The following is a 50,862-nucleotide window of genomic DNA, read 5'->3' as shown; positions in this document are numbered from 1 at the left end:
ACTGAGCATTCTCTTGCAGGGGAAAAGATGGACATTCAGTAAAATAAGGGACTTCCAAGGCTTCCTGAGAGAAACACCAGAAATAAACAGAAAATTTTATCTCCAAATACAAGACTCAGGAGAAATATAAAGAGATAAGGACTGAAAATTAATTGGAAACTAAACAATCTCATCCTAAAGAATGAGTGGGTGAAACAACAAATCATAGAAACAATCAATAACTTCATCCAAAAGAATGACAATAATGAGACAACAGACCAAACCTACGGGATGCAGCCAAAGCAGTGCTTAAGGGAAATTTTATATCTCTAAATGCTTACATGAATACAAAAGAGAAAGAGGAGATCAATGAATTGGGCATACAACTAAAAAAGCTAGAAAAAAAACAAATTAAATATCCCCAATTAAATACTAAATTAGAAATCTTGAAAATCAAAGGAGGGATTATTAAAATTGAAAGCGAAAACTATAGAATTAATCAATAAAACTAAGAGCTGGTTTTATGAAAAAACTAATAAAATAGACAAACCTTTGGTTCATTTGATTAAAAAAAAGAAAGAAGAACATGGGGCAGCTAGGTGGTGCAGTGGATAAAGCACCGACCCTGGAGTCAGGAGTACCTGAGTTCAAATCCGGCCTCAGACATTTAACACTTACTAGCTGTGTGACCCTGGGCAAGTCACTTAACCTCAATTGCCTCACTTAAAAAAAAGAAGAAGAAGAAAACCAAATTATCAGTATCCAAAATGGACGGGGGGTTTCACCACCAATGTTGTGGAAATTAAAGCAATAATTAGGAGCTATTTTGCCCAAGTGTATGCCAATAAATTTGACAATCTAAATGGAGTGGATGAATATTTACAAAACTACAAATTGCGTGGTTAACTGAAGAGCAAATAAAATCCTTAAATAGACCCATTTTATAAAAAGAAAATCAACAAGTCATCAGTGAACTCCCTAAGGAAAGATCTCCAGGTCCAGATGGCTTTACAAGTGATTTCTACCAAACATTTAAAGAACAATTAATTCCAATACCATACAAACTCTCTGGAAAAATAGGTGAAGAAGGAGTTCTACCAAATTCCTTTTATGACACAAACATGGTGTCGATATCTAAACCAAGCAGAGCCAAAACAGAGAAAGAAAATTATATACCAATTTCCTTAATGAATATCGATGCAAAAATGTTAAATAAAATATTAGCAAGGAGATTACAGCCAAGTGATCACTAGGATAATACACTATGACCAGGTGGAATTTATGCCAGGAATGCAAGGCTGGTTCAACATTAGAAAAATTATTAATATAATCAAACACATCAATAACAAAACTAGTCAAAATCATATGATTATCTCAATAGATGCAGAGAAAGCCTTTGACAAAATACAACATTCATTCCTATTAAAAACACTAGAGAGGTGGGCGGCTAGGTGGCGCAGTGGATAAAGCACCGGCCCTGGATTCAGGAGTACCTGAGTTCAAATCCAGCCTCAGACACTTAACACTTTCTAGCTGTGTGACCCTGGGCAAGTCACTTAACCCCCATTGCCCCACAAAAACAAACAAACAAACAAATAAACACTAGAGAGCATAGGAATAGGGGGAGCTTTCCTTAAAATAATAAGTAGTATCACTCCAGATTTCTTTAGAGTCCCTGAGAAGCTACTGGAGTCAGGTCCCTCAAACCATGACTCAACTAGGATGGGGGTTGCTGTTCCTGGGCCTCATGGCCATGACTGAAGGGCTTTGGAAAGGTAATGATCTGCTCAACATCTGCTTGGATGCTAAGCACCACAAGTTCAAGCCTGGCAGAGAAGATAACCTTCATAACCAGTGCAGCCCATGGAAGAAAAGAGCCTGCTGCACAGCAAACACCAGCGTTGCCACCCATGAAGACACCTCCTACTGTACCACTTCAACTATAACCACTGTGGGATGATGACCCCAGCCTGCAAATACTACTTTATCCAGGTCACATGTCTCTATGCATGCTCCCCCAACCTAGGACCCTGGATCCAGCCGGTGTCCTCAAGTTGGAGGAAGGAACGGATCCTGAATGTTCCCCTGTGCAGGGAGGATTATGACCAGTGGTGGGAGGACTGCCAAACCTCCTATACCTGCAAAGAGAACTGCCACAAAGGTTGGAATTGGACTTCAGGGATTAAGGAGTGCCCAGTTAAGGCTGCCTGCCACCCTTTCACATTTCACTTTCCAACACCGGTGTCCCTATGTGAGAATATTGCTCCCTATGTGAGTCATTCTTACAATGCAAGCTCTCTTGTCCAGGGCAGTGGCAAATGTATTCAGATGTGGTTTGACCCAGGCCAGGGATGGAAATCCCACTGAAGCTGTGCCTAAATCCTATGCTTTGAGCTCTGCCCCAAGCATTTTCACTTGGAAGGCCAGTTTCCCCTTCTTAATTTTGACACTGCTGTTGCTTCTCTGGGGATAACCCTCATCAGGAAAGAAATTCAACCAATCACATGTAAAACTATAGCCAGCATTACTCCCAGTGTGATCCCCTTGGGCTTCAGCTTCCTGTCTGACACAGCCTGGCTCTCCTGAAACCCCGGCTTCTTCCCAATCTGGATTCTTCCACCTCAAACCTGATCTGGAAACTTCCAACCTCCTACACTGTGGATTTCACAGACCCCATACCACTACTGAGTGGGGCAGGGAGGGAGTGTCAATCTCCCCACTTTTAAGTGACGCCAACTCTAGTCTCCTACCTTTTTCTCTGCATAGCCAAATCCACCCTTCTCTCCTTTTCTTTAGGGGAAATTAAATATTATTTCTGCCCTCTCTAAAGTGAAATCCTCCTTACTACTACTCCTTTCAAGTAGGGATTATCTTATTGATTAATAAGTTTAGTAAATGTTGATTGATCAAAAAAAAATAAGCAGTATCTACCTAAAATCGTCAGCAAACATTATATGCAATGGAGATAAGTTAGAGGCCTTCCCAGTAAGATCTGGGGTGAAACAGGGATGTCCATTATCACCTCTATTATTTAATATTGTACTAGAAAATGTTAGCTATAGCAATAAGAGAAGCAAAAGGAATTAAATGAATTAGAATGGGCAAGGAGGAAACAAAACTTTCACTCTTTGCAGATGATATGATGGTATACTTAGAGAATCCTAAAGAATCAGCTAAAAAGCTGCTTGAAACAATTAACAACTTTAGTAAAGTTGCAGGATATAAAGTAAAGCCATATAAATCATCGGCATTTCTGTACATGACCAACAAAGCTCAGCAGCAAGAGATAGAAAGAGAAATTCCATTCAAAGTAATGGTAGACCATATAAAATACTTGGGAGTCTACCTGCCAAGACAAACCCAAGAACTCTATGAACACAATTACAAAACACTTTTCACACAAATAAAATCAGATCTAAGTAATTTGCCTAATAGAGCCAGATTAGGGTTCTGCAATCTGTGTGAACACATTATTAGATTAACACATTATTAAGGGGCGGCTAGGTGGCGCAGTGGATAGAGCACCGGCCCTGGAGTCAGGAGTACCTGAGTTCAAATCCGGCCTCAGACACTTAACACTTACTAGCTGTGTGACCCTGGGCAAGTCACTTAACCCCAACTGCCTCACTAAAAAAAAAAAAAAAAAAAAAAAAAAAAAAAACACATTATTAGAACTAGATTAAGTAAAATATCAATTTCTAAAGATTCTCCATTACATATATTTTTAGAAAAGGGACAAATGAGAACTCTTAACTGTAGGCAAAGAAATAAATAGAGAAATTGTCATCAGATCTTGTTTTTAGTGGGTTTAAAAACCTTAGGAACATTTGGAAAATAATTCTGGAAATAATTTTTAATCTTTATATTCTAGACAAGTTAGAAAACTTCTTAGAAAAACAGGCAAACTGGGAACAATTAGAATATTTAGTTTGTTGAAAATTGTTATCTACTATGATTTCTGAAGAAATTAAACAAAGAAAGGATCCTGTTACTAATATACTATCAGGTCTTCCTTCTGTAACGATTGGGATGACGCCACCTGCTGGAGACCTACTGTAGAAGAGTTCCACCCATGAAGCGAAGGTCTTTGAGGGCAAGACCAGGAGTCTTTTCTTTGGCATCAGGAAGTGACGCGGGCTAGTGGGAGGAGGAAGGAAGAGACTGGCGCTCGGTCTCAGGCTCTTTCCTTTGGACTCTGGTGGAGAGCGGAGCTAGAAATGTGCTCTCCCTTTAATAGATAGGAATCTAGGCCTTTCTCTCTCTTTACCAAATTCTTATTCTCCTTAATAAATGCTTAAAAGTCTAACTCTTGCTAAAGCTTATAATTTATTGGCGACCACTCATTAGATATTTTAGACAGTTTAGCTAGAATTTTTAGCCCTTAACACTTCTTATTTTATACCTGGAGAGGAAGATTGGGGCATGCCCTAACATGCCTCAAAATGCCATAACATGTACTAATTAAATAGAGACATACCCTTTGTCTTTATTGTTTTCTTTAATAACAGACATGAAACAATTGAGAGATTCTATAGATGACTTAATTAGGAGAATAGAGCTTTTCTCAGAAAGACCAGAGAATTACAGTAAGCTTGAAGAGACAACACAGGAAAAAGATGAGACTCCTATGAGGTTTTATGACATATTGTGTAAGAATGCTAGAAAGTTTATGAGACTAGACCCTAAAAATCCTAGGGATGCTAGAATGAAAAATTCTGCTTTTGTGAAAGTCTCTTCTGTTTCAACAAGGAAACACTCCATGTTCCTTGAAGATACAAAGTGGGGAATGTGGTAAAATAATGGAATTTGGTAGACTGATTGTGATGGGCCACACCTGTCCTGTCCTGAGTAATATATGCTGCTGCTGTCAGCAGGAGAAACCACTCTCCAGAGGTAATTTGAAGGACCTGCCTTTTTGGGGGAAGGAGAATAAATCCTCGCTGAGGGGAGCTCAGTCTCATTCCTGTATCAGTATCTTTCCAGTCCTGTGAGCTGGCAGGAATGGATGAGAGAGAGGTTTTTCTTGACAGTTTGTCCTGTGGGCCCTGGCTACATAGCTATTTCCCATTGAAGCTACAGACCCCAGGTTTTGAGTTAATAAACAAGCCTGGCTCTTTTGAATTAGCTGAGCTGGAAGCGAGATTGGGGATGGTATAGGTTTTGGTTAGAGTTAGGGGGATTATCCATTTTCCTTTTTCCCTATTGCCTTCTCTTTGACTTTATTAATTTCACCTTTGCTGTGTATTTTATTCCCATTAATAAAGTCTGATTTAAAAAAAAATCAGAAAAGAGGCTCTTAGGCTCCTTTCTTATTGGCCTGGGAGAGATATCTAAAAAGGCTGTTCAGAGGGGAGGGAGCTTTGGACCTAGAGGTCCCTCATTATTTTCTGAACCCCAATATTATGGCGAGCCACCCAATTAACTCTCTACATATTGGGGCAGGTAGGTGGTGCAATGGATAAAGCACCGGCCCTGGATTCAGGAGTACCTGAGTTCAAATCCAGCCTCAGACACTTGACACTTACTAGCTGTGTAACCCTGGGCAAGTCACAAAACCCCCATTGCCTCACCAAAAAAAAAAAAAAACCCAAAACCTTTCTACATACTAAATTTGGCCCCTTCACCTCTAAATATTAAGGGATTTAAAAAAATATATTGTCCTGGATGGCACGAAAAGAATATTGGGGAACTAAAATCAATTGCCCAATGTGTATGAGGGAAATAATAAGGAAGAAAAATCTAATCTGGAGACCAATTCGGTTCTAGCTACTATTCAAGCAAATGCCTAAAGGTAAAAAAAAGAAGAATTCAGTGTTTCCATACACCCAATTGGGTGGAGTAATCTATTTAATCTGGGCAGTAAATGAGCTTAATACTCATCAGAATTGGCTCAAGGAGGGTATAACATACACACTCAATTGGGGGGTGTAATCTAACCCTGCAGGAAAATATGAGAGGAAGGGAATAAAGAGAGAGGGGCAAAAGAAGGGAGGGCAGATTGGGGGAGGGGACAGGCAGAAACAAATCCCTTTTGAAGAGGAATAGGGTGAAAGAAGATAGATAATAGAGTAAATATCATGGGCAAAAGAACAGGATGGAGGGAAACAATTAACAATAGTAATCATGAAAAAGAGAAAAGGGGGAAAAATTGTACAAAAAGTATTTATAGCAACTCTTTGTGGTGGCTAAGAATTGGTAACCAAGCAAATGTCCATCAATTGAGGAATGACTGAAGAAGCTGGGGTATATGATTGTAGTTGAATGGTTTTGTGCTATGGGAAATGACAAACAGGATGATACCAGAAAAACTGGGAAAGACTTGTATGAACTGATGTATAGTGAATGAGAACTGGGAGGACATTGTGCATAGCGACACCAGTATTGTTCTACTCTCATCAATACAATAATCCAAAACAATCCCAAGGGAGTAAGGAGAAAGCATACTATCTATTCCTATAGAAAGAACTGATAAAAAGAGCACTTGTGGATTGTGTATATATATACATAGATATACAATATATACGTATGAATATACATACATACATATATATATAATTTATATTAGATTGGTTGATGTCTTGTGGAGGGAGAAGAAAAGGGAGGGAGGGAGAAAAAATTGGAACTCTAAATCTTATGAAAACAAATGTTGAAAACTACCCTTACATGTAACTGGAAAAAAATAAATTCAATGTTTGTTGCACTGAAAAAAAAAAAGAATTCAGTGTTTCTATTGTGGAAAGGTAGGACAGACAGCTGAAGAATGCTTTTAAAAAGAAGCAGAATAAAGAAAGAAAGAAAAGAGATCAAGAAAGAAAGATACTTGGGTCTGAGCAAGGAGTACAACAAGTCTGGACATGCCTGGACAGGTATGAACAAGTTAATTAATGCTTCTGTGTTTAAGGTATAAAATGTTTTTACTGATGTTAGATGATTTATGAATCCTCTGAGATAAAGTATGTCTGACTAAAATCCTTCCCACAATGGATTCATAAAGAGCTGCTCATAAAAATAAATTCTCTAATTTTGAGCAACCTCTAAATGACAAGTGAATGCCTTTCCTCATTTATAATAAGGATAAGAGTTCTGTATAATATGAATTCTCATGTGGGAAATAAGAGAAGATTATTGCCTGAATGTTTTACCATATTGATTATATTCCTAAGGTTTCTCTCCAGTGTGGATTCTCTGATGTGCAGCAAGACTGGACCTCACTGTGAAAGTTTTTTCCCACTGAATACATTCATAAGGTTTCTCTCCAGTGTGTATTCTATTATGTGCAACAAGATCTGAGGCACATCTGAATTTCTTTCCACACTGATTACATTGTGTGGATTCTCTCATGCTTTGCAAGATGGGAGCTCTGTGTGAAAGCCTTTCCACACTAATCACATTCATAAGGCTTCTCTCCAGTGTGGATTCTCTGATGTACAGCAAGATGTGAGCTGTATGTGAAAGCCTTTCCACACTGATTACATTCATAAGGCTTCTCTCCAGTGTGGATTCTCTTATGTCCAGCAAGACTGGAGCTCTGTGTGAAAGCCTTTCCACACTGATTACATTTATAAGGTTTCTCTCCAGTATGGATTCTCTGATGTGCAACAAGATGTGAGCTGTATGTGAAAGCCTTTCCACACTGATCACATTCATAAGGCTTCTCTCCAGTGTGGATTCTCTTATGTGCAGCAAGATTGGAGCTCTGTGTGAAAGCCTTTCCACACTGATTACATACATAAGGTTTCTCTCCAGTGTGGATTCTCTGATGTGCAAGAAGACTGGAATTCATTGTGAAAGCCTTTCCACACTGATTACATTCATAAGGTTTCTCTCCAGTGTGGATTCTCTGATGTTCAACAAGACTGGAATTAAATGTAAAAGCCTTTCCACACTGATTACAATCATAAGGTTTCTCTCCAGTGTGGATTCTCTCATGCTTTGCAAGATAGGAGCTCCGTGTGAAAGCCTTTCCACACTGATCACATTCATAAGGTTTCTCTCCAGTGTGGATTCTCTGATGTGCAGCAAGATGTGAGCTGTATGTGAAAGCCTTTCCACACTGATCACATTCATAAGGCTTCTCTCCAGTGTGGATTCTCTTATGTGCAGCAAGATTGGAGCTCTGTGTGAAAGCCTTTCCACACTGATTACATTCATAAGGTTTCCCTCTAGTGTGAATTATCTGATGTGCAGCAAGATTGGAGCTCTGTATGAAAGCCTTTCCACACTGATTACATTCATAAGGTTTCTCTCCAGTATGAATTCTCTGATGTGCTGCAAGATGGGAGCTCTGTTTGAAAGTCTTTCCACACTGATTACATTCATACGGTTTCTCTCCACTGTGGATTCTCTGATGTGCAGCAAGACTAGAGCTGTGTGTGAAACCCTTTCCACACTGATTACATTCATAAGGTTTCTCTCCACTGTGGATTCTCTGATGTGCAGCAAGACTGGAGCCGTGTGTGAAAGTCTTTCCACATTGATTACATTCATAAGGTTCCTTTCTAATGTGAGATTTCTGAAGAGTAATGAGCTTAGAGTTCTGATTGAAGGCTTTCTCACCTCTTTTACTTCCATAAAGCTTTTCCCCAATAGAACTTTTCTGATTTCTAATGACATCAGAATTCAAATTCATGGTCATTTCCAGATGACTCCCTCGATAAATCTGACTTTCAATAGACTTCTCCTGAGCCTCAAAATACTCTAGTTGTTTAGGAAAGCATTTATTATCTTCACTGTCCTGAAAAGAGTCATTCCATGAAGTCATTCTCTTACTGTTATTTAGAATTTCACCAAACTCACAGATTCTTTTAGGATTTTTATCCACCTTGGTATTAGACTCAGAGATTTCTCTGGTACAAGCACCATCACTCTCAAATCTATGCTGGCCAAATTCTTCCATAAAAATTGTAGTCATTGTAGTCACCATGGTAGTCATCTCCTTCACTTCAAACCTGGTCTCTACACCTGAGGAAAATAATAATGTATTAACAGAAAGACATAATACTCCTAAATACAGGTTATTTTTTTCTGGTGTAATAATGTAAACTGATTTGTATTTTGTTTCTGCAGTCAAAATGAATAATTTTCTAGAACACTAATCTATTGTTGGTGGAGCTGTGAACTGATCCAACCATTCTGGAGAGCAATTTGGAATTATGCCCAAAGGGCGATAAAGCTATGCATACCCTTTGACCCAGCAATACCACTTTTGGGTCTTTTGCCCAAAGAAATCATGGAAAGGGACCCACATGTACAAAAATATTTATAGCTGCTCTTTACATGGTAGCAAGGAATTGGAAGTTGAGGGGATGCCCATCAATTGGGGAATGGCTGGACAAGTTGTGGTATATGAATACAATGGAATACGATTGTGCTGTAAGAAATGATGAGCAGGAGTTCAGAGAAACCTGGAGGGTCTTGCGTGAGCTGATGATGAGTGAGATGAGCAGAACCAGAAGAACATTGTACACAGTAACATCAACATTGAGTGTTGATCTACTGTGATGGACTATATTTTTCCCACCAATGCAATGGCACAGAAGAATTCCAGGGAACTTGTGACAGAAGAGGATCTCCAAATCCAAGGAAAAAAAAAAGAACTGCGGAGTATAGATGCTGAATGAACCATACTATTTCTTTTGTTTTTTTCTATTTTGAGGTTTTTCATCATTGCTCTGATTTTTTCTCTTATAACATGACTAATGCAGAAATAGGATTAATGTTGTTATGTATATATATATATATATATATATATATATATATATATATATATATATATATATAACCTATATCAGATTACCTGCTGTCTGGGGGGGGGAGGGAGGAGAGGGAGGGAGAAAAATCTGAAATTGTAAAGCTTGTATAAACACAAGTTGAGAACTATCGTTACATATAATGGAAAAAATAAAATACCTTATTAATTAAAAAAAAATGAAGAATTTTCTAATCAAAGTAGGCAGAACCTATCTTTGGAAATACCTGCAAGATGTCTTATTTCATTTTGTCAATAGAAATTTCTTTTTTCCCCCAATTTTGTGTAAAGATAGCTTTTAACATTCACTTCCCATTCAATTTTGAGTTTCAAATTTTTTCCCTCCTTCCTTTTCCTTCCCCTCCCCAAGATGGCAAACAATCTGATATAGCTCATACATGTGGAACCATGTAAATGCATTTCCACAGTAATCATGTTATGAAAGAAGAAACAGGACAAAAGCAAAAAAGAAAGAACAGAAAAAAGTGAAAATAGTAAACCTCAATCTTCATTCAGACTCCCTAGTTTTTTTCTCTGGATGTGGATAGCATTTTCCATTATGAGGCCTTACAAACTGTTTTGGATCATAATATTGCTGATGTGAGAAAATAATGGGTTTTAGAATGCCTAGAGGTCCCCCCTGTTTGAGGGGATTATATTAAGATTGATTGGATTGACTTTGCTGATTCACTTGAAATTGACTTGATTGAACCCACATCTACCTGAGGGCCTGTACCTCAGAGGGTGTGTTCTCTGAATTCTGACCTCTGCACCTCCTGCTCATGGACTGCCCTCAAGTCCAGTGAACCAAATGGATTTGGGTAATGCTAGCTAATTAGCTTGAAGTAGTGTGTAAAGACCACCTCTCCTCCAGACCCAGAAGAAGCTTCCACACTCAGATTTTGAGTAACATATTTTTCTCCCTACACCCTCCCCAGGAAAGAAAGCAATCTGATATGAGTCCTTTGGAATTCTCTTGGCTCATTGTATTGCTGAGAAAAGTTAAATCAATGAGAACTGATCATAATACAATGTTGCTTTTACTATATACAATGTTCTCTTGGTTCTGCACACTTCATTAAGCATTGATCCACCTAAGTCATTCCAGGTTTTTCTTAAATTTGCCCACTCATCATTTCTTTCAAGATAGTATTCAATTCCATTCAGATACCACAACTTGTTCAACCATTCCCCAAAGGATGGGCATTACTTTCCATTTCCAGTTATTTGCAATTAAAAATGCAGTCATAAATATTTATTTATACGTAGGCCTTTTTTTTTTTATATCTTTGGAAAACAGACTTTGTAGTGGGATTGCTACATCAAAGAATATGCAGTTTTATTGCCCTTTGGGCATACTAACAAACTGCTCTGCAGAAGGGTTGAATCACAATTCCACAAACAAGTCATTAGTGTTCCAATTTTCTCAGTTCCCCAACATTGATCACATTCCTTTTCTGTCATATTATCCAATCTGATGAGTGTCAGGTGGTACTTGAGAGTTGTTTTCAGTTTCATCTCTCTACTCACTTATGAGTTACAGCAATTCTTCATATGACTCTAGGTAGCTTTGATTTCTGAATCTGAAAACTGCCTGTTCATTTTCTTTGACCATTGATCAGTTGGGGAATGGCTTGAATTCTTATACATTTGATTTAGTTCTCTATACACTTGAGAAATAAGGGCTTTATCAGAAACACTTGCTATAAAAATTGTTTCCCATCTTGCTTCTTTCCTACTTATCTTGGTTGCACTGTATTTTTTCTTTTTTCTTTGTTTTTTCTACAAGCATTTCTTTTTTTTTTTTTTTTTTAGTGAGGCACTTCGGGTTAAATGACTTGCCCAGGGTCACACAGCTAGTAAGTGTTAAGTGTCTGAGGCTGGATTTGAACTCAGGTACTCATGACTCCAGGGCCAATGCTCTATCCACTGTGCCACCTAGCTGCCCTCTATAAGCATTTCTTAATTTAATATAATCAAAATTATCTATTTTGCATTTCGTGATGATCTATATCTCTTATTTGGTTCTAAAGTCTTATTTCCACAAATGACAGATAAACTACTCCTTTTTTCTCCTAATTTGCTTATGCTATAACCCTTTATATCTAAATCATGTACCCATTCTGATGGTATCTTGGTATAAAGTATGTGATGTTGGTCTAGGCCAATTGTTGCCCTACCATTTTCCATGTTAACCAGCAGTTTTTCTCAAATACAGCATTCTCATCTTAGAAACTGGAATCTTTTGGTTCCTCAAATGGTAGATTATTATAGTCATTTACTCCTCTGTTAGGTGTACCTACCCTATTCTACTTATCAGGTACTCTAGTTTCTAGCCATTACCAGATGGTTTTGGTGACTGCTGCTTTATAGCATACTTAGTCCTGGTATGGCTAGGCCACCTTCCTTTGCATTTTTTCATTAGTTCTCTTGATATTCTTGATCTTTTGTTCTTCCAAAAAAAAAAATGTTTCCCCTAGCACTATAAAACAATTGCAGTTTATTTTTTTTTGATACCTTGCTGTTTGTGCTTCATTCTTGAAGAGGACCAAGATATTGGGGAGGTGAGGTCATGACTTACAATGAATTGGATTTAAGTGAGAAAAGGCTGTGCAGTGCAAAGTCAGTTATGGGCCCTGGGTACCTTAGAAGTTTTATGGGGGGAATCAATGAACTTGTTCCTTGAGAAACTAAGCCAAAGGACAGACACATCTGAAGAGATAAGTGGCACCTGATCTGGACTGAGATAACTCCAGGACCACCACTCTTCATTCCAGTCTTCCCCACCCCTTGAGGAGATATAACCCCATTAAGTGTGGCTGCTGCCAAAGTGGAGTGAGGGGACAGAAGAACCATCCCTCACCAGACTGCTTCCAACCTACCGCCCAATAAGGAAAATTTCCAGAGTCAGATGATCACCCCATCAGACCACCATGAGTCTTCTATAAAATTATCTATCTGTCTCCTGCTCAAGGAGAAAGATATCTCAGAGAGTCATGCATCTGAGCCATGCCTTCTCCCCATGAGAAGTCCAAGGACTTCCCTCTTGGTTTCCTTTAACTAGCACCTAAATAATTATTTTATTCTAAGTGGATTTGTGTGCAAGAGGGTATAATTCTTTAAGGAGGAATTCCTAAGAACCCACACCCCAGACCCCCATCTATTTTCCCCATAATGGTCACCAATCTTAGTCTCTCCTTCAGAACCATCTGGTTCCAGTGGCAAAATATTTATCAGACCAACTGGAGATGGCCCCAAATGCAGTGGGAGGCCTTGGCCTTTCAAATCAAGGCCTTTCACTCCAATTGCCTCACAAAAAACCCCCAAAAAACCAAATCAAGGCCTTTCTCAGGTCTCACTTTGTCTGAGGCAATGCCCATTCAATGATTAAGGGTAGGTTGTTGTTTATCCTTCATTCTCTTTTTTTCTTTCTTTCCTTTTTTAGTGAGGCACACAGCTAGTAAGTATTAAGTGTCTGAGGCCAGATTTGAACTCAGGTCCTCCTGACTCCAGGGCCAGTGCTCTATCTACTGCGCCATCTAGCTGCCCCTGTCCTTTATTCTCAAAAAAGACCATGTCATTGAGGTGATTCCATGGGTCCAGTGGCAAGATATATATCAGGGTGACTGGAGATGGCCCAGGATATTTAAGGACATTGAGGTTAAATGAGTTGCCCAGGCTCATACAACTGGTTAAAAAAACTGATAAAAGGGGGCAGCTGGCTGCTTCAGTGCATAAGGCACCCCCCCCAAAAAAAAACCCTGAAAAATGGGGGTGGGGCAAAGACCTTCAAAGTTTCTGTACAAAAGAGATTAAATTGCTGTTTAGGCTCATTCTGAGTCATCAAAAGGCCAAACAATGGCAAAATGAGGCCTAGGCTGGGATGATTGGGATGGAAATGAGTAAGTAAATGAATCTGGGTAGAATTGTCATTTTTATTATATTAGGTCAACATACTCATGAGAAATTGTTATTTTCCAATTGTATACATCTGACTTTACTTGTAAACAATTACAAGTGTTTTGCAATTGTGTTCATTTAACTCCTGGGTTTTTCTTAGCAAGTAAACATCTAAGTATTTTATATTGTGTACAGTTATTTCAAATGGAATTTATCTTTTTATCTCCTACTGTTGAGGTTTCCTGGTAATATATAGAAATGATGACATATTTGGGTATATTTTACATCTTGTGACTTTGCTAATGTTCTTAATTTCTTTTAGTTGATTCTCTAAGTATGCTACCATATCACTTTCAAAGAGTAATAGTTTTGGGGGTCAGCTAGGTGGTGCAGTGGATAGAGCACCAGCCCTGGAGTCAGGAGGACCTGAGTTCAAATCTGTCCTCAGACACTTAACACTTACTAGCTGTGTGACCCTGGGCAAGTCACTTAACCCCAATTGCCTCACTAAAAAAAAAAAGAGTAATAGTTTTGAGTAGTAGTTTTTTCTTCATTACCTAATCTAATTCCTTCATCTTTTCTTCTTCTCTTATTGTTAAAGCTAACATTTCTAATGTGATATTGAATGAGAAAGGCGATAATGGGCCTCCTTGTTTCACTTCTGATCTTATTGGCATCACGTCTAGCTTATCCCCATTGCACATGATGCCTGCTGATGGTTTTAGATAAATATCGCTTACTTTTTTCTGCATCTATTGAAATAATTATACGATTTTTATTGTTTTTCTTATAGAGATGGTCAATTATACTTATTTTCCTAAAACTGATCAAGACTAGCATTCCTTGTGTAAATCTTACCTCATCATAGAGTATGATCCTTGTAATATATTGCTGTAATCTCTTTGCTAATATTTTGTTTTAAAATTTTGCATCAAGATTCATTGGTTTAAAATTTTCTTTCTGTTTTGGCTCTTCCCCATTTAGGAATCATCACCATATTTGTGTCATAAAAACAATTTTTTAGGACTTCACATATTTTACCAAACAGTTTCTATAATATTGGAATTAATTGTTCTTTAAATGTTTGATAGAATTCACTTGTAAATCCATCTGGCCCTGGTGATTTTTCTTCTTAAAGACTTCATTGATGGCTGGTTGAATTCCTTTTTTTAAATGGATGATTTAAGTATTCTATTTGCTCTTCTGTTAATCTGGGAAATTTATGCTTTTCTATATAGCTATCCATTTTACCTGGACAATCCAAATTTCCCAGAATTCTTTTTTTCCATTTTGATTCCACCTGTAATAAGGCCTATAATTACCTTGGTCCTCGTAACATCTCGTTTCATAGTTCTACAGTCCCTCAACATGTGTCCTTGTTTATCACAGTAACCACACACCCTTATTGTCTTTGTGTTGGCCCTTAGATGCCTGACCAGAAAGCGCTGGTGCCAGAATGCTCTGTTTAGGCTTGTTCTCCTCACATGACTCAAAGACATCTATAGTCATAGTTTTCCGGTCTGGACATTGTGTCAGAAAATATTTGTGGATTTCTGGCAACAAACGGTAAACAAATGTGCTAAGCACAACATAGGAATCTTTTAAATCTAGTGGGTCCAACCTTGTGTATTGTCTAGCAGCTTCACAAAGTCTATCTTAAAAACTATTGGGTTGTTCATTTAGGCTCCTGATCTAGGTTTAAGAATTTCTGCTTGTTTTTGGATTTTCTAGAGCAAGATTCTATTCCCTTTAGAAGTGTTTCTCTTAGAGTCTTTTAATTCTTGGAATTGTAGGTCATCATTATAATTCCAATTTGGGTCCTGGAGAGGCCACGCTGGAATAGCCTGGCCTTTTGTTACCAGGGTATTTCCTGCTGAGATAATATCTGTAATCTCACTCAGGGATAGTAAAGTTTCCATTAGACAAGTAACATCAGCCCAACTGGGTTGATATGTATTAAATATAGTCCTTAGGGGCAGCAAGGTGGTGCAGTGGATAAAGCACTGGCCCTGGATTCAGGAGTACCCGAGTTCAAATCTGGCCTCAGACACTTCACACTTACTGTGTGACCCTGGGCAAGTCACTTAACCCCCATTGCCCCCCCCCCCCAAAAAAATATATATATATATACTCCTTAACTGTGAAATTATAGTCTTTGGATTTTTTTTTCTTTATGCAGGGCAATTGGTGTTAAGTCACACAGCTAATAAGTGTGAAGTGTCTGAGGCCAGATTTAAACTCAGGTCCCCCTGAATCCAGGGCCGGTGATTTATCCACTGTGCCACCTAGGAATTCACAGAAGACACAGGTCTGAACTGAATATGAAGGGATGATATCTATAAAACATTTATGTTTTGTTCTTTGTGGGGCAGACAGGGTGGGGTGTCTTATGTCTGGGGCTGGATTTGGGCTTGGGGCCTCCTGGGTCCAGGGCTGGTGCTTTGTCCACTGTGCCACCCAGCTAATCCATGATGACATCATTAAAATAGGGTTGAGGTGTAGGAGGAATAAACTGGGGGAGGGAGAAGGGGAGAGATGGTCTGGGGAGAAGTAGTTCACATGAAGGAAACAAGAAAAAAGCTTATGGAGGAGAGTAGAAGAGGGGGAAGGAGTTGAGGAATGAGTGAACCTTAATATAATCAGAATTGGCTCAAAGAAAGACTAACTTACATACTCAAGTAGGTATAGTAATGTATTTTTGCCCTGAGGGAGGGGAGGGAGGAAAGGGGAGGAGGGAAGAAGGAAAGGAGGAAAGGGCAGATTAGGGGAGAGAGCAGTAAAAAGCAAAACACTTTCAAGGAAGATGAAGATGTTCTGCATTACTGCACAAGTATGACATACTGAACTGCTTGATCTCATAGTGAGGGTTGAGGAGAGAGGGAAGGAGGAAGAAAAATTTAGATATAGAATTAGCTCAGGGACCCTGATCTCATTTGAGTGGGCTCATAGAGGGCCAATTCTATTTTTAAAGGAGTCCTTTCTTCATTTGATTGTTGTGCTTCCTTTTCCAAACTGTTGACTCTCTTTTCATAATTCTCTTGCATAACTCATTTCTTTTCAATCTTTTTCTTCTCTCTCTCTTTTTAATTTTTAAAAGCCTCTTTGAGCTTTTCCAAGATGACTTTTTTGCTTGAGAACAGTTCATAATTCCCCTTGAGACTTCACATGTGGGCAATTTGACATTGTTTTCTTCTGAGCTTGGATGTGGATCTTCCCTTTTGCATTAGGAGATTTATATAGTCAGTGTTGTTTGTTTGTTACTCATTTTTTTTTTTTGTAGTTCAACTATCATCTTAGGATATAGGGAGTACTGTCCCAAGTTTTTTGAACTAGCAGGGAGGGATGCGGGGTCACTGGCTTTCTGCACTTGGGCTTCTGGGGCTGGCAGCTTGCCTACTGTTCTAGAGTGGCCCAGCCTAGTCACAGCTATTTTTCTGGATTTTCAGGGCTTGCAGTTTTTCTGGTGTGCTGGGGATGGAGTTCTCATAGCTGGCTTGCTGTGCCACTACCCTGCTGAGCCAGGTTTGTAGGGCCTCAGTTGCTGTGCTTAAGAGTCAACTGCTGACTGGCCTAGACACTGCCTGTACTGACCTCCCCTCACCTTTAATCTAAGTGAGACAGAACTTTCCTGAAGTTTTTCTAACTTTTATTGGACCAGAAAATTATTTTACTCTACCATTTCATAGATTCTTTCCCTCCAGATTTCTTTAAGAGGCTTGATTTGATGTTATTTCTGAGTGAAACTAGGGAATGCTCAAGTAAGTTTCCTGGTTTCTTTCTGGCATTTTCACCACACCCTGAAGATGGCTTACTTTAGAAAGAGCTTAACATATAATAACACTGGATCCTCACAAGGAATCTGTACATAGGCAAGTGTGGCATTCTTGTTACCCTTCACAATTCTGGCCATGAGCTCAAAATGTCTGAATAAACTTTGTAACATATCTGCAACTAACACCCAAACTCAAACCTTGTGACAGAGCATGCTCTGTTCACATTACTAGATTATAGCTATCCATTACACTTTCCATCCCTTCTTTAAATCCCTACAGATGATTAAAAGTGTGTGAATTTCAAATAATTTTCCTGCTTTTTTGTACTGATAGATTTGGATGCCCTATCACATGATCATTTTGGGTAAATTTCATAGACTCATTAATAAGTTTCAGTTATTATATCCAACTTTTTAAAAAATTTTCTGATCTAGAGATATGCCAATTCCTGCAAATATATTGTATCTCAAATTGAATTGTGAATCCAACATCTTTCTATTAGAAAGTTAACAGCATGACTCACTATTGGTTTTCTAGTACCACATCCTATTCACTGTTTCATGAAGTCTTTTGGAGGTTCATGAGGATGAAATTCAAGGGGTTGTAGCTAAAAATTATTTAAGGCAAAACAATCTGGTACTGGCTAAGAAGTAGAGTAGTGGATTAGGGGAACAGAATAGGTATAAATTGCACTATAGTCATTGACTATAGTAATCAAGTATATGACAAACCCAAAGATCAAAGTTTTTGGAACAAATATTCATTATCTGACAAACTACTGGGAAAACTGGAAAACAGAATGGCAAAAATTAGGTATAGGCGTACATCTCACACACTTTCGTAAAATAAGAGCTGATACTCCAACCAAATTAAGACAGTGTGGCATAGTTTATCTGTCATATTTTGGAACAGGGGAAGAATTTAGGACCAAAGAAGATATAGAGATCATTACAAATTTTTTTTTTTGGCGGAGCAATGGGGGTTAAGTGACTTGCCCAGGGTCACACAGCTGGTAAGTGTCAAGTGTCTGAGGCCAGATTTGAACTCAGGTACTCCTGAATCCAGGGCCAGTGCTTTATCCACTGCACCACCTAGCCGCCCCCTACAAAATTTAAAATAGATAATTTTGATTATATAAAGTTAAAAAGCTTTTGCAAAAACAATATGAATGCAACAAAAATTATAAGAAGAGCAGGAAACAGAATGAATTTTTGAAACAAGCATCTCTGTGAGGGGCCTCATTTCTCCAATATATAGAAACTGAATTAAATTTATAAAAACACAGGTCATTCCCAAATTGGGAAATGGTCAAAGAATACCAAAAGGCAGTTTTCAAACAAAGAAATTAAAGCTTTCCATATTCATATGAAAAAAAGTTCTAAATCACTACAGATTAGGAAAATGCAAATTATAACAACTCTGACATTCCACCTCACACCTATCAGAGTGGCAAATATAGCAAAACAAGAAAACACTGGATGTTGGAGGGGGTATGGAAAAACTGGGAGACTAAATCACTCTTGGTGGAGTTGTGAACTGATCTAACTATTCTGGGGAGCAAACTGGAACTATGTCAAAAGGATTTATAAAACTCAGCATACCCTTTCATCCTCCAGTACCATTTCTGGGTTTATCTCCCAAAAGAAAAAAAAGAACTATTTGTTGTTGGCTGTTTTTGTTTTTTATTACTGTTGTTGTTGGCAGGGCAATGAGGGTTAAGTGATGTGCCCAGGGTCACACAGCTAGTACATGTCAGGTGCCTGAGGCCGGACATGAACTTAGATCCTACTGAATCCAGGGCCAGTGCTTTATCCACTGCACCACCTAGCTTCCCCTGAAAAAGAACTATTTGTACAAAAATATTTATAGCAGCTCTTTGGCTGGTGGCTAAGAATTGGAATTCAGAGGTATGCCCATCAATTGGACAATGGCTAAACAAGCTCTGGTATGTTATTTTAGTGTAATGTTATTGAATTAAAAGAAATCACAAACATGATGATTTCAGAAATGCCTGATGAGCAGAACCAGAACATATCCACAGTGACTGTGATAATATTTGATGAAGAACTGTGAATGACTTAACTATTCCCAGCAATACAATGATCCAAAATGATCCCAAAGAATAATGATGAAGCACACCATTCACCTCCAAAGACAGAACTGATATTGATTGAACGAACACAAACTGAAGCATGCTACTTTTAACATTTTTTTTTTAGTTTTCCTATACAAAATGACTAATACAGTAATGTTTTATATAATTGTACATGTACAGCACATATATGATTGCTTTCTACCTCTGGGAAGGGGTAGGGAAGGAGTGGGGAGGGAGGGATAGAATTTGGATTTGAAAACTTTAAATAAAAATGATTATCAAAAATTATTTATTGGCACCTTAGGCAGTAAAGAATTGCCAAAGGGGGTGGCTAGGTGGTGCAGTGGATAAAGCACCGGCCCTGGATTCAGGAGTTCCTGAGTTCAAATCCGGCCTCAGACACTTGACACTTACTGGCTGTGTGACCTTGGGCAAGTCACTTAACCCCCATTGCCCCGCAAAACAAACAAACAAAAAAACAAAACAAAACAAAAAAAAAGAATTGCCAAGGCTTACTTCCAATATATATCCCTGTATACTGATTTCCAAACATCATGGTTAGGCAAAAAATGATGTTATTTCAAAGCAAAAGACATTTGCTTGGTATTAATTCTTCAAGTCTCTCACCAATCCACTTAATTCTCCACCTAGGTGTCAAATTCATCTACTATAGGGCACTTCTGATGATGTCACTGCCCACTCAATAAGCATCCTTCCTATTGACTTCCTATTAATAGGATCAAATATAAAATCCTCTGCTTGGCTGTTAAAGCCCTTTCCCATCACCCCCTCTCCTATTTTCCCAGTCTTGTTTCACCTTCCTTTCCTTCCACATGTGTGATAATCAGTGGTACAGGTTTCTTTCTTTCTTGACCACTCCTGACTCCATGTTCTCTGTGGCTGCCCCTTGTGCTTGCTCAGGTTTCCCTGAAATCCCACCTAAAACTTCTCCTTCTCATATTATCAAAGTTTTATCCCTGCTCAGGAATTGAAAGGCCAAGCTGCTTGACTTTTTCCCCTGTATTATACATGAGGAAATTGGGGCTCAGAGAATCAGTTCCTTGCCCAGGATCCCACTGCTGAAGTGAGTCTAAAAACAATTTCCAAGCCAGTCCTTCCCGCCCACAAGTCTAGCACTCCCTTCAGCAAGTGAGTCTAAAAACAATTTCCAAGCCAGTCCTTCCTGCCCACAAGTCTAGCACTCCCTTCAGCCCAACACTTAGAGACCTGTCATGGTAACAGCCCTCAAACACCTGCTTTTATGTCACTCACCTGGACAGAAGCCCCTTGGACCTTCCTGGAAAGGGGAGCTCAGATCTTCTCCAGAGACTGGAATTCCTGGGAATATAGAATTAGGAAGTGATGAGGATGGAGAAAGAGAATTTACTCCTCTTTAGGGAAAGGAGACATGCAACAGTGACAGAATGGTTCCCAGGCTGTCTCAAGGATGGTTCCTTAGGTATTAACTGTTGGGATCTTTGGAGGCAGGTTGAGATCACACAGCCCATTTGGAATCAGAAAACTTCCCCTTTATTCACCTCTTTCCCAGAAGGATGGGCACACTGCCTAGCCTATTATCTAGAAATTGGAGGCTGCTGGTAAGGCAGTGGTAAAAGTCCTGTGCCTGGAGTCAGAGAGACCAGTTCAAACCAGTGTCAGACACATTCTAGCTGTGTCCCCGTGGGGAAGTTGTGTAACTTCTGTTTGCCTCAGTTCACTCAACCATGAAATCAGGATAAAAATACTACCAAACTCATAGGGATGTTGTGAAGATCAAATGATAATAGGTATAATGCAGTTAGCCCAGTGATGGATATAAAGTAGGTGTATGTAAATGCTTATTCCATTCCCTTCCTTTCCCAGCATCTAGGCTGGAATTCAAGGGAACAAAGAAGGAAGAATCAGGATGAACTTGCTAGGCCTGGCAAGATGAGGAACAATGAGCTACTATGTTAGTAGCTCAGAGTCACCAGAAGCAAAGGTCCTTACCCACAGAAAGCAGGTTCTGGACATTCTCCAGCATGACCTCCTTGTACAGCTCTTTCTGCGAATGGTCCAAAAGGCGCCACTCCTCCTCCATGAAGTCCACAGCCACATCCTTGAATGTCACCAACTCCTAAGCCATCAAGGTGTAAAAGCCTTCAGAATTCATCTTGTCCATCCCTCACCAACTTAGAGGAAGACACTGAAGCACAGAAGGGATGTGCCCCAAACTCTTATAAACTTTATAAGAGTCAGCAACAACACTTGAAACCATATCCAAAAAGAGCCCAATGGAATACTGAGAAAAGCATTTTGTGTTTGAAGTGAGAATTATGTTGGAATAATCAAACTTGGAGAAATGTCTTTCTATGAAATGTTTCTCCCCACAGACTCAAGTAGAAGGGTTCAATGAGTGCAGTATAAGAGTTTATGGGGGCAGCTAGGTGGCACAGTGGATAAAGCACCGGCCCTGGATTCAGGAGTACCTGAGTTCAAATCTGGCCTCAGAAACTTGACACTTACTAGCTGTGTGACCCCGGGCAAGTCACTTAACCCCCATTGCCCCGCAAAAAAAAAAAAAAAAAGTCTATGGAGAAGAAAGCAAGGTGATGTGAAATTTCTCCTCACCAGAAGGGATGTTAAGATGTCATAAGGGATATGGTAATGAAATTCTATAGAGTTTGTGAGAAGTTGACCAATATTGTGTACTCTTGTGGGGGGTGGGAGGGAAGGTGTTCAGGAAAAATTACTAGTCATCACTGAGAAGAGAAAAGAAAAGAAAATTTTTCTTAATTTCCTAAAATGCTGAAATCAAGTCCTAACTAGATAAAAGCACGAAAATAATTCTTAATATTCCTTACAATCATCCCTAAAGTGAGAGTTATGAGACTGTTTTCAGAAAAGTGAAGAAAAGTTAGCTATTGTAATATTGAGGGTTTGGGGTAACATCGGTATGAAGTATCATAACCAAAAAAATCTTATGTCTTTGCTTTATGATTGCTTTCACTGGTGAATGTAATAGTTCTTTCATTTTAATATTTAGTTATATGGAAACAAGAGAATGAGAATTCATTTATTTATTCAAAATGTAATTTTTTATTGACTGGGTTTGAAGATTGAATTCATAAGACATTGAAAATTTATTTATGAAAAAGAAATCATCTCAACATACATCTAAAACTTTAGGACATTTGGAACCAAGAGTGAAGACAAACAGTTAAGAAGCAGACTGATGGTGGAGCCAAGATGGCAGAGAGAAGTCAGGAAGTTGTCTGAGTTGTCCCTAGTTTCCCTCAAAGCCAACATTAGATCAAGCCTCTAAAGAGATTCTGGAACCACAGAACCCATAAAAAGACAGAGAGACACAATCTTCTTACTTGAGATAATTTAGAAGATTGTGGCTCAGCACAGCTCAGCGCAGTTTGGCAAGTCAGCCCAGTGGAGAGCAGCACACTGCAGAGGGGGTGTGGGCAGGTCAGCAGGAGGGTCCTGGACACAGCATAAGTCTCTGAGGCCCCTTGGTCCTGACTCAGATGGCTGGTGGTACAACAGGCCCTTTGTGAGACCCACCATCCCTGGCTAGAAGGGCAAACTGCCAGCTTGAGAACCCCCAAAGGACTTAGCCAGGCCATCCCAACACAGGGAGCAAGCCCAGGGTCGTGAGGAATCCAAAAGCCACAGAGGCCTCAGAACAGAAAGCCAGTGACCTGGTCCCTATCCCCCAGCACAAGAAGCTTGCAACACTCACTCCCATGCACCCTGAGCAGACCTCAACTTTATAAGTTTAAAAATAGGCTACAATATGAGTAAGAAACACAAAAGGACCCTTACAAGAGACAGCTTCTATGGTGAAAGGGAAGACCAAAACTCAGAGGAGTTTGTCAAAATGCCTACAAGTGAAGCCTCAAGTGGAAAGATGACCTGGTCTCAAGACCAAAATACTCTCTTGGAAAGGCTCAAAAAGGCTTTTAAAAATCAAATAAGAGGGCAGCTAGGTGGCAAAGTGGATAAAGCATCATCCTTGGATTGAGGAGGACTCGAGTTCAAAACCAGCCTTAGACATGACACCTACTAGCTGTGTGACCCTGGGCAAGTCACTTAACCCTCATTACCCTGCCCCCCCCCAAAAAATCAAATAAGAGAGGTAGAAGAAAAAATGGGGAAAGAAACATGAGAAATGAGAGATGTCCTGGAAAAAGAAGCACAAAAATTGACTGAATAAAACAATTCCTTTAAAAAATACAATTGGGGCAGCTAGGTGGCACAGTCCTGGATTCAGGAGGACCTGAGTTCAAATATGGCCTCAGACACTTGACACTTAATAGCTGTGTGACCCTGGGCAAGTCACTTAACCCCAATTGCCTCACCAGAAAAAACAACAACAATTGGTCAAATGGGAGAAAAATTTGGCCAAATGGAAAAGGAGGTGCAGAAGCTTACTGAGGAAAATGCCTTAAAAATTAATACTGGCCAGATGGAAGCTAATGACTCCATGAGACCAGACCACCAAGACTCTGTCAAGCAGAAGCAAAAGACTGAAAAAAAATAGAAGAAAATGTGAAGTATCTCATTGGAAACACAACTGACCTGGAAAATAGATCCAGGAGAGATAATCTAAGAACTTTTGGAGTACCTGAAAGCCATGATCAAGAAAAGATTCTAGACCCCATATTCCAATAAATTGTGAAATAGAACTTCCCTGATATTGTAGAATCAGAGGATAAAGTCATCATTTAAAGAATCCACAAGGGACAGTGAGGTGGCACAGTGAATAAAGCAACCTCCCTGGACCCAGGAAGACCCAAGCCCAAATCTGGCCTCAGACAGAAGACACTCACCAGCTACACGACCCTGGGCATACCACCCACCTCTTGACTGCCCCACCAAAAAAAAAAAAAGATAAACAGAAAATAAATGCTTTAATACCTTCATAATCAATTCCCACCTATAGCCTCTGTCTAAATTTATTCCTATCATCTGCCCTAATACTGAGAGAGTTCTTGTAAGTTAGACGTATCATCTTCCCATTTAGGAATGTAAGCAGTTTAACCTTGTAACATCCTTCATTTCTTTTTTCAGTTTACCTTTTTATGTTTCTCTAGGGTCTTCTATTTAAAAGTCAAATTTTCTATTCAGTTCAGGTCTTTTAATCACAAATACCTGGAAGTCCTCTTTTTCACTGAAGTCCCATTTTTCCCACTGAAAGATTATACACAGTTTTACTGGGTAGGCGATTTGTTTGTGATCCCAATTCCTTTGCCCTCCAGAATATCATATTACATTCCCTCTGATCCTTTAAAATAGAAGAGCTGATAGATCTTGTGCTATGCTAACTGTGGCTCCACAGTACTTGAAATGTTTCTTTTTGGGTGCCTGCATTATTTTCTCCTTCACCTGGGAGCTCTGGAATTTGGCTATAATATTCCTGGGAGTTTTCATTTTGGGATGCCTTGCAGGAGGTGATCAGTGGATTCTTTCCCTTTCTAGTTTACCTTCTGCTTCTAGAATATGAGGGCATTTTCCCTGACAATCTCTTGGAAGATGGTTTCTAAGCTCTTACTTTGATCATGGTTTTCAGGTAGTCCAATAATTTTCAAATTATCTCTGCTGGATCTATTTTCCAGGTCAGCTGTTTTTCCAAGGAGATTCACATTGCCTGTATCTTTTCTTTTCTTTTTTTTTAAATTTATTTGGATTTGCTTTATTGTGTCTTGGTTTCTCATAGTCACTAGCTTCCATTTGTTCAATCCTAATTCTTAGGCGACTATTTTCCTCAGAGAGCTTTTATATCTCATTCTACTGACTCCGTGACTTTCCAGTAGCTGTCTCTCATGCTTGCACTGGCCTCCTTTCTCACCTGGCTTCTTGGTGTTGTGGAAGGAGGGAACCCAAACCCCAAGTAATCCTTATATTTTCCCAAACTAAAAGAACCTCTGCCTCCCATCTCAGGAATATGATGGAGCTGAGCACAAAGACCATGGTACACAAGTAACAAAGATGATATAATGGTAAGGATGGGTACTACTCCTTCCCAGGCACTCTTTCTCAGTTTTTTCCCTCCCAGCTGCTTTGCACCCAGCTTTTGTTTGTAATCATACAAATGTAATGATTGGAATAACGCCACCTGCTGGAGACTTACTGTAGAAGAGTTCCACCCATGAAGTGAAGGTCTTTGAGGGCAAGACCAGGAGTCTTTTCTTTGGCGTCAGGAAGTGACGCGGGCTAGTGGGAGAAGGAAGGAAGAGACTGGGGCTCGGTCTCAGGCTCTTTCCTTTGGACTCTGGTGGACAGCAGAGTTAGAAATGTGCTCTCCCTTTAATAGATAGGAATCTAGGCCTTTTTCTCTCTTTACCAAATTCTTATTCTCCTTAATAAATGCTTAAAAGTCTAACTCTTGCTAAAGCTTATAATTCATTGGCGACCACTCATTAAATATTTTAGACAGACTAGCTAGAATTTTAACCCTTAACACAAAAGACCAGGTGTTTTCTTTCCCAGGGAGACAGTTTTTTCCAGTGATTCTGTCTGTTGGACATATACTCCTGTCTCTTAATACATCTCTTTATTTTACAAAATTTGTGATGAGCTTCCAATTCCTGGCTGAGCTAGTCGTGCCCAATCCAGGGCACATGTCCCCCCAACACAATGGTGCCAAAACCCAGGAAAAGCCATCAGACAGGTAAAAAGGCAGCTACTCATTTGGCTCTTGGATTCCACAGGTAGGGTGGTCCACTGTGCTTTCTCCTGTCAGGAGCCTCAGTCTCAGTGGGCAGCCCCCACTGTCTGAGGTCTGAATAGCTTGAGAAATGCTCAGGTTTTGTCACTACCCACTTGGAGTCAGGTGTGCAACCTCTCCCTGAGGTCTAAACCCAACTCACCAAGATAAGGAACAAGGAGAAAGCATTCCCTATGACCCTCCCTGCTCAGGTGTATACTTAAAAATTAGAAAAAAATTGGACTTGGGTGCTATGAATGATTTTCTATTGCAACACGAGATTTGTGATGAGCTTCCAATTCTTTGGGTAAGCTAGCCCCAAGATCCAGGTCACAAGCCCCCTCTTTAAGAAGAAATGACCAGGGCAGCTAGGTGGTGCAGTGGATAGAGCACCAGCCCTGGAGTCGGGAGTACCCGAGTTCAAATCCAGCCTCAGACACTTAACACTTACTAGCTGTGTGACCCTGGGCAAGTCACTTAACCCCAATTGCCTCACCAAAAAAAAAAAAAAAACAAAAGAAAAAAAAGAAATGACCAATAATGGCTTCATTCATATCACAGCAAGAACTTCAACTTCTGAAAATGAGCTTTTACTGGTCCCTGACATTGCTAGGGCCTTCCCTCTGAGGGGGCCTCCCATCCATACTGCACAGAGGTTGTGTGGACCCAGATGCTACCATGTTATCTCCCAATTAGATAGTAAGTTCCTTGAATGCAAGGTCTGTTATTTTTTTAAACCTTCCTTTGCATCCCCAGTAGGTTGGCACAGTGCTTGGCACAGAGGAGCCACTTTCTAAATGCTCATTGACAGCCTAAGAAATGTCAAATGAGAGGGATTCAGAGAGACCAGGGAAGACTGGGGTGGCCTGAGGCAGAAGGAATTGAGCAGAACCAGGAGGACAATGTCTGCTCTGCTGACAGCCCTGCAGAGGACAATGTACATGTAACAGGATAAAGCTTCCTGGGCTCTGCTGGATTCCACCTTTGCTAATGCTGGTCAGGTCTGGGGATGAGCTGCACTCACCTGGGATGAGGGTCTCTGGGTCCCTGGGGCCATCCTCTCTGGCTCCAGTGTCTCTCCTTGGAATATCCTTTGGTCATCTGCAAGCTGACCTGGGGAGGGAGAAGGATCTCAGAGTGGGGGAGTCATTGTACCTGCCTTTTCTTCCCAGGATGGACACTGGCCTACCTGGAATTACAGAGCTTGAAGTCTCAGAGAACTTACAGTGACCTTTCCCTCAGGGGAGAGACTGACCAGAACAGGAGGAGAGCAGGGAGGGTCAAGGTTGGAAGTGAACTTGGTCTCAATAGGAAGAGTACTTGCCCTCCTCTTTACCTCCTTTCCTTTCTCCTCCTGCCCCTCCCCCATCCTCCTGGAGAGACTCAGGGGGCAGAAGGGGCTGGGGATCCCCCAGGGGAGGAGACCAGACAGAGCCTCAATGACCCCAGGCCTGGTGTTCTATCCACCCTAATGTTACGGCACAATTGGCACAGAAAATACCCAGCCAGGTACTCGAGGTGGAGAGAGAGAGTTTGTTACACATGGAACAAAGGGGGTTTTCAAACCTCCAACAATGAGTCTTGTTATATACAAAAAGAGTAGGCATGGTATAGTGTCAAGTTTATCACAGAAGATGAGGTCAGATATTCACTGAACAGAGGATGCAGAGTGGCACCTAGTAGTTAGTCATCATTACAGGAATACCTAAGAATGAGGTCAGTGGTTAAGGGAGGCTGCCTGTCCTTGCAGCTGGGGTACCTCAAGGCCAGACCCTGTCTGAGACAGACAAGGTCGGAAGGCAGAGATTACAGGCCTGCCCCTGTAGCTGGAACAGAGCAAGGCCAGGGTCTGTCTGAGACAGACAAGGACAGAGGCTACCTGTGATTTTCCACATCACTGCCACCACCTAGCTACCTCCTTGAAGGGAAAACCTGAGTTCAGATTCCACAAAGGCACTTATGTTCATGCTGGGCAAGTTACTGGAGATTCATTTAGCTTTTGTCAGAGAAACAAAAACTTTTTAAAACCCCATGTCTCATCTAAATGGGATGTGATGTCATCCAATCCAACCCCCAATTCTACAAATTGGAAAACTAGACCATAGAATTGAACACGGGTTTGCTGCAGATCTCTCCATTCTTCTCCTTCTCTTACCCCTTCCAGGCATGTACTACACTCACCAGTCTTTCCCTCCCTTTCCCTCCCTCCCCCAAACAGAAAACAACCCCCAAGCTCTGCTCCCTCCTGCTTGGAGGGCTTTCCCCTCCTCCTCTGCCTTAGCTTCCTTCAGGATGGCTCTCAAATCCCCCCTTCTGCAGGCCTGCCCTGGTTTTCTTGCTCCTTCTCCAGATGCTGGTGCCTTCTTCTCATAAATTACCTTCCATCTGTGTCCTCTTTACAGGAATTGTTTACATCTTGTCAAGAGAGCCAGACTCAAAATCAGGAATGCCTGGGTCCCAGCCTTGCCTCAGACCCAGGCTGTCAGGGACACCTTCCCCAGTCACAGAGAAGAGATTAAAGGCCCAGAATATTTCCAAAACCCAGGCTAGCTCAGACATTCAGGGATCTGGCACAATCTCCCAGGTGTCAGGGCACTCCACCTCCCCAATATCCATAAATTATGTGGAAACCCCAATATCATCCCATTAGAATGTAAACTCCCCAGGACAAGGACTGTTTCCATCTTAGAACCTCCAGCAATTAACATTCTGGAACTTCTAAGAGGTATAGATTCATAAAAAGAACAATGAGAAACAAAAGGAAAAACTCCCAACAGGGGGTGGGAATAGGGGAGGGGACTTGGGCAGGAGAGACTCTAGGGAGAGTCATTAGCATTTCTAAAGTTTTTGAAAGTCAGACTCCCACAAGATCCCCAGGGAAGACCAGAAATCTAAGGGGAAGGGGCTGCTTGTTTGTTATGGATGAAAACAAGAAGGAAATTAGGCTCTTCACACCAGGAAGAAATAGGGTGGATGCTGTGGGAAGCTTACTGAACACCTGGACAGCAGTCTCTACCCACTTTTCTTCTGCCTCTTTTATTTGGTTCATCACATCCTTGTTGAGCTCTTCCTAGAGAACTTTATGGTCTCAGGGCCAATTCATCTTCCCTTTTAAGGATGCACATGCAGTGGTTGTATCATTGCTATTGTTATAGGCCCATAGTGATGTAGGAGGCAAAAAAGGGATAATAGAAAAACCTAAGACCCAAGCTCTAATACAGATATTAGCTCTAGAAGGGAGTCAGATCTGTGATGTTTAAAAATCTATGTTGTGGTCACCTTAAATTAAAAAGCTTCAGTACCAGTCTTTGGGCATTAAACATTTATTAAAAGCATACAGGAGGGGCAGCTAGGTGGCTCAGTGGATAGAGCACTAGTCTTGGATTCAGGAGTACCTGAGTTCAAATTCGGCCTCAGACACTTGACACTTACTAGCTGTGTGACTCTGGGCAAGTCACTTAACCCCAATTGCTTCACAAAAAAAAAAAAAAAGCATACAGGTATTCACATGGAGCTCAGAAAGTTAAGAAAAGGAAAGCCTACCTAGTCAAGAGTTCCAGCCTTGTCTGGTTCCTCCTCAAGTTTTCCAACCACGAACTCTTCAGCAAGCTGATTGTGGAAGCTTTTTATAAGTCTGGGACAGAGGCGGTCCTTACACACTGCTTCAAGCTGATTGGTTGGCATCATCCAAATCCATTGGTTTTGAAGGTTGAGTTCAGTCTAGCTTCTGAGAACAATACCTTCTTAAGGGCTAGCCAGGTGTGATTACAATCCAGTTAACTTGAAGTAGGCTAATCATCAGTCAGTCACTCTCACTTGATTCAATCAGTCTAGATTAATCTCCAGAAGGATCTTTGAGTATCTGCAAAATCCCATTATTTCATCACAGATCCCAGTTAATGGGTAACTAATGTTAGGTTCTCGTGCCCACAGTGATCAACATCCATAATGGACCAGAACGGGTCAGGTCAGAATAACAATACAGGAAAAAGACAACCTATAGAAATTCTAATGAAAAATGATTCTATTTTGAAACTAGCCATGGGAACCAGAAAGAGACATGCGCGGAAAAGGCCAAATTGTCCCCAGATTCACCTTATGAACTGTAACCCCCCAAAACACACCTCCACTGAAAAAGGGACCCACCTCGGGGTTTGGCTTAGGACCCCAGGAACTCCAAATTAGGATAAGCCCTCCCCTGTAACAACTCTAGGTGGAGAATATTATAATGAAAGGACAGGCCCTCCCCTGTACCTCCCCAAGGTGGAGATTATTATAATGAGACTGATAATCAGTTTATCCATACTATAAATATAACTGTCTTTCCTTTCCACTATTCTGATTCTCTCCCTGTGGTCACTCACAATATTGCAATAAAACTTGGGAAATGAGTCACTGAGTCTTGTAATTCTTTTGGGACTACTCACAATCAATTTGACCCCAAATTCCAGCCCACATCAATAGCACCCCAGAAGTTCTCTGGGGCACATCAAGGAACCAGAGGACAGACAGACCTAGAGAGATAAGTGGAACCAGATTGCTAGCTTCCAGACCTCCACCCTTCATTGCAGTCTCCCTCACCCCTGGGGAGATAAGATTAGGTGTGGCTGCTTCCTTTGTGTCCAGAGGAGACAGCTTGAGAGATCCACAGCCACCCCTCACCCAACTCCTCCAGCCACCACCAGTGGGGGATGGTCCTCCCTCACTAAAGGAACTTTCCACAGTCAGATGGTCACCCCCATCAGTCCTCTATAAAAGTACCAGCCAGTCTCCTGCTTGAGGAGATTGGTATCTCAGAGCCACGCCCTGTGCCATGCCTTCTAACCATGAGAAGTCCAAGGACTTCTTTCATGGTTTCCCTTCCCTTCCCTTCTTCACACCCCAAAATAAACTACCATCTTATTTGACTGCTTTTGTGTGCAAGAGAGTGTAATTCTTTAAAGAGGAATTCCAAAGGACCCCAAACCCCTACCTGAAACTCCCTTCCCCATTTTCCCCATGACATTATCCTCCTCTTCTGAGTTTGTTTTGGTCCTCTCTCTCACCAGACTAATTTTCTGGAGAGAGTTGTTTTTTTTATTCACATTTTAGCCTTTTGTGCCTTTTAAAGTCGAGTTCTGCTCCTGGGGTACAGTGGGCCCTGTCCCAATCTTCTTGTGCGGCAGGCCAGGGGCCCAGTCCCTGGCTTTCTGCCCTGAGGCCTCAGCAGCTGGCAGCTTGCTCGCTGCACTGGGGTGGCCCAGAATAATTGTGCATGTCGGGTAGCATATACCCTACTTGGCAGATTTCCTTCTGCATTGAACCTGGGGGCTTCACAACTGGCCTGAGGGGCCACTGGCTGGCTGGGCCAGGGCCCAGGGTCCTCAGCTGCTGATCCAGACTGTAGTTAAGAGCTTTCTGCTGCTTTGCCCAGACACCCCCTGCACTGAGCTGCATGCCCCCTTTACCCAGGTGAGACAGACCTTTCCTGAAGACCTTCTGGGTTGTCTTAAGCCAGAAGATTGTTTCACTCCATCCTTTTGCAGGATTTGTGTAGCTCCAGAAAATGTTTAGATGCTTATTTTAATGTTGTTCCAGGGGGAAAAGGAGGAGAGCTCAGACAACTTCCGGGATTCTCTGGGCCACCTTGGCTCTGTCTCCTATAGCCTGGGAGGCACTCAGTGGCCCCAAGCCCCTCCTAGCAGAAACACCAATTAGTGAAGAAGGGGATTAGAGGGGGAGGGCCTGGGTGAGAGGGTGGAGAAAGGAAGGCCCAGAAAAACTAGGGACAATTAAATGGGATTCCAGAATCCAGGGATAAGCAATGCTAGTGCAGGTGAATGGAGCAAGGGTCAGAGATGGGAGGAGGGGCGATGAGCCAACCGGCAGACTCCAATTCCACCTGCACTCAGGGGGTTGGGTCAGTCAGTCAAAATGACTTGGATTTCTGGGAAGGGTTGCCAGCACCTGTAATCAGGTAGGCTTCAGGAGGGCAGACCTACTCTCCGGACTGGAATCCCTGGCAATTACTGCATATTCTGGAACTTGTTCATTAAAACTGAATAAATGACTTTTCTTCATTCCACCATACATTGGGAGAGGTAAGGGGAATTGAGAAGCAAGTCCCAGTTCCCCAGTCATTGAAGAGGGAGCCACAAGGTCCCTGGCTCCTGGAATGCCCACAGGGCATTTAGAAGCAAAGCTGAGCAGGGACAGAAAGAGATCACAGCCCCAAGGCTCCTGGTTCTTAGATGAAGGAACCTCTGGGATCCTCCACTTCCATGGCCAGCTCAGCCAATCAGGCCAAACAGGGCATTCTCTCAATAAACATTAATAACACCTACTGGGTAGTGCAGTGGATAGAGTACCTGGCCTGGAGTGGGAAGGATCCCAGCTGAAATCCAACTTCAGATATTTACTAGCTGTGTGACCCTGGACAAGTCACTTAACCGTTTGCCTGACTTTCCTCATCTGTAAAATAAACAGAGAAAGAAATGGAAAACTACTCTAACACCTTTGCCGCACAGATCAAACTGAGCATGCTCCAGGACCATCACCCTACATTCCAGTCATCCTAAGCATCTGGATGAGGTAATCCAGGAGAAGACCACCAGGAACAGCCCATCAGCAGACTGCTTAGACCCATCAGGACTAAGTTGACACTCACCACCAGATCTCTCAGGAGGGATTCTTCCTACCCCAGCGCAGCTCAGGAAGACCACCAGCCCCTCACACAATAAGAGACTCTTACCCACCCCCATCTAAACCCTATAAAATGGCATAAGTTAGCCGGGGAGGAAAGCGTTTTGTTCTGGCAAAACCTTCCTCCCGGCCGGTTTCTCTTGTACCCCAATAAACCTGTTTTCTTATTCCTAAAAAAAAAAAAGTTCCTTGAACCCCCCAGAGAATTGTTGGGGTGACCGGGGCCCATAATCCTCCCATGACATTGGGGTACAAGAGAAACTGGCCGGGAGGAAGGTTTTGCATGAACAAAATGCTTTCCTCCTTCCACCCGCCAGGGCTCTTGGGCCATGGTACCGCCCGCAGCCGCTAGTGCCAGCGGGCTCTGGGTTGGGATGGTGGAGAGGGGCAGTTGGCTGCCCAAAGGCAGCAGGGAACTGAGTAGGACCAGAGATGGTCAGTGCTACCACTGGTATGAGGTGTGGCAGGACCTGACCCCAGGATGCAGATTAGCAATATTAGGGTCTTCAAGATGATATCCAAGATATGGATGGGTGCTGCATATCTTACAGATGCCCCATTATTCCAAAATCCCCTCCTGGTAGTTTCCCTCCCAGTTCTTTGTAATGCCCTTCTCTCCCTTTTGTTTAGCAAAGATACAAGACAGGCCTTCTCTTACTCCAGTGGGACAGTCAGCAAGGTGACCTGTTTGCTGGCTATATATTCCTCTCCTAATAAATCTCTCTTTATTTTACAAGATTTGAGATGAGCCTCCAATTCTTTGGGTGAGCCATCCCCCCAATCCAGGTGGCAAGTCCCCCCAAACTAGAGGACCCTGGGCTAGATTTAGAAGGGACCCTCCTGTGGCCTTAGAGGAACAAGGCTCAGAGCAGTCAATGACTTGGCCAGGGTCACAGGGGCATTAAGGAACAGCCAGGATTCCAGCTTGGGTCACAGATTTACAGCCAGTCCGGAATGCCAAGAACATTGACTGACCTCTCTCCAACTCAGAACATCCATGAGGTTTTTTGTTTTTCTTTTTCCTGAGCTGATTTCCAGACCACAGGAATACTCCTAAGAGCCCCTACCTGGGGTTGTTTTGAGGATTAAAAGAGATCACAAGTGTCAAGCAGTGTGTGACTACTAGAGGCTAGTGTGTCAAGCTAATAGAATGTGATAGATGAGATTTAGGGGATATTCAGGGGCCCACCTGGAGACTGAGTTAAACTGATGGAATTGGATATGGCAACTAACAGTTGACTGCTTACTAGCTTGTAAGCACATCTGGCTGGTATTTAAGAGTACTTAAGAAAGTAATTGTTCTCAGAAGCTAACAACTTTGAACTTTAACCACCTTCGGGCCAATGAACCAATCAGCTTGAAGAATCTCGGAAGCAGACGCTGTGATGAGAGTTCTGCCTGTTTGGCTCCAAGAGATCGGTGAGGTAGCAGGGAACTTCACTGGGGAGTTTAGGAACTTTAGGATCGCCAGGTTATAGGAAATCTGTTCTCAATCTTTCTCTTGCTTTTACTATTGTCATGGGGCGCAGAGCACCCCAGAATTTCTCTGGGGCACACCGAGGAATCTTCTCCTTGAGAAACTAAACCAGAGGACAGATAACGCCTAGAGGAACCAAATCGGACTGAGCTAGCTTGGGATTCCTACCCTTCATTCCGGTCTCCCTTATCCTGGGGAGATAAGTTTGGGTGTGGCTGCGGCCTTTGTGTCCTGAAGAGGGATCCGTAGCTGAGGGAGATAACACAGGGGTCTGACGAAAATCCTGCTGTCTTCATGAGCCGCTTAGTGGACTCTCTGAAGAAATATACCAACCTAGACCCCCAAAGAGATGTAGGAATAACTGTCCTCAATATTCATTTTATCAGCCAGTCTGCTCCTGACATTAGGAGAGAACTCCAGAAGTTAGACTGGGGTCCCCAGATCCCATCCTCACAACTCCTTGATATTGCTTTTAAGATTTTTAATAACAGGGACCTTGCCATAGCCAAAGAGAGAGAAAAGATGGCTCGTGCCCGATCCATAGACCAAGCTCATATAATAGCAGCAGCCATCACCACATCTGCTACCAGCAGAACTCCGGCTGGCCGAGATTCTGGCAGCTGCAGTAAACCGGGACACAGAAGTGGGGGACACCGCACGAAGGTGAGGCCTGCCCTCCTACCTCTTTGTCCCCAGGGCAGCGCCCGAGAGATCGGCTTAGCAAAAATCCAGGGCTCTGCAGCTTGCTCTCCTGACCAGCATCCTGTCAGGCCTATGGCCAAGCTGGACATAGGAGGCAAGCCTAAGAATGGTTTTGGGGCGACCTCTGTCTTACTCTCTGGTTCAGGTCCTAGCATGCAATCAAGGCACAAAGTGGGGATGGGATAAAAGGATCCTTAATGTAGACAGACACTGCCTATCACAGAATTAAGCTTGAACTCCCTCCTGTAAAGCAGGCCACACCCTGTCCTGCAAAAAGGTCCCACCAGACTCCTGATCTGATAAAGTCTCCTTTCCTTTTGGCTCTGGTCAGTTTTAATTTTTTGTTTAAGTCTGTTCCATCTAGGCTCAAGGATTCATGACACTGTGCCTACGTGTTGCCTCTGGACTCTCTGGGCCCCTCACAACTCCGAGCATTCCAGGCCTTCTCCACTTCTCTCCCCTCCCCATCCCTTGCGCCGTGATTCTTCGACCCCCGGTCAGCATGAAGCAGTTTCAGAAGAATCTTCGTCCCCTTTCCTTATATATAGAGAAGTGGGGAATGTCATGGGGCGCAGAGCACCCCAGAATTTCTCTGGGGCACACCGAGGAATCTTCTTGAGAAACTAAACCAGAGGACAGATAACGCCTAGAGGAACCAAATCGGACTGAGCTAGCTTGGGATTCCTACCCTTCATTCCGGTCTCCCTTATCCTGGGGAGATAAGTTTGGGTGTGGCTGCGGCCTTTGTGTCCTGAAGAGGGATCCGTAGCCACCCCTCACCCAATTCCTCTAGTCACTACTAGTGGGGGATGGTCCTCCACTCCTCACCCAATTTCCCCAGCTACCACCAGTGGGGGATGGTCCACCTTCATTAAAGGAACTTTCCACAGGCAGATGGTCCACCCCCATCAGGCCTCTATAAAAGTACCTTCCAGTCTCCTGTTCGAGGAGATTTGGTACCTCTGAGCCATGTGCTTTATGCCAAATCTCCCCATGAAAAGTCTAAGGATTTCTTTCATGGTTTCCCTCCCCCCACCCTTCCCTTCCCTTGCTCCTAAATAAACTATCACCTTGTTCTAACTAAGTTTTGTGTGCAAGAGGGTGTAATTCTTTAAAGAGGAATTCCCGAGAACCCCAACCCCAACCCGTACCCCATTTTCCCACTATATCATCTGGCACAGAGGAATTCCCAAGAAACCCCAACCCCAACCCCAACCTGTACCCCATTTCCTACTATATCACTATCTTTCAATAAACCCTTAAAGTCTAAACTCGTTTATCGGTGATTTTAGTCAGTTTACCGCCCCCCCCCCAAACTGGGGGGATAGATTAAAACACACATTTTAGAAATGAGACCTAGGGGAGCTGAATTTGAACCCAGGTCCCAATTACAAATGCAGCACTCTTCCCTTCACTCTACCAAGCAGCCTCCCATCATGGATGGAAGGGGCATGAAGAGTTCTCTCCTGGAAGGAAGAGAAAAAGACTTCTTGGGGAGGGGAGACAGAGACTAAAGAGATTCTGAAAAATGCTTCATTTCCAGATCCTAAGGTCCTACCAAAGGAGGGGTGGAGGAGGGGCAGGTACCTGAGGGGCTGTGGAAACCGGGGAGGGGAGCACCTGGGACCCAGACTTACTTTTTCTGGCCAAAGACTCCGGGTTCTTTGATGTCATCTTGGTCTGGGTAAAGCTGATTGAAGGTGGATAATGGCTACCCCAGAAATTCATCCTCCAACCCTCCCATTATTTATGTCTCTTCTGCCCCACCCCCTCACCCTTCCTGGCCATTCAAGGCCAAACTTGGCTCCACCCTGCTCAGCCTCCTTCTAGCCCAGGTGGGTGGGAGTGAGGTGGGGGAGGGCTGAATGTCCAAAGCTCCCTTTACCCAACCCAGGTTAGTCTGCTGGCCTGGGTTCAGGGCTACCACCCCTGCCCCAATAATGCAGACATGTCTCAAAGCAGACCCCTCCGTCCTTTGAGCTTGGGTATCTGAGCTCAGATCCCCACCTCCAAACTGAATCAGATTTAGGACTCCCCAGAGACATCTCAGGGACTCTTCCAAGCCTGGGAGAAGGAGGCAAAGACCTTTAGCCTGTTACCTTCCCAACTTACCCAGACCTACTTCTTCCCTACAAAATAATCATGAATTATAAGCACTCCCATTTATACTGCACATTAAAGTTTCTCAATCAGCTTTCAACAACACACATTACCTCATACCTGGACTCTTACAACAGCTGCTGGGGAAGGGGGGGCTCTGCCTGCCTCAAGTCTCTCCACATTCAGTGCATCAGCCCCCAAACTCACTTTACTAAAGTGCAGGTCTGACCATGTCACCACCCTCCCACACTCAATGAACTGCAATAGCTTCCTATTGCTTCCAGGAGGAAATACAACATTCTCTGTTTGGCATTCAAAGCCCTGAATAACTTAGCCCTCTCCTACCCTGCCAGTCTCCCACCTTTCTCCCTACCTGTACTCTTGGATCCAGGGACACTGGGCTGGCTCCTGGATGCTTCACTAACTAGACCCTCCATCTCTCAGCTCCCAGCATTTTCTCTGGCTGTCTCCCATGCCTGGAATAGTCCTCATCCTCTGCTCTGACCACTGACCTTCCTGGCTTCCTTTAAGTCCTAACTAAAATGCCCCCTTCTGTGGGAAGCCTTCTCCAACAGTTCTGAGAGCTTACTGCCTTTCCTCACTATCTTGGCTCTGCCCCAGAAATCCAGGACTTGAAATTCTTTAAAGAAGATGGTAAAAAGAAAAAAAAATTTAAGTATGTGAAGTTAAAAAATATTTACAGATTATAAAGTAAAATATAAAGAAAGAAAGAAAGCAAAAATACTGCCCAGACATTCTGGTTTTGGGTTTTGTGTGTGTGTGTGTGTGTGTGTGTGTGTGTGTGTGAGGCAATTGGACTTAAGTGACTTTCCCAGGGTCACACAGCTAGTAAGTGTCAAGGGTCTTGTCATGGAGTGCAGAGCACCCCAGAATTTCTCTGGGGCACACCAAGGAACCTTCTCCTAGAGAAACTAAACCAGAAGACAGATAACGCCTAGAGAGATAAACTGAACCAAATCAGACTGAGCTAGCTTCGGATTCCCACCCTTCATTCTGGTCTCCCTTACCCTGGGGAGATAAATTTGGGTGTGGCTGCTGCGGCCTTTGCGTTCTGAAGTGGGATCTATAGCCACCCCTCACCCAATTCCCCCAGCTACCACCAGTGGGGGATGGTCCTCTCTCACTAAAGGAACTTTTCATGGGCAGATGGTCCACCCCCATCAGTCCTCTATAAAAGTACCTTCCAGTCTCCTGTTCGAGGAGGAGATTTGGTACCTCGGAGCCATGTGCTTTATGCCTATCTCCCCATGAAAAATCCAAGGATTTCTTTCATGGTTTCCCTCCCCCCACCCTTCCCTTGCCTTGCTCCTAAATAAACTACCACCTTATTCTAACTACTTTTGTGTGCAAGAGGGTGTAATTCTTTAAAGAGGAATTCCTAAGAACCCCAACTCACACCAACCTGTACCCCATTTCCCCCCATATCAGTCTGAATCCTGATTTGAACTCAGGTCCTCCTGAATCCAAGGCTGGTGCTATCTCCACTGCACCACCTAGCTGCCCCTGCCCAGACATTCTGAACACAGCAGACCCAGTCCGTCTCAGAATATACATATTTCCTCTAACAAAAAAAAAGAAAAAAAGTCCATAGACTTGTAACATCAGATTAAATGCTAATTTATGGAATAATTTCATTGGGAAAAAAAGAAAAAAAACTTCTGCAAGTGACCAGCACAAATACCATCAAGTATAAAGGAAAGGAAACGTAAAAACACAAGCTTATTCTATAACTATTAGAATCCACAAGGAGGGGGGGGCGGCTGCTATAATACATTCTAAAGAGGAAAAAGGATCCCAAGATGATCCCCAAGATGACCTGCCCCACTCATATGGTTACAGAAAAAATCAGGGAAGAAACTCAAACAGCAGTCAGAAATAAGGAAGAGTAGTTTATTAAGGCTGGTGCCTGCCCAGAGAAAAATGTCTCTCAAAGAGTCTGGGCCCCCAACCAATGGTGTGTTACAGATTTATACCCCTTGATGGGATTTTCCTAGCATAGCTTGTATTCCTGGGTTTGTACTTGGCTTAAGCAACTTTTCCAGGTTTTTGGGAACCTGACTCAAGCAGCCACAGGAAGCAGTTTCTGGATAACCCTTGCCTAAGCCGTTTCTTCTTCCTTTTTTTTTTTTAGCAACAAACTTTTATTTTATTTTTTCCAATTACATGTAAGGGTACTTTTCAACATTCATTTTCATAAGATTTAGAGTTCCAAATTTTTCTCCCTCCCTCCCTCCCTTTCCTCCTCCCTCCACAAGATCACAACCAGGTTAATATATGTACAATCCACAAGTGTTTTTATCAGTTCTTTCTATAGGGGTGCATAGTAAACTTCCTCATTAGTTCCTTGGGATTGTCTAGGATTATTGTATTGCTGAGAGTAGTCAAGTCATTCACAATTGCTCACTGAACAATACTGCTGTCACAATGCACAATGTCCTCCTAGCTCTGCTCACTTCACTATACATCAGTTCATATGGGTCTTTCCAGGTTTTTCTGGGATCATCCTTTTTGTCATTTCCTGTAGCACAAGACAATTTCACTACAATCATATAGCACAGCTTTTTCCATCATTCCTCAATTGATGGACATTCCCTTGATTCTCAGTTCTTAGCCTCCACCAAGAGTTGCTATAAATATTTTTTGTACAAATTTTCCCCCTTTTCTCTTTTTCTTGATTACTAATTGTTAACTGTTTCCCTTCCATCCTATTCCCTTCCCCATGATATTTATTCTATTATCCATCTTCTTTCATCCTATCACTCTTCAAAAGGGATTTGCTTCTGTCCCCTCCCCCACTCTGTCCTTCCTTCTTTTGCCCCTCTCTCTTTGTGCCCTTCCCCTCCTGTTTTCCTGCAGGTTTAGAGAGATTACTCCACCCAATTGAGTGTGTACATTATTCCTTCCTTGAGCCAATTCTAATGAAATTGAGGTCTTTGAGCCAATTCTGACGAGTGTTAGACTCATTTACTGCCCAGATTAAACAGATTAATCCACCCAGTTGGGTGTGTGTGTTAGTCCCTCCTTGAGGCAGCTCTGATGAGTTTAAGGTCTTTGAGCCTTTTCTGATGAGTGTAAAATTCATTTATTGCCCTGCTCCTCTCCCATCTCAAATTTGCCATTCAGTTCAGGTTTTTTCATCACAAATATCTGAAAGTCTTCTTTTTCATTAAAGTTCCATTTTTTCTGCTGAAAGATTATGCTGAGTTTTGCTGGGTAGGTGACTCTTGGTTGTAATCCCATTTCCTTTGCCCTCTGGAATATCATATTCCATGCCCTCCAGTCCTTTAATGTAGAAGCTGCTTGATCTTGTGCTATCCTGACTGGGGCTCCACAGTTCTTGAATTCTTTCTTTTTGGCAGCTTGCAATATTTTCTCCTTGACCTGAGAGCTCTGGAATTTGGCTATAATATTCCTAGGAGTTTTCCTTTTGGGATCTCTTTCTGTAGGTGATCAGTGGATTCTTTCAATTTCTATTTTAACTTCTTCTTCTAGAATATCTTGGAAGATGATGTCTAAGCTCTTTCCTTGATCATGATTTTCAGACAGACCAATAATTTCCAAATTATCTCTCCTGGACCTATTTTCCAGGTCAGCAGTTTTTCCCAGAAGATATTTCACATTGCCCTCTATTTTTTTATTCATTTGGATTTGCTTTATTGTGTCTTGGTTTCTCATAAAGTCACTGGCTTCCATTTGTTCAATCCTCATTCTTAGGCAATTATTTTCATCAGAGAGCTTTTGTACCTCCTTTTCCATTTGGCCAATTTGACTTTTCAAGCTGTTGACTTTTTTCTCATGTCTTTCCTGCATTACCCTCATTTCTCTTTCCATGTTTTTCTCTACCTCTCTAACTTTATCTTCAAAGTCCTTTTTGAGCACCTCTATGGCCTGAGACCAATTCATATTTTTCTTGGAAGCATTAGATATAGGGGCCCTGATGCTGACATCTTCCTCTGAGTGTGCACTTCACTCTTCCTTGTCACTGAAAAAACTTTCTATGGTCCTCACCTTTCTCTGTCTGCTCATCTTGCCTTTCTTTTACTTGACTTTTAGCTCCTTAAAGTGGGGCACTGTTTCCAGGCTTCAGTATCCCAAGCTTAAGAAGTCCCAGGTGGTATGATTTAAGGAGAATCAGGTTCTTCACTTGCCAGGCCTGTTCCCTGGTCCTTAGATGACCCTGGACCAACTTGCTAATCAACCAGCTTTGTGTGTTGTGGTTGTTAGCTCCAATGAGCCTGTGTCCCTCCCCCACCTGGGCCACTTCCATTTGAGCCTACCACCTGGTTCTCAGTAGGGATGTAAAATCCAAGTTCTGCCTTAGCACCAGCATAGACCCCTGTAGTCTCTCCCCTGCCCAGGGCTCAGCCCACTCACCAGACTGTGAGCTTAGTTCCAGACAACACTGGTGCTTCAGCTGATTCAGAGGCTCTGGGGGTCTCCTTCTCTGGTGAGACCTTCCTGAGATTGGATCTGTGTCAGGGTGACTGTGGGGTTGGGATCGACTCCTTCTGACTTTCCAAGCTGTTCTTGGTTAGATGATTTCAGCACATTCTTCTGTGAGTTTTTTAGCTTCCTAAGTCTTAAAGTTGCTTTTTTTTTTGTTCCAATGGAAATAGTTAGCATGCAAGGAAGTTCCCTACATCAATGAATTTACAGGTACTGGCCTGTCGCATACTCCCAGTGGTGCAAGTCATTATTGCTGGATGCCAGACACACAATGGCAAAAGTGAAAATATTTCTGCCCCTAAGAAGCTCATGTCCAACCTGGGAGATGACAACACATACAGATAATGGGATATCTAAGCAAAGTAATTGGCAGGAGGGGGCAGCTAGGTGATACAGTAGATAAAGCACTGGCCCTGGATTCAGGAGGACTTGAGTTCAAATCTGGCCTCAGATACTTAACACTTACTAGCTGTCTGATGCTGCACAAGTCACTTAACCCTCATTGCAAAACACACACACACACACACACACACACACACACACACACACACACATAATAATAATAATTGGCAGGAGTTGGCAGGGGGGGAGGAGTAATACATGGGGAATGGTATAAGACATCTTACCAGAAGTTGCACCTGATCTGAACACAGAAGGGAGCTAGGAATTCTGAGTGGCAGAGGGGAAGGCAGGCAACACCTTGGGCACAAGGGACAGCATCTATTGAGACACCAAGCATGAAGACTCACTATCACTGAAGGGGAAGAGTGAGTAGGCCACTGTGGCTGGAGCATAAACCTGGAAATTTCTTTTCTAGGACTGAATGGAGGCTGATGGTTGTTGAACTGCAGAAATTGTAATTTCTTGTCATGATTGTTAAGACCCGAAGGCAGAAGAGCATCATTTGAAGGGATGAGGAAAAAGAAACAGAAGAAAGCAATTGGGAGTGAAAGAGATTGGAGAAATAACAAGAGCGAGGAATTCAATCCTTCTTCCCCAAATGGCACTAGGTTCTTTCTAAGCAAAAACTTCACATAGTTCTAGGTCCTTTGAGGGAAATGCTGGTGTATCTGATTTGGGAAATTGGGAAAACATGGTGCAGAAACCATGAGTCTTTTGAGATTCTCTGGAATAACTGTATTGCAGAAAAGAGCTAAGTCATTCTCAAAGACTTCAAATTCTTGAAAAAGAATGGTAAACATTTTAGTTTAATGTGATTGTACATGCATAATCTATATCAGATTACTTGCTGTCTTGGTGAGGGGAGAGGGAGTGGAGGGAGGGAGAAAATTTTGAAACTAGAAATCTTATAAGAACAAATGTTGAAAACTATCTCTAAATGTAACTGGAAAATAATAAAATATATACATACAGAAAAAAAAGAATGGTAAACATTTTAAAAGAATACTGAGCTAAAAAAAGGGAAGTGGGATGTTTAATGAGGTCTGTTGTTGGGAGGTCTAATGAAATCTGTGATGCAACAGGAGGGCTTCCCTTGTTAACTGGATCCCTCAGTTTTACCTGCAGTATTATTATTTCCCCAAAGTACAGTCAAGTATGAGCTCTAGGTGAAACCCTTCTCACAACCACTGCTTTTATACACCTTCATTACAGTATCAATGTTGTCGTCTACTCATCGCCCTCCTCCAGAAAAATACCCTTGAGCATGTCAGTTGTTTTTTCTCCATAGTGAATCCCCTGAGATAAAAGTAAGATATGATGTCTAACTGAAATCCTTCCCACATTGACTTGATATTGTGTAATTTAAATTTCTAATTGTGGGTTCTAATCTGTCCCCTCAGTTTTGGGGGGAAACTGACTAAAATAACTGATAAATGAGTTTAGGTTTTTTAAGGGTTTATTGAAAGATAGCAAAAGAAAGAGAAAGATTGAGAACAGATTTCTTATAGCCTGAAATCCTCATCTTCCTAAACTCCCCTGTGAAGTTCCTTGCAGCCAAAAAGAGCAAGCTCCCTGTGCAGGCTCAGCTTCCTCCTTCCTGGTCAAAGTTCAAGGCCATCAGTTTCTGAGAACCATGCTTTCTTAAGTACTCTTAAGTATCTGCTGAATCCATTATCTAAACACAATATAGAGCTGCTCATAAAAATGAATTCTCTAAGTTTGAACAAGCTATGAACAAGTTGGTGCCTTTCCTCCTTCATAACTGGGATAAGATTTCTATATAATATGAATTCTCAGATGGGAAATAAGAGATGGTTATTGCCTGAAGGTTTTGCCACGTTGATTATATTCTTTTTGTTTTGTTTTGTTTTTTTGCGGGGCAATGGGGTTTAAGTGACTTGCCCAGGGTCACACAGCTAGTATGTGTCAAGTGTCTGAGGTCAGATTTGAACTCAGGTACTCCTGAATCCAGGGCCGGTGCTTCATCCACTGCGCCACCTAGCTGCCCCATTATATTCTTAAGGTTTCTTTGCAGTGTAGATTCCCTGATGTGCAGCAAGATTGGAGTTGCATCTGAGCTTCTTTCGACACTGATTACATTCATAAAATTCATTTCTAGTGTGGATTCTCTGATGCTTAGCAAGACTGGAATTCTCTTTGAAAGTCTTTCCACACTGATAACATTCATGAGGTTTCACTCCAGTGTGGATTCTCTGATGGTTTATAAGACTCAAGCTTTGTGTGAAAGTCTTTCCACACTGAATACATTCATAAGGTTCCTCTCCAATGTAAATTCTCTGATGTGTAGCAAGATGGTAGCTCTGTGTGAAAGCCTTTCTACACTGATTTCATTCATAAGGTTTCTTTCCAGTGTGGATGCTCTGATGTGCAACAAAACTAGAGCTCACTGAGAAAGTCTTTCCACACCGATTACATTCATAAGGTTTCTGTCCAGTGTGAACTCTCTGATGCTTAGCAAGACTGGAGCTCTGTCTGAAAGTCTTTCCACACTGATATTGTTTATAAAACTTTTTTTCCAACATGAATCTTCTGATCCCTGATAAGATCTGAGTTCCAACCAAAGGCTTTCCCACAGTGATGACATGCATATTTTTCATTCCATGGTATAATCTAGGATATCAAGGAAGAGATAAGTGATGGGATGTGACTGTTTCATATTCTTTATATTAAACAGGCTTCTTCCTATTTATTGTGAGATTTCTGAAGAGTAATGAGCTTAGAATTCTGACTGATGCCTTTCCCACTTTTATTATTTCCATAAAGCATGTCTCCAATATAACTTTTTTGATATCTAATGAGATTAGAATTCAAATTCATGGCCATTTCCAGATGACTTCCTTGATAAATTTGCATTTCAAGAGATTTCTCCTGAGCCTTAAAAGGCTCTAGTTGTATAGGAAATCATTTATTATTTTCACTGTCCTGAAAATAGTCATTCCATGAAGTCATTCTCTTACTGTTATTTAGGATTTTAAACTGTATGAATCTCTTTCCAATTTCACCACACTCACAGACTCTTTTATAATTTTTATTCACCTTTCTCTCAAACTGAAGTTACAGGCACCATCACTCTCAAATCTATGCTGGCCAAATTCTTCTACAAGAATGCTCACCTTTGTAGTCATTTCCTTCACTTCAAACCTGGCCTCTGCACCTGAAGAAAACAATTATGTATTATGTATTAACAGAAAGACAAATAAAACTAAATATAGGTTCTTTTTTTCTGATGGAATAATGGAAACTGATTTGTATTCTATTTCCTAAATCAAAATGAAGAATTTTCAAATTAAAGTAGGCAGATCCAATTTTTGGAATTACATGCAAGGTGTCTTATTTTATTTTGTAAATAGTCACTTCTTTTTTTCCAAATCTGTGTAAATATAGCTTTCAACATTCATTTCCCATTCAATTTTGAGTTTAAATTTGTTCTCCCTCCCTCTTTTCCCTTCCCTCTCCCCAAGATGGCAAATTATCTTATATAGCTTATACATGTGGAACCATGTAAACACCTTTCCACATTAGTCATGTTGTGAAAGAAGAAACAACAAAAGGGAAAAAAGAGAGAAAGAAAAAACAGGTAAATAAAAGAAAATGGTATGCTTCAATCTTCATTCAGACTCCATAGTTTTTTCTCTGGGTGTGGATAACATTTTCCATCATGAGTCTTTTCAAATTGTTTAGATTGTTGTATTGCTGAGAAGAGCTATTTCCCAACTTGTTCAGTCATTCCCCAATTGATGGGCATTGCCTCAGTTTCCAATTATTTGCACCCCCCCCCAAAGCAGCTATAAATATTTTTGAAAATGTAGGTCTCCTTTCCCCCACCCCAATCTTTTTTTTTTAATTTATTTTTTTTGGTGAGGCAATTGGGGTTAAGTGATTTGCCCAGGGTCACACAGCTAGTAAGTGTTAAGTGTCTGAGGCCAGATTTGAACTCAGGTCCTCCTGAATCCAGGGCCGGTGCTCTATCTACTGCGCCACCTAGCTGCCCCACCCCAATCTTTTTTAAAAAATTAATAAAGTATTTTATTTTTTTCCTGTTACATGTAAAGATAGTTCTCAACTTTTGTTTATACAAACTTTCCAATTTCAGATTTTTCTCCCTCCCTCCCTTCCCTCCCCCCTCCCCTAGACAGCAGGTAATCTGATATAGGTTTTATATATATATATATATATATATATATATATATATATATATATATATATATATATATATATACATACATACACACACATACATACATATACACATATATACACACATATATACATACATAATAACATTAATCATATTTCTGCATTAGTCATGTTATAAGAGAAAAATCAGAGCAATGATGAAAAACCTCAAAATAGAAAAAACAGCAGCACCAAAAACAAAAGAAATAGTATGGTTCATTCAGCATCTATACTCCACAGTTCTTTTTTTTTTTTTCCTGGATTTGGAGATCCTCTTCTATCATGAGTTCCCTGGAACTCTTCTGTACCATTGCATTGGTGAGAAGAATCTAGTCCATCACAGTAGGTCAACACTCATTGTTGATGATACTGTGTACAATGGGTCCCTTTCCCCTTTCCATGATTTCTTTGGGCAAAAGACCCAAAAGTGGTATTGCTGGGTCAAAGGGTATGCATAGCTTTAAGGCCCTTTGGGCATAATTCCAAATTGCTCTCCAGAATGGTTGGATCAGTTCACAGCTCCACCAACAATGCATTAGTGTTCCAATTTTCCCACAGCTTCTCCAACATTTATTATTTTCCTTTTTTGTCATTTTAGCCAATCTGGTAGGTGTCAGGTGGTACCTCAGAGTTGTTTTAATTTGCATCTCTCTAATCATTAGAGATTTAGAGCATTTTTTCAAATGGGAATAGATAGCTTTGGTTTCTTCATCAGAAAACTGCCTTTTCATATCCTTTGACCATTTCTCAATTGGGGAATGACTTGGATTCTTATAAATTTGATTTAGTTCCCTATATATTTTAGAAATGAGGCCTTTATCAGAAGTACTGGCCATAAAAATTGTTTCCCAGCTTTCTGCCTCCCTTCTAATTTTGGATGCATTGCTTCTGTTTGTACAAAAATTTTTTAATTTAATGTAATCAAAATCATCCATTTTGCTTTTTATAATATACTCTATCTCTTGTTTGGTCAAAAACTGTTTTCCTTTCCAAAGATCTGATAGGTAGACTATTCCTTTCTCTCCTAATTTACCTATGGTATCACCTCTTATGTCCTCCCCAATCTTAATAGTATTTTTTTCTAGTTACATGTAAAGATAGTTTTCAAATTTGTTTTTATAAGATTTTTAGTGCTAAATTTTTCTCCCTCCCCTCTCCCCAAGAAAGAAATCAATTTGATATAGGTGATATATATATATATGTATGTATATATATATATATGTATATATATACACACCATTACATTAAACATATTTTCACATTAATCATATTGTGAAAAAAGAATAAAAATAAAAGGAAAAATAAAGTAGAAAAAGTATGCTTCAATCTGCATTCAGATTCCACAATTCTTTTATTCTGGATTTGGAGAACATTTTCCATGTTGAGTCCTTTGGAATTGGCTCTGCTAATTGTATTGCAGAGAAAAGTTAAGTCTATGACAGATGATCATCATACAATGTTGCTGTTACTGTGTACAATGTTCTCCTGGTTTTGCTCATTTCATGAAGCATTCATCCACTTAAGTATTTCTAGGTTTTTCTGAAATTTGCTCACTCATCATTTCTTATGGAACAATAGTATTTTGTTCCATTCATATACCACAACTTGTTCTGCCACTCCTCAACTGGTGGGTGTACTTCCCATTTCCAATTATTTGAAACCAGAAAAAAAAAAGTAGCTATAAATATTTTTGTATATGTAAGTCTCTTTTTTTTTTTAAATGATCTCTAGGACACAGACTTAGTATTGGTATTGCTAGATCAAAGAGTATGCAGTTTTATTGCCTTTTGGGCATAGTTACAAATTGCTCTCCAGAAGGATTAGATCACAACTTCACCAACAATGCATCAGTGTTTCAATTTTCTCACATCCCCAACATTTATAAAATTCCTTTTCTGTCATATTAGCCAATCTGATAGGTGTCAGGTGGTACTTGTGACATTCCTTCTAATCTTTGTTGCCCTGGGTTTTGTTTGTGCAAGCATTTCTTAATTTAAAGGAATCAAAATTATCCATTTTGCATTTCATGATGCTCTATATCTCTTATTTGGTCTTAAAGTCTTCCTCTGTGCACAAATCTGACAGTTAAACTACTTGTTCTCCTCATTTTCTTATGGCATCACACTTTATATCTAAATCATGTACCCATTTTAACTGTATCTTGGTATAAGGTGTGAGATGTTAGTCTATGCCTAGTTTCTGCCACACTATTTTCCATATTAACCAGCATTGTTTGTCATATATGGAGTTCTTATCTTAGAAGATGGAATCTTTTGGTTTCTCAAATGGTTGATTACTGTTTGGGACAAATTGCCTAAGTTTACCCAAATAATTTGAGACCACCAAGTCAAGCAGAGACAGATTTATTATATTCTCATGAGAATGGGCAATCCCATGCAAGGGGTGAGGGGTGAACTAATGGGCTCATGAGTTGGGTTTTTATGGAAGTTTTTATGGTGGGTTCCCTCATGCACAGGGTAAGCTCACAATCTAACATCCAATGCTGTCTCACCCAGGATGCATGTTCAGCTCATGATCATGGTTTAGATGAATGCTCAGCTAGAGCTGGGGGGAAGGGGAGGGGGAAAGGGTGAAATCATTCTACCTGTGTAAAGAAGGGGCAAGGGGGAAGAAGGGAGAAATGGTACCAGGAGCTAGGGCTTAGGAATGCAAGAAGGGAGAGGTAGTATCAGGGTGGGTCTGCAGTAGCAGGAGACAGCTCTCCTGTTTGGTCATAGAACAAGGGGGGGGGTAAGAGGTGTGTTGTAGCAACGGCATGGCTAACAACAACAAGGACTGGGGGCTTAGATTATAGGCAGGGAGGGATGGTACCAGGGTACATCAAGTTCAGTAAAGCAAAATACATGATTCCTGTTATTAGCAATGGAATAAAACATGAACAGAATAATCTGACTATAACAGGGACTGGGGGTCGGGTACTTTCCAGACCCCTTCCTCAGAATCTGAACTGACTCAAGTCCACTGTATCCCATTCATTACTATAGTCATTTGCTCCTCTGTCTTGTGTACCTAACCTATAGCACTTATCTGGTACTCTAGTTCTTAGCCATTACCAGATAGTTTTGATGACTGCTGTTTTATAATATAAATTTAGTTCTGGTATGGCTAGGCCATTTTTTTGAGGGGCAATGAGGGTTAAGTGACTTGCCCAGAGTCACACAGCTAGTAAGTGTCAAGTGTCTGAGACCAGATTTGAACTCAGGTCCTCCTGAATCGAGGGCCAGTGCTTTATCCACTGTGCCACCTAGCTCCCCCTGGTATATGATTTTAATGTAATAGAATTGTGTTAAAAGAAATCACTGGGGCAGCGAGGTGGCGCAGTGGATGAAGCACCGGCCCTGGATTCAGGAGTATGTGAGTTCAAATCCGGCCTCAGACACTTGACACTTACTAGCTGTGTGACTCTGGGCAAGTCACTTAACCCCCCTTGCCCCACAAAACAAAACAAAACAAAACAAAAAAAGCAAACAAAAAAGAAATCACAAGCAACATGATTTCAGAAAGGCACTGAAAGACTTATATGAACTGATGATCAGAACCAGGAAAACATTGTGCATAAGGACATTAATAATATTTGATGAAGAACAGTGAAAGACTTAACTATTATCAGCAATACAATGATCAAAAATAATCCTGAAGAAAAATGGTGAAGCACACCATCTACCTCCAAAGACAGAACTGATATTGATTGAACAGAAACTGAAGCATGCTGTTTTTAACTTTCATTTGTTTTCTTTTGAGTTTTCTTATACAAAATGACTAATACAGTAATGTTTTACAAAATTGCACATGTATAACATATATATGATTGCTTTCTTCCTCCGGGAAGGGGTAGAGAGGAAGGGGTAGGGAGGAAGGAATATAATTTGGAATTCAAAATATTAAATAAAAATAATTATTATAATTATTTATTGGCAAAAAAAATCTTTATTGGCACCTTATACAGTAAAAGTTTTTTCCCCAATATATTTCATCGTATACTGATTCCCAACCATCATGAATAGGCATAAAATGATGCCATTTAAAAGAAAAAGACTTTTGCTTGGTATCAATGCTTCAAGTCTCTCACCAATCCACTTAATCCCCAACCAGTTGTCAAATTCATCTACTACAGGGCACTTCTGATCATGTCACTGCCAAATCAATAAACATTCTTCTTACTGGCTCCCTATTACCACGATCAAATATAAAATCCTCTGCTTGGCTATTAAAGCCCTTTATCATCAGTCCCTCTACTATTTTCCCAGTCTTTTTTCACCTTACTATCCCCACACATGTGTGATAATAAATGGTACAGTTTTCTTTATTTTTTGACCAGAAACATCTCCTGACTCCATGTTCTCCCTGGCTGCCCCTCATGCTTGCTCTTGCTTCCCTGAAGTCCCACCTAAAACTCCACCTTCTATAATATGCCTTCTTCAGTCTTCTTTACCCTTAGGGCCTTCCCTCTCTTGATTAGCTCCAATTTGTCCTTAATATAGTAGCTTTGTATATAATTGTTTACATGTTGTCTTCCCCATTAGACTGAACTCCTAGACAGCAAGGCTTATCCTTTGCCATTCTTTGTATTCTTAGTGCTTAGCATAGAGTCTGGAACATAGACTAGGAAAGAATTCATATTGG

At 41.3% G+C, this 50,862-nt stretch overlaps 2 protein-coding genes across 2 annotated transcripts; one reads left to right on the top strand and one right to left on the bottom strand.

Annotated features, from left to right (window-relative positions):
• The first annotated feature begins 1,687 nt into the window (after nucleotides 1–1,687).
• Nucleotides 1,688–2,452, top strand: LOC122751876 (folate receptor alpha-like). The gene is given in 3 exon segments (XM_043999104.1): nucleotides 1,688–1,904; nucleotides 1,907–2,331; nucleotides 2,333–2,452. Coding segments are annotated over 3 exon segments (762 nt in total).
• Nucleotides 2,453–7,360: 4,908 nt separating this feature from the next.
• On the bottom strand, nucleotides 7,361–44,564 carry LOC122748435 (zinc finger protein 883-like). Its single transcript, XM_043994068.1, has 7 exons — nucleotides 44,430–44,564; nucleotides 44,197–44,318; nucleotides 33,210–33,289; nucleotides 27,217–27,305; nucleotides 21,485–21,611; nucleotides 20,768–20,833; nucleotides 7,361–8,940 (listed from the first exon to the last, which is right to left on the bottom strand). Exons 1-7 carry the CDS (start codon nucleotides 44,562–44,564, stop codon nucleotides 7,361–7,363), a joined length of 2,199 nt encoding a protein of 732 aa, XP_043850003.1.
• Between the last annotated feature and the right edge of the window lie 6,298 nt (nucleotides 44,565–50,862).

Source organism: Dromiciops gliroides, chromosome 3, assembly GCF_019393635.1.
Source record: "Dromiciops gliroides isolate mDroGli1 chromosome 3, mDroGli1.pri, whole genome shotgun sequence".
Classification (NCBI taxonomy): Eukaryota; Metazoa; Chordata; class Mammalia; order Microbiotheria; family Microbiotheriidae; genus Dromiciops; species Dromiciops gliroides.
The sequence above is the reverse complement of the archived record's forward strand: the minus strand, read 5'-3'. Positions and strand labels throughout refer to the sequence as shown.

Bases quoted from the DNA above. Each gene is read 5' to 3' on its own strand.
- LOC122748435 (XM_043994068.1), bottom strand. From the start codon at position 44,564: ATGTTGGAAAAAAAGTTTTATAAACAATATCAGTGTGGAAAGACTTTC. The intron at 21,612-27,216 runs GTGAGTGCAGCT...TTGATGGCTTAG, and splicing joins CCCAGAGACCCTCATCCCAG to GAGTTGGTGACATTCAAGGA. The intron at 20,834-21,484 runs GTAAGGACCTTT...CTATATTCCCAG, and splicing joins CCAGAACCTGCTTTCTGTGG to GAATTCCAGTCTCTGGAGAA.